The 72,089-nt window shown below is 46.3% G+C and overlaps 2 protein-coding genes and 1 pseudogene across 4 annotated transcripts in view; all 3 read left to right on the plus strand.

The window, feature by feature from the left end:
• Positions 1-2,917: 2,917 nt before the first annotated feature.
• Positions 2,918-28,907, plus strand: LOC133355911 (dentin sialophosphoprotein-like). Of its 2 annotated transcripts, XM_061573329.1 has the most exons (7): positions 2,918-3,065; positions 7,352-7,464; positions 15,599-15,745; positions 18,976-19,044; positions 20,350-20,424; positions 23,752-23,785; positions 25,108-28,907. In XM_061573329.1, exons 1-6 carry the CDS (start codon positions 3,055-3,057, stop codon positions 23,760-23,762), a joined length of 426 nt encoding a protein of 141 aa, XP_061429313.1. In that variant the 5' UTR covers positions 2,918-3,054; the 3' UTR covers positions 23,763-23,785; positions 25,108-28,907. The 2 variants fall into 2 exon arrangements, with proteins under 2 accessions (XP_061429313.1, XP_061429314.1); XM_061573330.1 differs by lacking the exon at positions 15,599-15,745 and having other exon boundaries at positions 25,108-28,903.
• Positions 28,908-44,168: 15,261 nt separating this feature from the next.
• Positions 44,169-50,828, plus strand: LOC133355947 (lysophosphatidic acid receptor 6-like; annotated as a pseudogene).
• A 9,022-nt stretch (positions 50,829-59,850) lies between these two features.
• Positions 59,851-72,089, plus strand: part of LOC133355898 (P2Y purinoceptor 1-like) — a 13,504-nt gene continuing 1,265 nt past the window's right edge. The window contains exons 1-2 of one of the 2 annotated variants that reach the window (XM_061573315.1): positions 59,851-60,445; positions 72,074-72,089. The exon at positions 72,074-72,089 is cut by the window's right edge and continues 1,265 nt beyond it. Coding sequence is in view for 1 of the 2 variants with exons in the window: in XM_061573313.1 (XP_061429297.1) it covers positions 62,762-62,794; positions 72,074-72,089 (49 nt within the window). In the remaining variant the exon portion in view is untranslated. Of the gene's footprint in view, positions 60,446-62,656; positions 62,795-72,073 lie in introns of those variants that run through there. The other variant, XM_061573313.1, reaches the window with a different exon arrangement.

Below are 72,089 nucleotides of genomic sequence, written 5' to 3' on the forward strand. Positions count from 1 at the left end.
ACTACTATTTAGAATCAACGTGCGTTTGACAGTATTTGGCTACTGCGATACATTTCCACATGATACGAAATTACGTCGAGTTATCATTTGTGGCCAGGTCGCTTCTGAAAAAGAGCTTAGGTAAAAAATAAAATAAATGAAAACAGCTAAATTAAATCACGACGTTTCGGGCGCAACACAAGCATCCTTCTTCAGGTTGTCCCCACCTCAAGAAGGACGCTTGTGTTGCGCCCGAAACGTCGTGATTTAATTTAGTTGTTTTCATTTATTTTATTTTTTACCTATGTGACTTTACCTAAAAAACCAAAGAGTATAATTTCTACGTAGCAGAGGGTGAAGTCACACTACTACACTACAACTACCTGCGGAATGTGTAATTCATGCAAGCAGTAAGGTTGTAACTTAGTGGGACTCTTCGATTTACGTGAGTGGCAGGGCAAGTGCGTAGCCCCAATGGCCTCCAGTAGTGGCTTTGTTTTCCACTTTGCCACTTTGCTCAAAACCCATCACTCTATTCTCAGCGAAGAGAGACACACACGCACAGTGAATGTGCGCATCGTGCTCTCACGGTGGCAGGACCGGGTCATATGAATTCCATAGGAATGGATCGTGATACTCAATCTTTTCTTAAAATATAGCATCGTGATGTTCTTCTCTGTCTCCCTCCCACTGGTCTTACGCCTCTGCTCATCAATCTCACGCTGCATGCATGCTGGACACTGACGTATTATCCCACGGTCCAACGCGAGAGGTCTGTATTACAAAACAACTTAAAAACTGCTTGGCAATTTCTATGTGAAATGTATTCAAGCAAGCAGTCGACTGTAAATAGTTAAGTCAGTTTATTTCAGGTAAGGGCCATTGAAATGCAAAAAAGCCCTCTTATCAAATGCAACCCGGCCAAAGCGGTTTGCTACACGGGAAGGGAGAGCTTACAGCGGTTTCGTGGAACAAACGCAGGGACATTTTTTTTTATAACAGGACGAATAAACAGAACAATGTACAATGGAACTCTAGCTTGCAATCCAATACAACTTTAAAAACATGAGAGTGAGAGGAACATACCTCGGGCATTTGAAATGGTCTTTAAACAGCACTATAACAATTGCGTTTTCTTCTTTTAAATAAATTTTTTTTTCAAACGTGGGATTTTCAATTTTTAGTCACAAATGGCTTTAATGATAATACTAATAAGGGTGCCTACAAGCGTGGCAGTAGCGGCCACTAAGCGATGTCCTTAATGGAGGTAAAAGGTGGCGGGGTAGAAATTATCGCGATCGGTCACCATATTCATTCGGGGAGTTATAGGCGCCGCGATGAAGGAAGTGGATGTTCGCTTCATAAATTTTGATTTAAAGCTTTCGTGACTGCAGGGATTCGTCTTATTGGTTCTTTCGGTAAAGTCACGTAGAAGGGAAATAATAAAATAATAAAAATCAAACTTAATAAAATAATTCTCACGACGTTTCGGCCACAACGCAAGCAGCCGTCCTCAGGTGAAGAGGACGGCCGAAACGTCGTGAGAATTATTTTATTATGTTTTATTTTTATTATTTTATTACTTCCCTTCTACGTGACTTTACCGAAAGAACCAAGAAGATGTTCGCTTCATAATCAAGGATTTTGGGTTAGACCGGGTAAGTATAAACGTGTCGTAACTCTCCATCACGTGACACAGCCGATAAGGGTTGTCACGGTTAGGTTTGTTCACTTAAACAAACATTACAGGCAGTGTCGGGTGGTGGAGGGTTACGACACATTTATATACTTACGCGATCTAACCCAAAACCTTTTATTATGAATAATATTGGTCGCGAAAGCCTCCTACGTGTTAGGGTGTTCGTTTGTTCGGTCGTTTTTAAAATCCGCTTGTCTTGGTGAGGGTCGCGGCAGGCAGCATGTAGAGTAGGGCGGTCCAGACCTCCCTTTCCCTGACGACAGACTCTAGCACTATACACTACACTACTACACTATACACTACTACGCTATGCACTACTACGCTATACAGTACTACGCTATACACTACACTAATATACATTACTACACTCCACTATACACTACGATACACTAAACTGATATACACTACTACACTACACTATACACCACGATACACTACACTACTATGCTATACACTACACTAATATACACTACTACTCTATACACTACGATACACTAAACTGATATACACTACTACACTATACACTAATACACTATACACTACTGTATACTACTACACTATACACTACGTTACACTCCACTGCTATACACTACTACACTACACTATATACTACTATACACAGGCTTTAGTTCTTCTGCTCTTCATAGGGAATTCCCAGGCGTTCCCAGGCCAGACGAGAGACATCGTCCCGCCAGCAGCGTGTCCTGGGGTCGCCCCAGTGATTGTTAAATAAATACACAACTGCAACGCAACACAAAAAACATGTCTTTACAATGACGAGAACAGGACTATCCGTTGATATCTTAACGTACCACTTACCGTCGGCTATTACGGGTAAAGTTTGGTACGAACATCGCAGTAGGTGGGCGAGACAATTTCAAGGGAACGTTCATGAAACTAAATCCAAATAATAATATATTCCTGTGAAGGGCAATCACGAAATAACCAAATCCTTAAAAAAATGCGCGTAATAATATATTCATATTCAGGGCAATCACTAAATAATAATGAATGCGACGTATATGAAAACGTGTGTGTGTGTGCTTGCCTGAATCACAACATTGAGTAATCTTCCCAAGGTTAATGAAAGTGGCTTGTGAGCTTAAAAAAAGAAAAAGAATGTGATGACTGTTTTGATGACTTCACATTTTTCTTTGACGTAATATATTTTTTATTTCGTCCGCCCTTCTCCGCTTCCAGAAGGTTCCGTGCAAATGTTTACCAAGATGACCGGTGCCTTTATAAAGCCGTTTCAAAACGCTCGAGTTGAGTTAGTGTCTTGAGAAACCTGACCACTGCTGAAACAGAGCCAGTCCGTTGTAGAACTTAAAAAAAAAGAAGTCTCGATATCAAAACCCTCCCATCGATCTTCGGGCATGGCAAACAGGTAAGCAGTAGCGTGATGCTGGACCGCTGTACATTTAAACGTTGAGATGTACTTACGTGTTATGTAAGTCTCTGCCGAATTAACTAATTTCGTGAAGGTGACCGCCTAATCAGTGGTCGGAGCACAGGCAAGAGGAGGTGGACAACTACCTGCAGAATGTGTAATTCAAAACGTTTGAATATTGTTGCTCGTTCTTACGTTCTTATATCAGTTTTTGTATATATATTTTAAATATGTCTTCTGATGTGAATGTTTGTACGCTCGTGAACCAACTGTGCCCGGGTAAGGTAGAAACTTGGGCATAATGTTCTAACGATAGGTGGTGCTCACCAACATTTTGGCAGATAAATGACCACGCTGCCACAATTGTCATTTGATCACGTGGCCGTTTTCCACATTAAAAAAAAAACAATTTGATGGCAGCTTCGGTGGTTCCCCAACGACAAGTGAACTAACCCCATTGTCTGGACGGGTGTTAAACTTAGCGATGCATTTAAAAACGCGAGCTTTCCCTGTACGCTGATCAGTACAGCCGCAAGCCAACCTTTAACACGGACCAGTCTGACGAATGATTTATTGTACAGCTCTTCACAGTCCTACTGTGCTCGCGAGCTGATTCTGCTTCATCATTATCATCATCTGCAATCATCTGTCCACTTCCCCCCAAAACCGCCACCATATCTCAGGGACTCACAATGCGACAACGATTCCCACTTAGCGCCCAATTCATAATAAAGGGTTTTTGGGTTAGATCGCGTAAGTATAAATGTGTCGTAACCATCCACCACCCGACACGGCCAATTAGTAATGGATTTGTCACGTAAACGACGCGCCAATTAGTTACTACTTCAGCCCACCGGTGTGTTGGAGATTACATCCACAACATTTACAATTTGAGTAGTACGACGTTTCGCTGCCAATTACATCAACCGGCATCATCGAGCGATTTGCCAGACTACAAAAACCTTTGTTACGAATAATATCGGTCGCGAAAAGCCTCTCCGTGTTAACGCCCAGTGCTCCGTCGCTCCATCTCCACGATCTTCACCTTCCACCGTGGGTCTCGGCCCGCACTCGGCGGGGTGAGATGGCAACCCGAGGGGTTCGTGTCTCATGATGACGACGACGACGATGATGATGACGAATGATCTCCATGGTGGACACCCTCGTGTGTGCGTGTGTGTGTGTGTCCTGCTTCGTGAGTTCTGTCCACCGGCCATCATCGCCACGAGCCGCGATGTGCGTCAGCCCAAGTCTAATATTGTCAACTCAACTATTTTGTTCACCGGGTAAAGCCCGCCGTGCTATTAACTCGCTTTTTAGAGGCGACCGAGCCGTACGTGATAGCTAACAGAAGTGGCTTATATCATCATCAGCAGCAGCAGCATCATGGCAGGTGGGGATTCATAGTCGGGACATTGATCCGAACGCTTGTTTCTAAATGTGGAGGGCAAATCCGGAGTTCCCGGCGAAATATCCACTCGACCACGGGGAGAGAGAAAACGCGAAATTCAAAATATACCACAGGCACCGTCAGGGTCCGGGATTGAACCTATCATCAGGCATCGTCATGGTCCGGGATTGAACCTATGCACTCCTGCGTAGCAGGCGAGGGGGGTAACGTCTGCTCACCACCAAGCGTGCACCTATTCACGCTTGTTGACACGCGCTTTTTGTCCCATTTCCTTTGCGAATATCCACGTTTCGACCGACTCAGATCGTGTTCCCCATATCAACGAAACTAGTTTAAACGATTTAAAGCTTTCGTGACTGCAGGGATCCATATGCTTGGTTCTTTCGGTAAAGTAACGTAGAAGGGAAATAATAAAATAATAATAAATAAAATATAAAATTATCACGACGTTTCGATTGTAACACAAGCAATCATCATCAGGTGTGAAAACCACAGCAAGAAAATATTTACTGCTGTGGTTTTCACACCTGATGTGGTTTTCACACCTGATGTGGTTTTCACACCTGATGATTGCTTGTGTTGCAATCGAAACGTCGTGAGAATTTTATTGTTTTATTTGTATTATTTTGTTATTTCCCTTCAACGTGACTTTACCAAAATAACCAAGCATATCGTTTCAACGAATCAACTGTTCACGTGGTAGTAAGCAAAGCGAAAGAGGCGTCATCACGTTTATTGTTAAGCGCAAATCTGTTACAAGATACATTGGGAGGTTGGCGGTGGCGATGCACGCCTGGAGTTCAGATATTACGTCTGCAGTTCAGATATTACCCAGGCAGCATTGTGCGTCAGCAGACGACCTCTGGGTCAGCGTCTTCCTGCTGGGCCTCGTCAAATGAACGCCGCTGAGTAACCCACGAGGTCGAATAGCCCAGTTCGAGTCTGTGAACACGTCCAGCCTTGTGCCATTGCTGCCCTCAAAAGCCAGCAGGCTGATTGACTATGGAAAGAATTGCGATTTGACGCGGAGAGAGGGGTGGGGGGGGGCAGCATGGACCCCCGTGTTCACGCGGTGTATTCAAATGAACCTTGTGGCGGTACCCCGGGGTGTCTTAGTACCCCGGCTCTCGCATGATGTCCGTGATGCAGTCGTTTCTAGTCTGTGGATGGTCGGCGATGCGGCAATCGACTCGTCTCGACGAGCTGTACACGATGCACTATTCACAGTTGAATTTTTCGAAAACGGATTTTGTTATGCTAAAGATTGGCGTTTCAACATCGCAGAGTGGCGCTGATTTCGCATTGATTGGTAACCCAGTCGCGGCGTGAAGTACACCCCTGGAAAAATATAGTGTCCCAGAAATAAAATATTTAATTGCCTCGGCTATTTTGTATTATTTGGTTACCACCATAAGGGTCAAATAGCCATTGGTTGCGTGGGGGGGGGGGGGCAAAGGCCTATGACTGCCCTCTGTCAGAAGAGGGCACCCAATAGCTTGCTCACGGTTTGCTGTGTTCATTACCCGCATGGGGAACAGCAGGGCCGGGAAAGGAACCGTTGCACGTAAACCCTCGCGAGTTTGGGACCGTGCATAAATGACGTCACGCACCTAGGGGTGCGGGGAGGGGCGTCCGACATTTGTGACGATGTGTGACGAGGGGAGGGGGGGGTTGAGAAATGTGACGTCACATCAAAATGTGCAACTTTAAATAAATATAGAGAACACGTTGTACTTAAATAAATATACTTTTTAATACATTCTAGATTTGAAGCTTTTGTGACTGCAAGGATTCATATTCTTAGGTTTTTTTCGGTAAAGTCACGTAGGTAAAAAATTAAAATTAATAAAAGTAAAATAATACTTTTTAATAAATGTTTTCTCCGACAACATCAGAGGGCAGCGCCACATCAAATACGCACTAAATTTACAATAGTTTAAAGCGAATTGAAGCACGTTTTATTTTTGGGGTGGGGGGGGGGATCTGACTTTTTGTGACGCCGTGTGACGAGAGGGGGGGGATCAAAAATCGTTCAAAATCGCGTGACGTCATTTATGGACGACCCCTTTCGCATATTCGCGAGTCACCCAATGTACTCCTATTCCCGATTCGCGGCTGTTGCGTCGACGTCCGCAGACCGCCGACACAACGGGGATGGCACGCGCGGCAATTGTTTTGTCCACACTCGAAACTTTCGACTGCGAAGATGAGACGGGCACGCCGCCTCGGCTGCCTTTCTGCTAAGTCCTCAGTCCCGCGGTGATCCCCGCAACCGGACTCTGCTTGCTCTGAACTTTAACCGCACTCGCGCATCTCCTGGAGGATGGGAACCTGTTTATGTATTTATTTATTATTATCAATAGTACGTGCTGGTGGCTGCAGTGACGGATGAAGCTAGTGCGGGGCCTGTAGCATGTGTTGTATTAAAGAGGCCCTAAATAATTAAAAAACACACATTTAAACACACATTTTTTTACTTGCACAGTAAAGTAATTGTATTTTTTCATTTGCTATACAGCCGAATGATACGACAAATCGCTAACCTTATACACCCAGTCGTTCATACAAATTTAAGGCGGTATAGTACTATAGTAATAGAGCAAGTGCTGAATCACTCAACCGGAGTTGATAGCTTGAAAGCATTTAGCGCGGGGCCCTTGAAAGTGTGGGGCCCGTAGCTACATGTGTAGCTACTTGTGCTACGAGGATAATCCGGCACTGGTGGTGGTGAGGGGTGGGTGGGTACGGCGTTTTGGTCAGCTCGCCGACTTTGGGGAGGCGAGGCTTCCCGTATTATGAATAATTATTATGAATAAGCTCGTGTTGTCGCATCATGTGACGCGGCCTGACATTGCGTGCGCGTGTACCACAGGGTGGTGCTGATGGCGCTGTGTGTGGGCCTCCTCCTGGTTCAGCTGGCCTCGTGCAAGCACCTGAGGTCCCTGAATCCTGGAGAAACAACCCCGCAGGACGAGAAATGCGTCGGTAAAACGAATCTCTGAGCATGTGGGCATTTTTCAAACCCTAGTTTTATGCTTCCGCTTATTCAAATGTTTTTTTTAATAAATTGATTATTAAAATGTATCTATAACATAATAATTTTTTTATGCCGAACGTCTGCTGCTGCTGTGTCTTGTGCAGCGCTTTGAGATCCTTGATGAAAAGCGAAATTTTAATGGAATTATTATTATTCTCATCTCAACCATCAAAACACCTCCAGTCGCTGACAAAAACAACGCATTCACTCCATTGGAACCTCATTTGCCAGTAAAAATATGGTAATTGTTTTTTTACCCTTCTATCTGACAACAAAACTGACACCTTTTTACAAGGAGTCATGTTTGCATAGACCACAATACCTGCAGTCATAATGCAAACAAAAAACACAACTCTGATAATGTATGCACTGTCCTTGAAGTTGATTGGTCCAATTATCAACGCATTCACTCGCACTCACTTTGTACGGCCATCATTATAACGCTGGACTACACAGACCGTGTTAAACCAGGAAAGCATCGGGGAGATTTTTCTTTTGCTTGACCATATCTCATGTCGTGGCAGCGGTGTAGATTGCTTGCTTGGGCATGCCCCCACCGCCACCCAAGGAACGAAAATATGGAGCCATCCCTCCGGTATGGGGAGTCGGCAAACCCTGCAGCTGTAGTGCCACGTGTGGGTCTTTGTCTTTCAAGGACTGCTTCGTGACGTTATTTATTAAGGAGCCCCGCCGTCTCGTACTCCACGTGGCATTGCGGCTCTTGAGATATTGACGGGGGGGTGGTGGTTGGGGAGGGGGGGTTACCGAATTCGGAAAAAAATGGCTTTTCTTGTTATTTTGGTTGCCAACCCTTGACCATGGGAGTCCAGTTTACCATGGAAGTTCAGTTTACCATGGATGTTCAGTTCACCATGGAAATTCAGTTTACCATGGAAGTTCAGTTCACCATGGAAGTTCAGTTCACCATGGAAGTTCAGTTTACCATGGGAGTTAATTTTACCATGCCAGTTCATTTTAGCATGGAAGTTCAGTTCACCATGGAAGTCCATGTTACCATGGAAGTCCATTTTACCATGGAAATTCAGTTCACCATGGAAGTTCAGTTTACCATGGATGTTCAGTTCACCATGGAAGTCCATGTTACCATGGAAGTTCAGTTTAACATGGATGTTCAGTTCACCATGGAAGTCCATGTTACCATGGAAGTTCAGTTCACCATGGAAGTTCAGTTCACCATGGAAGTTCAGTTTACCATGGAAGTTCAGTTTACCATGGAAGTTAATTTTACCATGCCAGTTCATTTTACCATGGAAGTTCAGTTCACCATGGAAGTTCAGTTCACCATGGAAGTCCATTTTACCATGGAAGTTCAGTTCACCGTGGGCAGGGGTGCGACTCCGGAGCTACCTGCGGCTCTTTAAGGAACTGCTCTTGAAATATTGAGGCTTTTTTTTCTTGGCGAATTCGAAAGAACTTAAAATGCCCCTTCTTGTTATCTTGCTTGCCGACCCCCTGCTCCAGCTTGGATGTCGCCTGCCTGCCGACTGGCCCGCCGAGTCGCCCTCGAAAGCTAAAGAGCTTCTTCGCTCTACGGGCTTTAGTCGAGAAGCAAAATTTCCGATTTTTATTCAGTCCGAATCGCCCCCTCCCCCCTTACCTCATCCTCTCCTCTTCGTAGCACTGCGGCCCGTGGGGGCCCCAGTGCAGTTGCACCGCCTGCGCACCTCAAAGTTAATTTATTAGGTATAGCCCTGTGAGCCATTCGGCTCTTGAATCGGGTGCAACCGCAACAAACAAAAAAAACATGAACAAGAAAACATCTTAAAGTGACTATGTGCAAACAGAAAATCCAAGAAAAAACAGCAAAATATTGCAGAAAAATCACCGTACACAAACCTCTCGGCAGCCACGCAGCCACGTGTCGTCTCGTGGCGGTTAGTAGTTGACAGGACACGCGAGCAGCGGCTACTCCTCTCCCGGTATTTTTGCGATGCCGCTCGCGTATTGGAGGCCTGGGGCTCCTAGGAGGCTCACAAACCCGGAGCACGACTTCGCTTGAGCGACCGCTTTCCAAAGTCTCCGATGTGATGTGATGTTACCCATCTCCCTTAACAAGAACCGGCGTTGATAAGGGAGGATATTTACGTCAAATGTCATAAATGCTTTGAACACCAAGGTATATTTAAGTTATCATCAACAACGTTCATTTCATTAACCCAGGTAATATCTACTGAGGTTCATTTCGATTTGTGGAATGTTTTTCCATTTGTGGAATGTTTTTACTCAGGAGCACTTATTTTAATTTTCACATATTGTTTTTAACAATGTAGTTTTGGGCACGTGTCATGGTCTACATGTGGGGTGTTCTGAGTTTGCAGCATTGCCTCTCCTTGTGCAATAGTGCGGCAGTGCCAATCTCGAGACAACGTCCGGCCAGCGCAAGAGAATCAAACAAGTATAACCCGTAAAAACAAAGTTTTTCACTATAAATCCTTTATATGCGTGGCGGCTAGAGTCCTCTCGTCCTCTGGCTTGAGATGGCTGCCACCTATGGGTCAGATGATTGTCTGCCAGTATTAAGCAATTGGTAATTAAATATTTAATTTGTTTTCCATAAACAGTGTAACATTTTGGAAAAAAATGTTCACGAACATTAATTGTCTCGCACAACGAGTCTGTGTGCAAAATGTCAGCTCGATTGGATCACGGGGAGTGGGTTAAAAAACGACCGAAAGGTTTGCACGGTCGTAAGCAAGCAAGCAAGCACGCAAGCAAGCGAACTTAATATAAAGGATTTAAAAACCCTCCCGCTCAGCGGTCGACCCACTTAGAATGAGCCAAAGCGACGCCTCCGCCCGTCTTACATTCACCACCAGAAGCCTTCCACGCGCGTGGGTCGGCTTTCGGCGATTTGCTTTCAAGGCGAGAGTGTGAAAAACGCGCGAACGAGAGAAGCGCAGAGGGTTACGGAGGTGAAGGGGACACGGGCAGCTTGCACCTCGTAATTATTTGTGGAGAAGCCCCTTAATTGGCAAAGGGGATGTTGGTCGTGCTCATTGTCACGCGGCCTTAAGCGGCGAGGTTGTGCGTGATGTGAGATAACAGCATCGCACCTTGTCAACAACAACAACACAAAAAAACGTTGGCTGCAACATTCTCTTTTCTGAATCATCGCGAGCGGTGCGTTCGCGTGGGTCACAATTTGCGCGTGCATTGCACACCCACGCTCCTACGTACGCACGTGAAGCAAACGCACCCTCAGGTGTGGACGAATCGTCACTCTTAAATTAGTTTAACACGTAGTAGGATTTCGCGACCAATATCATCCATAATTCTAGATTTGAAGCTTTCGTGACTGCAAGGATTCATATTCTTTGGTTTTTTCGGTAAAGTCACGTAGGTAAAAAATAAAAATTAATGAAAGTTAAATAAAAATAAAATAAAAATCACGACGTTTCGGAGGCAACACAAGCTTCCGTCTTCAGGTGGAACCGTCACAGCACGATAGCTGTATCAAGTAAGATAAACTGTTTAATTGGAATTTCTCTTTACTTGATACAGCCATCGTGCTGTGACGGTTCCACCTGAAGACGGAAGCTTGTTGCCTCAGAAACGTCGTGATTTTTATTTTATTTTACTTTTATTAATTTTAATTTTTTACCTACGTGACTTTACCGGAAAAAACCTAAGAATATCATCCATAATATTTTTTTACACGTCTTCTTGGTTCTTTCGGTAAAGTCACGTAAAAGGGAAGTAATAAAATAATAAAAATAAAACATTAGAAAATAATTCTAGTGAATTAGTGAGAATTATTTTATTATGTTTTATTTTTATTATTTTATTACTTCCCTTCTACGTGACTTTACCGAAAGAACCAAGAAGATGAATCCCTGCAGTCACGAAAGCTTTAAATCGAAATTTAATACGATGCGGGCGCAGTCTCTCGCGACGGCTCGCCGCCGTTGAACGAAATGCCGCTGCCGCGTCGTGCACTCACCTCCACCACCAACGAAGTCGTCGTCACGTGGTGACCACACGTGGCCAATCCGTGGCTGCGTCAGCGGCGCCATCGGGCGATCCGCGAAATCTGGCAGCTCGTCGGTCGTCACTGCCGTCGAAGACCTCCGCGCGAACCAATTGTTGAACGCGTGGTGGATCGCCCTCCAACAACAATAACAACAACGCTACCGGCGGCGGTGCTGGTGTGATCAATTGGGATAATGATTGGTTTTACACGCAACGGACAGCGAGTGCGTTGTAAGCTTCGATTTAAAGCTTTCGTGACTGCAGGGATTCATCTTCTTGGTTCTTTCGGTAAAGTCACGTAAAATGGAAATAATAAAATAATAAAAATAAAACATAATTAAATAATTCTCACGACGTTTCGGCCACAACGCAGGCAGCCGTTCTCAGGTGAAGAACAGGTCTGTCGGAAAGACAGCGTCTGAATGAACTGTTATTCCGACAGACCTGTTCTTCACCTGAGGACGGCTGCTTGCATTGTGGCCGAAACGTCATGAGAATTATTTTATGATGTTTCTTATTTTATTATTTCCCTTCTACGTGACTTCGCCGAAAGAACCAAGAAGATGCGTTGTAAGCGTCACGAATCGTGATGATCGCAAAATAATTATTGGCCGCGGGGGGCGCTTCAGTTGAGTGAACTGCAGTGGGAGGAATTATTCTGGACACATATTTTGTGGAAGAGCAGCAAGGCGCACCGTCGATGCGACGAAAACGCGGCTGTAAAAGTTACGGAAAACTGATACCGGGATGACCGTCATTGCGTGAAATTTGATATCATATCGTGAAAAAATGTATATCATGGCAACGCTGGTTTCAACTTAGCCATCCGGAAAATATACCTCGAGTGGTTTGCACCTCAAGCTCCCCCCCCCACCACACACATTCACAGCACAACCACGTTCAGAGAAAGAAAACAGACAAGCACAACTCAAAACACGTCAATAAAACTGTGGCCTTGAAAGGGAAAATATACAACAGGTGACGTTTCAGGCAATGGTCCTTCTTCATAGCACGTACTATATATGAGTCAGGGCCTTGATACATCACCGATTATATATATCATACGAGCAGTACACGTGCACTTTGCTATTTATTTATTTAGTTTTAAGGCCACAGTGTTGGTGACGAACGAGTTGATTTTCTGTTGTTGTTAAATGGACGCAATCACAGAAGGTGACCAACGATACACTTGGAGTGGTATTCTCTCACCCTCGAACACTCCCCTCGTACCCTGGGGCTATTATTATTATTCCCATGGCCGCCACTTACCGGCTTCACCTTCCCAGATCACTCCTCGACCGCCTGCACCAGGGTTAGGGTTCTGGCTGCACCAGGGTTGGAGACCTGTACCAGAGTTAGAGACCTGTACCAGGGTTAGAGACCTGCACCAGGGCTAGAGACCTGTACCAGGGCTAGAGACCTGTACCAGAGTTAGAGACCTGTACCAGGGTTAGAGACCTGCACCAGGGCTAGAGACCTACACCAGGGTTAGAGACCTACACCAGGGTTAGAGACCTGCCTGTACCAGGGTTAGAGACCTGCCTGTACCAGGGTTAGAGACCTGCCTGTACCAGGGTTAGAGACCTACACCAGGGCTAGAGACCTGCACCAGGGCTAGAGACCTACCTGCACCAGGGTTAGGGTCCTGGCTGTACCAGGGTTAGAGACCTGTACCAGGGTTAGAGACCTGCACCAGGGCTAGAGACCTGTACCAGGGTTAGAGACCTGCACCAGGGCTAGAGACCTGCACCAGGGCTAGAGACCTACACCAGGGTTAGAGACCTGTACCAGGGTTAGAGACCTGCCTGTACCAGGGTTAGGGTCCTGGCTGTACTAGGGCTAGAGACCTGTACCAGGGTTAGAGACCTGCACCAGGGCTAGAGACCTGCACGAGGGCTAGAGACCTGTACCAGGGCTAGAGACCTGCACCAGGGCTAGAGACCTGCACCAGGGCTTGAGACCTGCACCAGGGTTAGAGACCTGCACCAGGGCTAGAGACCTGTACCAGGGCTAGAGACCTGCACCAGGGTTAGAGGCCTGTACCAGGGCTAGAGACCTGTACCAGGGCTAGAGACATGTACCAGGGCTAGAGACCTACACCAGGGCTAGAGACCTGTACCAGGGCTAGAGACCTATACCAGGGCTAGAGACCTGCACCAGGGCTAGAGACCTGTACCAGGGCTAGAGACCTACACCAGGGCTAGAGACCTGCCTGTACCAGGGTTAGAGACCTGCCTGTACCAGGGTTAGAGAACTCCACCAGGACTAAAGACCTGTACCAGGGTTAGAGATCTACACCAGGGTTAGAGTCCTGTCTGTACCAGGGTTAGAGACCTGCACCAGGGCTAGAGACCTGCACCAGGGCTAGAGACCTGCCTGCACCAGGGCTAGAGGCCTGCACCAGGGTTAGAGGCCTGCCTGCCGCTCGTTTTGGGCAGCATCTGAGAGAGCGAAGGCCCGCGATCGTAGTTTGCCATCCGACGGTTTCGTTGTGCGGCCCACGCACACGTCTTCGGCCAGTAACGGTCACGATTTGCTTTTTATTATTATAATTATATATATTATTATCTATTTTATTATTATTATATATTTTATTATTATACTCGGAGTGCCCTGTACGCCGGCGCGTCTCAGGAGCGCTTGAGACCGCGCGCGACGAGTCACTTAGATGTCCTCTCGGGGAACATTTAGGGGGGGGGCAGCCCCTGAGTGGGGAAAGTGGCACAGCAACCTGGCCTGCGATCGGGCATGAGCCTGCCAGTAGGGAAGGCGGGCGGGTGGCAGGTGGTGGGGTGGCAATGATTGCCATATGTGTAATCCCAAACGAGTACATTGATGGGTCGAAATTTTATTTTGAATTTGGCACGTTTTGAGCGTGGAGACGGCCGCGCAATGGAACTGCTCGTTTCCAATGACATCGGGGCGGATGGGGGGGGGAGGCAAGGAAGATCTTCAAACGTCCACTGTGAAGCAAACAGTGCGGTGTTGTGGGCCTACGCAACGCGCGGTATTAACTGGGTGAGCCACCGGGGTTTGAGCCGCGCGATTTCGCCTCGCCAGTGTTCAACGTAACGACCCCGAAATGTCAAACTGAGCGCTCTGTCTGGTCTGTGTTCGTTTAAAAAAAAATGTGTTGATGATGAATAATGGCAGGTGTGGTGGCGCACGTCTGCAATAGGGTGATTTTGGCAAAGTTTGGTGGATAGCAGAGATTGGTAGAAGGGCCTCTGGCACTGTAGAGAGCTCTCCGGAAAAATCTCCTCTCGAATGTACGTTTTGGCCTACTCTTCCACGCAGGCCAGACATCTTGGAAGAGGTAGGTAAATAAATGGAATTGTTGTTGTTGCTGTTGTCATTACGATAAACAAATACGTATGTAAAATAAACAAAGACGGTTCTATTTAAGACCGGGAGCAAGTGAGAGCTTCACCATTCTGGCAAATTGTCCGATGATAATGGATGTAATTACCAGCGAAACGTCGTACTCAAAAAATGTAAATGTTGTTGATTCACTCTTCAACACACCGGTGGGCTAAAGTAGTGAACTATTTGTCTTTTGTCAACGTGACACTTTTGATTGGCCGTGTCGGGTGGTGGAGAGTTGCGACACATTTATAAATAACGCGATCTAACCCAAAAACGTTTAATATGAATAATATTGGTCGCGAAAGCCTACGTGTTAAACTGAATATCAAAGTATTGAAAAGATAAAAATGGGTTTTACCTTTTCTGCCAATAAAACAGGAGGTGTTAAAATGTTCAAACACCAAATAGAAATCAAGGTATGGCATTATCTGGTCTGACACTGGTGAGACTAGGCCCTAAATAAGTCTCTGGGACAGGCCCAATCAGTTTCAAAGACAATATATATTATCAGTGCATTTTTGCTTGCATGTTCACCACATATACTGCGTGTGGTCAATGCGGACTTGATTCGTTGCTAAAGGTTTCTATTTGGGGGTTGAATATCTTCCTAACACCTGTTTTATTTCCAGAAAGGGTAAATAAGGTTTTGTTAACAGACGCGTATACGATTCTCTGCGGGTCTTTCCAATGGAAAAAAACAAACAAACCCACTCGTGTTTTGTGCAGATGAAGGTTGCCTGGGCTCCCATGGCCTCCCCGGAAATCATGAGGATGAACACGATTCCAGCCATTCGAGCCATTCCAGTGATTCAAGCGATTCTAGCGATTCCAGTGATTCAAGCAGCAGCAGCAGCAGCAGCTCAGGCAATTCGGGTCAGTATAACCGGCGCTTAATTTCGAACCCAGAACAGTTCGGAACGCTGTTCCGGGAATTATGTTTGGCATGCGCGCCGCGTCCATCTCGCCCGATTGAGTCCTCGTGATACCAAGGTTGCCTTCGTGCGGTGGGGTGCATGCGGTTGTGGTGTGTGTGTGTAGCGGTGGTGTGTGTGTGGCGGTGGTGGTGTGCGTGCGGTTGTGTGCATGTGTCTGTGGTGTGTGCGTGCGGTTGTGTGCATGTGTCTGTGGTGTGTGCGTGTGGCGGTGGTGTGCGTGTAACGGCGTGCGTGCAGTGTGCGTGCGTCCGTCGGCGTCTGCTCGTAGAATCGCATTAATGTAGAGTAGGATAATATATAGGACTATTACAAATAGGCATACCGCAGCACTCTAGTGGCAGTGCCTTATGCCGGTAGTCTCCTCCTGCTAAGCCAGCCGAGAAAAGTTCCCGGAGATTATCGAGTGAGACGTTAAGCCCTGGGCAATACTGCAGGCTCGCTTCACCGTGCCGCTCACGTTCTGGGATGTTTGTCAAAAGTGATGTCCCTTAACGCGCAGCTGGGGTTCAGGGTTGTGAGTTACCGTGGGGTCGGGGTCGGAGGTGGGGGGGAGGGGGCAGATTGTGAAGGCTACGCTGGGAAATTCCCACCTTAATTTAAAACCAAACTATTTTTTATTTTACCAGGAAACGCCCCACTGAGCGGTACAGCTCTTTTTCAGAAGCGGCCTGGCCATCACAAATGATTGCTCAACGAAGACGCATAGTATCATCACGTGGACATTTATTGCAGCCAAATACTCTGAACGCGTGATGTTGATTCTGAACGTGGAGGGGAAAATCCGGAGGACTCGGAGAAATTCCACCCGGACCACGGGGAGAGCGAGAGAGACAGGCAAACTCCAAATATACAGCAGGCGCCAGGGTCGGGATCGAATCCGCGACCTCATGTATACCAGTTTATTTGGGACCTTCAAAACTAAACTATAAATTAAACTAAACCACGATTTGAAGCTTTCGTGACTGCAGGGATTCATCTTCTTGGTTCTTTCGGTAAAGTCACATAGAAGGGAAATAATAAAATAATAAAAATAAAACATAATAAAATAATTCTCACGACGTTTCGGCCACAACGCAAGCAGAAGACCAGGTCTGTCGGGGAGACAGCGTCTGAATGAATTCATTCAGACACCTGAGGACGGCTGCTTGCGTTGTGGCCGAAAAGTCGTGAGAATTATTTTATTATGTACATTTTTATTATTTTATTATTTCCCTTCTACGTGACTTTACCGAAAAAACCAAGAAGATAAACTAAACCATTTTTTTATTTTACTAGGTAAGGCTCAATGAGTTGTACAGTTCTTTCTCAGGAGCGGCCTGGCCACGAATGATAGCTCCACGAAGTGGTTCATCACCATCGCGTGGGAAATTATAGCAGCAGTCAAATACTCTAAATGCATGATTATAAATTTGGAGGGAAAAACCGGAGGACCCGGAGAAAAATCCACACGACCACGGGGAGAGAGAGACACCGCAAACTCCAAATATACAGCAGGCATCAGCGTCGGGATCGAACCCACGACCTACTGAATACCAGACGAGGTAGTTAACATCTCCTAGCCACCGTGATGATGATGAGAGAGACACGCAAACTCCAAATATACAGCAGCAGGCATCGTCAGGGTCGATCCCGACCCTGACGATGCCCATCGTCGATGGGCATTACAGGAGCGAAACAGCTACCGTGCATTGTTCTGTTGACAATGGGGGCAAGGGTCATTTTGCGATGGGGTGGGGGGGAGGAGTGTAGCCATCGTATTTTGTTGGGTTTTTTAGCTTTCAAAACTTCCGTTGACATCACGATTTGCCCTATTGACACTGAGAGCTGTGGGATTTCCAAAGTCGTAAACTCCTACACGCCGTCGTGTGTCGCTGTCACCTGACAGGTGACGACAAGGCCCCCCACCCACCCCCCCCGTTATGTAACCACTGAACAATACTTGATTATTGAGGTGGCATTGATCAAGTTGTTTCCTTTTCGATTATCAGCTAACTCCGGGGGCAACGGCCTTAATGGGTTAAGTTCGAAGCTAGATTGTACAACGTGGTTTTTTTATTCGTTGATGGTCGATGGGTCACACACGCTGGGCTACTCCAAGGGTCACTACTTTTAAGGAATAACAAAAACAAAACTGGTAGCGATATTGGGAAGAAGCAGAAGAAGATCTCAAAGATCTCAAAAAGTACCACACATCGTCTCGGATGTAGCTTTGTTTACAAAGAGCGGGCAATGACCGTGGTCGATCGCTGCCCCCCAGGGACGACTTGAACAGATTTCCCCAAAGACACCAGCAGCCGCCCTCCTCCTCCTCCTCGAAAGCGAAAACGGTCCCGGGAAAAAAAAACGGGGCAGGTGGCGAACCCAGTTGTACAGGGCCGTGGATAAGATGCACTTTAGTGTGGTGATGATATTGTGTTACGAACTCAGCGACATGAGTTGAACTCCTGGTCACGGCTAACAACATTGGCAAGTGATATTATTGTGTCCGTCCGTCGTGCATCCAAAAATGGGAGGGGTGGGGCTGGGTGGAGAGGAGAGGGTGGGGAGGGGCTGGGTGAGGAGGGGCTGGGTGGGGAGGGTGGGGCTGGGTGGGGGTGGGGCTGGGTGGGGAGGGGAGGGGCAGGTCACCCCGTGGTGCCCTTATAAAACTCAACGTTTAACCTACTCACGCCGGCTTGTACCCGCCCTCACAGTCGGGCATATTTGCGGAATACACCACGCCGCCGTTGACCCTGGCCATTGACCGAGCAACCCAACGTTCCTACCAGCTCCCTCCGCAGGAATGTGTTATTGGTGTGGTCTGGGACTGTTTTGTTGTTGACTTCGCTGCCTTGCCCAAGCATGATGAATCCAACTCACGTAATTGATCTAATTGTTTTGATACTTAGTAACTTGCAAACCATGTTGCACCACTGTCGTTGTTTTTTGTCTTTCTCGCTGTTGTAACTCGCTGACCACGTGCCCCTACTGGAGACATCTGTGACAAAAAGAGCTTCATAGCTTATCGGATTCCCGAAATCAAGATTCTGATTATGAATGACAAAGCGCTGTACATTATTATCGTCATCATCATTATCATTAGTGTCTATACATTCCAGTTCACAGTTAATCTAAGAGGTTATTTCAATCAATGCCTCGTGGTGTTCTCATCCTCACGTGGTGTCACAGGCGGGGCCAGAGAGCGGAGAGCGGTGCACGTGGAGTCGGAAGAGACCGGCGTGGACAGTGTGGACACTGGTAAAGGGGTCGTCCATAAATGACGTCACGCACCTAGGGCGGGGGGCGGGGTCAGACATTTGTGACGATGTGTGACGAGGGGGGGGGGGTTGAGAAATGTGACGTTACATCAAAATGCGCAACTTTAAATAAATATAGACAACACGCTCTACTTAATTAAATATACTTTTAAATAAATGTTTTTTCCTACAACATCAGAGTGCAGCGCCACATTAAATACGCACTACAATGACAATAGTTTAAAGCGATTTGAAGCATGTTTTATTTGGGGGGGGGGGCGGATCTTTGTGACGTCATATTTGAGGGGGGGGTCTGACTTTTTGTGACGCCGTGTGACGAGGGGGGGAGGTCAAAAATCGTCCAAAATTGCGTGACGTCATTTATGGACGGCCCCAAAGTCAAATAACATTTTAAACGTATGAAAAAACAAGAATAGGTTGATGCCCTTTCCGACAATGAAAACGGGTGTTAAGATGCTCAAGCGCCAAATAGATACCTTTAACAGCCGTTTTATGGCCAGAAAGGATAAAACCCTATTCATATATTTTTGCATACTTTGATTCTGGCCAAAAAATGTCCCGTAAATATTTTAAACGCGAACAACAACATTCCCCCCCGCACACGTTTTTTGTTGTCATCTGACAAACACGGTGAAAGTTTTACGAAGTCCCTGCGTACGCCTCCGTGTCCACCCCACAGTACGAATGGGTGTGCAACGCCACGGTTAAATCTATCGAACGGCGAGCACTCCGTCGCCTCTTCTGAGACGTCTGGCCTGCGTGGAAGAGTAGGCCAAGGGCGTCTGTGTAGGTCCCTCCGGGGGAGGGCCCCTACCACCACCGGTGGCCTGAGTTGAGCAATCACGACTTTTATTTTGCCTTTGGGAGGTGGTGTAGGGGACAGTTTGTATGTACGTATGTGTGTTGAACTTCTTTCACACCGTACCTAGCCAACCGTGCTAATCGGAAGTGGGTTGGAAGGACAACAAACTAAACACCCAAAAAGCAGTTCGAAAGAAATTCGATTTTAATCTCGATTTAAAAGCGCACAGCACCAGTGGATTCCGAATATCGGAAGAAAGGAGCGTTCCAGACGGCCGCAGAAGCGCGTCTGAAAGCGCCGCGCGACGATGCGGTGACCGCCGACTTTGCTCCGACGGCTGAGCCAACAGCCGCTGGGAGGATAACCGCAGTTCGCGTGATGATGGTTTACAGCTCATTGACGAGATCGGCGGCGAGGTGTCTCGTGGAGGATTTCTTTGCCAACGTGTCCCGGCGTGAACTTGCACGTCCCCCTCTCGTTTAGGACTCTCTGTGGAGAGTGTCGAGCTGACGCTCGTTGGGATGGACGCGATGAACGGGCAGCAGCTTCCCCACGGAGGTGAGTCTCCAGCGGCGTCTCTCTCCCGCCGTGCCGTTCGCCGGCGTCTCGTCGCGGTGTGGTACTGCTCATCGTTCGGCACGATGTCCGACGTTTCGCTCCAACCGTGGGGAGCTACTTGAAGAGTTGAAAACACGGCACAACCGGAAATCACGACTTGACACAGGGTCGATTTTGCACACGTGATCTGTGCATTTTTGGATTGTCTCTCTAAGGCAGGGGTGGGGAACGTCCGGCCCGTGGGTTGTATAAGGGCCGCGAAATCATTTGGTGTGGTCCTGCCAAGGCAACCGCAGGCGGGACTCGAAATTCAATAAATCTAGGAGCAAACCTGGAAAAGCAGTTGCGAGTAGCAACATCATCAATACCAGCTAACATCACACGCCTCACCAAAGAGAAGCCGTTCCAGTCATCACATTAGTGGTGAGTTAATTAAATGTTTGACCAAATATAACAGGCTAATTTTAAAGTTGATCATTTCGTATGGCCCACGAATGATGTTTTCAATATCCAAATGGCCCTTGGCAGAAAAAAGGTTCCCCACCCCTGCTCTAAGGGTTTACGATCGACAATGACAATGAAAAAACCCAAAATACTTATTTTTGAAATGACTGTTGTAAAATGCAGATTTTTTTTTTTATTAACCCGCCACGTGTGCTTCATTCACACAAGGGTGCGGGCGGGCGGGCGTGGGGTTTTAACGACGCATTCATATTTACGCGATCTAACTCAACAAAAAAAACACCACTCGATTACGACCAAGCTGAGTGTGAACGCCGGTCATTGACACCGCGACCAAAGCAACGCTGTCATCTCACGATAGAGTGCACGACTACCATCGGAGTCAGTGACGCAGAGCACACGAGGGGGTGAGGGTGAAGGGGGTGAACCGGCGGTCACACGGCTCGCCACCCCCACAACCCCCTTGCTGCCTGACCTGCCACGGACGCCCCACTGCCCCTTACTCTGACTCACTTTTAGAAATGTAATTATGTATTTCTCTAGGAAAGTTTGCAAGGACTCTTTACCTGAGCAGGGTCCTGCGTTGGGGTTTGAATTGCTTGTAAAATAATTATAATGATGATGATTTCAAGACGATGAGTGTTTATACTAAACTACTATGTTTAGTCTAGCAGGTAAGGCCCATTGAGTAATATGTAGTTATTTTTCAGAAGCGACCTGCCTTTCGCAGCAAACGATAGCTCAACGAAGCGGCTTATCACGTGGAAATTTATAGCAGCCAAATAACTCTAAAACGCGTGACGTTGGTTCTAAATGTGGAGGGGAAAACCAGAGGACCCGGAGAACAATCCACGTGACCACGTGGAGAACGTGCAAACTCCAAATATACAAGCGGCAGGGTCGGCATCAACCCCACGACCTCCTGTGTAGCAGGCGAGGTAGTTAACATCTCACCACCGTGGCGCCGAATGTGATTCCTGGTCATGGATGGATGAAGAGCTGTAAATGATACTGGTAGGAACCATCTGTTTCCACCAGCCCATAGGGGATTATTGTGTCCGTCCGTCCGTCGTGCATCCAAAAATGGGAGGGGTCGGGCTCGGTGGGGAGGGTGGGGAAGGGCTGGGTGGGGAGGGTCTTGAGGGGCTGGGTGGGGAGGAGAAGGTGGGGAGGGGCTGGGTGGGGATGGTGAGGCTGGGTGGGGGGTGGGAGGGGTGGGGCTGGGTGGGGAGGGGCTGGTCACCCCGTGGTGCCCTTATAAAACTCAACGTTTAACCTACTCACGCCGGCTTGTACCCGCCCTCACAGTCGGCCATATTTGCGGAATACACCACGCCGCCGTTGAACCTGGCCATTGACCGAGCAACCCAACGTTCCTACCAGCTCCCTCCGCAGGAATGTGTTTAATTATTGTATGATCAGCTCATCAGCATTAAATGGATTTAACCAGTTGAGAGTGCATTGAGGTATGTGTATGTATCGTTACTTGTTTATATTCTATGGTTCTTTCGGTAAAGTCACGTAGATAGAAGAAATAATAACAATAAAATAATAAAAATGAAAATAAAGTGAATAAAAAATAATACAAATATCACGACCGCTTGTGTTGCGATCGAAACGTCGTGATATTTGTATTATTGTTATTCCTGCAGTTTGCATAGGCTGCCTATTATGGGTACCGGCACACTATGCCTCGCCGCAACTTATCTCCCGGTTGACAAAGTTATCGCGTCGTGCCAGGCAACTCAATGTTAGGCAACTCGGAGGGAAAGTTCAGCTCACATTCAGACTCTCCGTCTGTTGCATTGCTGAAGTGCATGGCCAGGATTCGAACCCAGGCTCTCGTGACGAATTGGCGACACACGGTAACGACCATGCCACTGCTGTTTGATATCCCGCGTAATAATAACACTGGTCAACAAAAAAAAAAACATTTTGTTCTGGCCTGGATTTTTGCAGCTGTTTTGGACTAATTTCAGGGTGCTGATTCCAAATCTGATCTCAGATTCGCTCTATCACATCTCATTTTTATGCTATCGGCATACCCAATTTTCATTGATTTTACCCGAAATTAACTCTGTCACTTATGATTGCAAGTTGTTGCAAGTCAGTGACTGCTTTAGTGTTAAAATATGGTGCTGTATTTTTAGGATAGTGTGTTTATATTATAATTTTATGTAGATATCCACATTTATTTAATATTTTTCTTCTGCAGTTTTTATTGAAAATGCAATATTTGATATCTAAAAAACTTGATGTGATAGACAAAAACTGATGCCAGATTTAGAATCAGCACCCCAAAATTTCCTTAAAACCGTTGGAATACCTTATGCCAGAAAAAGTGTGGTGACCAGTGTAATAATACATACACAAACAAAGACAAAGATCCCCCGTATAGCCTTAACAGACTGTAGGGGCAAGTGCTGTTAGCGTGTACCTATGAAGGCCGGCACGCCACACGAGGAGGTGGGTGACCAACACCACGCCCGGCCGCCTTTGTCTCCCTAGTGGCGTTGTTTACACATCGCACCAGGTACTTATTTGAGGCTGAGTCGACCTAGGGGAGGCCCAGGACCGGTTCAGATAATCGTCACTGATGTTGGCCGTGAGCGGAAATCGAACTCCGTTTGATGGGTTCGTCGCGCTTAAACAAAAAACTAGTTTTTTTGTTTATGCCGTGAGCGGGAATCGAACCCTGGTCGCCAGGTTTGTAGCACAGCGTAGCGCTAACCGCTACACTACACGTACATGCACACACACACACGCAAACCGTCCACTTATACTTTGGGAAATGCACGTGCACTCTCACTTTATCTCTCTCTCTGATAAACCACTCAATCACGTTGGCTCACTTTTGTATTGCAGGTAATATGTAACGACCCGCTAACAACTCTTAAAGGTGAGACATTGCATTAGGTCCCCTGAGCAATCCATTATACTCCGGGCTGGCACTCCACCCTTGAAATTAAATGTGATTCTATCCTTAACACAAATCATAACCGACGCCTACGATTTAACTCCCAGCCAAAAGGTGAACTGTTCGACGCAACAGCTGTTGACACCCGCAGTTGTAATGATGCCGTATTCTCTGGAGTATGAGTCGCACTATGTTACCCCCCCCCCCTTTTAACGTTAAGCAAACGTTGCGGTTGAGTCTTATAATCCGGTAGCTGTGTACACGCGTGCGTGCGCGTGCGTGCGTGCGCGTGCGTGCGTGCGCGTAACTTTTGCTGACACTGGGCACAAGTCTAGGGTGCGTTTGATTATCCGTAGTGCCTTATCATCTGGAGAATACAGTCACAGACATTGTGCAATGTCACGCAACCCGCAGCTACAGCAATGAGAAGCTGCAGCTGACCATCTACAGCTGACCAAATCAATACTTGCCCTAAAAAACACTGCTCCCAATTGCCTCTGTTGCGCAATTAATACGCGCGACCTCATGAGAGTCAAAGTGATTTCACTGCTCAACCGTGCATCGGTGGTGGTGCACGTCTCCTGTTTACAGCCTTGAGCCAGTGGTGGAAATTCCACATTCCTATGACAGGGGGTGGGGGGAGGGGTAAGTCTACCCATAGGACAACCACTGTTGACTTCCCTTCAAAGTGGTACCTATTTTGTTATCATCAACCCTCGAGGGATGATGGGCTGAGTCGACCCCCCAACAAGGTTTTGAACTCGCTCATTACCGCTGAGACGTTGTATTTACCAATGACTAAATTACCCAGAATGCACCCAATTGTCGCCAGACCTCAGAAGCGAAGCAGCGTTGAGGCCGGGTGATCACGGTACTCAACATCGGTTGCCATGGCGCTGCAGAGCTACTTGATGGGCAGCACAGTAAAATCAATTGTTGTACTGCACTTCTAAGCTGCCACGTCTACACCATTCGCCTTCACGAACCGCACGCACCAGCGCGGTGAAGTATGGTCAACAGGCCCTCACGAGCAGTGGATTGACAACGTGGCTGTAAATTCCTCTCCATCATCATCATCAGCGGTGAACAATCCACTGCAGGATGAATGCCTACCCCTAAGCTGTCACCATCTCTCACAGTGCGGCCATACTGTTACAATCACACGTAGAATCAGCTGCGCATGGGCCGATTCGATTCGGATATTTTTTTAATTGGTGCGTGTGATTGGCAGATAAAATATGTGTGCCGTGGATGTTTGGTTGAGATCTCTTTTTTGTTGTTGTTGTTGTTTCGTTTACCCTCAGGATCACGCATTGAACGACGACTCGGCCGGACAATCTCAGAGAGACAAATGCTTCTTTTTAAAATGAATTATCACGCAGTTGTTGCAAAAGTGGGGCCTACTGGCTGACGCGTGCCAAAGGGAATGGAATCGGCGAATGAATGACACTCGTGAACGAACGACATGACGCTTCGACTTCGTCCAGGCGCTCGTAGAGTCTACGATGAAGAGTTGGCAAATCGTGTGTAAGGATGTGGCCCAAATTTCATTTAAACAAAGCAAAATAATTGCACGCAAATGCAATCGCTGCTGCTATGCATGCTTCCCCGCAAAATTAATGAGTGAAATTGGCTTCGTTAAATAAAGTTCCGTATGTGGAAATATATTTACATATTTTAAACAAAAACTCAACATCGGCGCCTGTATTAAGTCTAAGTGTCTGTATATTGGGGGAGTGAATGGCTGTTTAAATTAACGATCACACAACGCAACGTTTGCAACAACCGACTTCCACGATACATTATTTCGCCTTTAACCTTTGTTTTGTTAGGAATAAAGTACACTGTGTATGTTGAAAAGTGATATGTGACAGTCCACACGAGCCTAGAGTGGACATCTCACCATCAATGACCACCCGGGCTGGCATAACTTGCCTGGTTCCATCTTCGATACGTGGCCAATAGCAGTGACGCGCGTGATAAGTGAAAGCACTTGAAATGATGATTGGGTTATCAAATCATTCTACCTATAATTCAACTGAAACTACTACGTGTGTGCGTATGTTGAACTTCTTTCGCACCATACGTAGCCAACCGCGCTAATCGGAGGTGCCCCGGGGGAAGGACAACAAACTAAACGGCAAAAAATTAACCCGTAAAAACAAAGTTTTTCACTATAAATCCTTTATATGCGTGGCGGCTAGAGTCCTCTCGTCCTCTGGCTTGAGATGGCTGCCACCTATGGGTCAGATGATTGCCTGCCACCATTAAGCAATTGGTAATTAAATATAAAAAAAAAATCCTAAAATGTTTAAAATTTGGGAAAAAAATTTCACGAAAATAAATTGTCACGCACAACGAGTCTGTGTGCAAAATGTCAGCTCGATTGGATCACGGGAAGTGGGTTAAAAAACGACCGAAAGATTTGCACGGTCGTAAGCGCGCAAGCAAGCAAGCAAGTGAACTTAATATAAAGGATTTAAAAAGCAGTTCTTACGAAACGATTGTTGCTATCTTAGGCGCTACCAATTTTTGCTCTGACCCATGGACTTTAAGTGGGCAGGGATTCAGTTTTTTTTATGAAGCAAACGCATAAATGTCACCGCCAACAATCACGTGGATTGTTGGTGCGGTTGAGTGCTTCAGCGAACTGATATTTCACCCGCTCCATAAGAGGAGAAACGGCTTCCCGTGTGTAAACGAGATGCCCGCTCTCATCCCTCTCAGTCACTGCAACACAAACAACAGCTGGGGTACATTCAGCTTCCTCACTTTCATTTGATTCGTCCCAGCTGCACGACCCAGTCTAACTCGCGTGCCGCGGTGGCGAGATGTTAACTGCCTCGCCTGGTATACAGGAGTAGGCCTCGGCAAGGTAAGGTAAAAGTGTAAAACAACGAGCCTACCTTTACCCTACCTTTTACCTTACCACAATACAATCACTCTACCCTACCTTTGACCCTTTAGCAGGTAAGGTAAAAGTGTAAAAGCAACGAGTCTACCTTTTACCCTACCCTTTACCCTTACCCCTTGGCATGTCGACACCTTTACCTTTACCCTTTTACCCGGTAAAAAAGGGTGCATTACCTTACCTTGCCGAGGCCTATACAGGAGGTCGTGGGTTTGATACCAACCCTGACAGCTGCTGCTGTATATTTAGAATTTTCATGTTCTCCCCGTGGTCGAGTGGATTTTTCTCTGGGTCCTCCGTTTTTTTTCCGCCTCCACATTTCGAAACGTGCGTTTTGAGCATTTGTCCGCTTTAAATTTCCGCATGATAAGAGCACTTCATCGGGCTATCATTTGTGGCCAGTTCGCTTCGGAAAACGAGCTCTATAGCTACAGTGGACCTTACCTGGTAACATAAATAAAAACAAGTCGTTTGTAGTTTCTCACAATAAAATCCACGCGTTTGACCGCCGATTTCTACGGCTGACGGATCGCCGTCGCATGTGGGTATGGTTGTAAAGATCAGTGGAGAGGAGATGGAGGTCTGTGGGTCCCTCGCTGAGAGTAATGATCCATCGTGGCATCTGTCTCCCGTCTTCAGGGGCTCCCTGATCCGCTTATTTCCTTGCGAGGCCCGCGGGCCACTGGTGGGTCTTGTTGGCCTTTAGTGTGGCCCTCGACAATCCACAAATGGTGTCAAACCCCAGTGGTTTCAGAGGCGTGGCGGGCCTCACGCCTGGTGATGTCTTATCGGTGAAAGTCGCCTCCCTCTGGAAATTAGTGAAGAACGCTGCGCTAATCCATCTTTCTCTCTCTCTCTCTTCCGTTGTTGCTGATGGGACATTTGAGATAAAACAACGCCCATGATTTAGCGTCAAATTTGAGAGTGTACGACGTTTCCTAGATGGCAAAGGTTAGGGTGAAATATGATCTGGTCAAAAAAGTTCACGGAAACACTCGCAATGTTGATTAATTGCCGATGACATTCAATCATAGATATATATAACTGCTTAACTTAACTCATGGAGTATTTTGCCGGGGCTCTCCATCCACCACTCCACCCCCAGAATTTTCACCTCCCCCCCCCCCCAACCAGTCACCCACCCCCAAGCCCCTCATTCCCAACAGGCGGCAGTGCAGAAGTAATTTTCTGGAGCTCAGCACTGGACAGCTCCGGCCGAAATTCATCCCTGATGTACCATGCTCAAGTTCAAGTTCATGTGTTAGGTGTAGCCCTGTGAGCCATTCGGCTCTTGAATCGGGTGCAACCGCAACAAACAAAAACATGAACAAAAAAACATCTTAAAGTGAATATGTGACTGAGTGCAAACAGAAAATCCACAAGGGGGGGGGGGGGCACCCTTCAGAAATGTTTGTGACGTGAAAACGGTCGCGCACACTCGCCTGAATGTGCCACTTTAATTTCCAACAACACCCAATTGTCAGTTCGCAATTTGTTGCAGTGCATTCTGAAGGACATAACCGCCGTTTCGCTACGAGGCCTTTGTTTCAACCCGGATCAATCTAGATTTGAAGTTTTCGCGACTGCAGGGATCCATACATACTCTTTGGTTCTTTCGGTAAAGTCACGTAGGTATAAAATAAATAAAATCGTGACATTTTGATCGCAACACAAGAAATCGTCATCAGGTGGTAAACCCACAGCAATATTTTTTTTGCTAAAGTGACTTTACCGAAAGAACCAAAGAGTACCATTGGTACCTCATTTGACAGTAAAAAAATATGATAATTGTTTTTTTACCCTTTTATCTGGCACCAAAACTGACACCTTTTTCAGAGTTATGTTTTTTCTTTGCATTATGACTGCAGGTATTGTGGTCTATGCAAACATGACTCCTCATTAAAAAGGTGTCAGTTTTGTTGCCAGATAGAAGGGTAAAAAAACAATTATCAACCAAAGAGTATTCAACCGGATCGTTTAAATCAAACGCTTTGACAATTGCAACCGCAACAACAACAACAAAACAACACGCGGAAAGACAACGGCTTTATTACGTTTCGTAAGATTGAAGAACATCTGTGAGTTTAATTTGTTCTCATTCCTGCCTCTACTCTAAGATGCCCCCTTTGCAATTGTGCACCGTGCTCCCTCTAGCTTTGATTATAATAAAGCTACAACTGTGATTGCATCATCGTGAGGTTGCGCTGTGATTCTTCAACTGGGCGGCAACCGCTAGCGCCGCACGTCGTCCGGGCACCATGTCCGACGTTTCGTTCCAGCAAGCGAGCTCAGACTCAGTTGCGGCTCGCAAGCGGCTCACAAACGGCGGGGCAGGGCGACACAATGACAGTGGCTGCTATTTTATTGCACGCAAACGACTGGCGGTACAATAACAATGTGCATACATAATGTTCGTTGATTACCAGATGAATAACTCAACCGGCAATGGATACCAATTGCAATTTATTTGTATTCATTAATCCCACCCCTTCGCACGTGAAGGGCTCACAAGTGACGTCATCACATTTACCCCTCTATTCAAGGAACGAAACGGGAGGATTTCTCCACAAACCTGGCTGTCCGCCTGATGATGCCCGTTGTAATTACTGGCGAAACGTCGTTACTCAGATTGCAAATGTTGTGGCTTGGCTCTCCAACATACCGGTTAGTGCTGTACTAGTAACGAATTGGCCACGTTCTGTTTACGTGACAAACCTTACTAGTTGGCTGTGTCGGGTGGTGGCGGGTTTAACGACACATTTAATTATTTACGCGATCTAACCCAAAAAACTATTTCATGGATGATATTGGTAGTGAAAGACTACCACTACGACGTGTTAAACCGACACAGTTCAACCTTAGGACTATCGCACCTGCTCAGTTGGCTACGTACGGTGCAAAAGAAGTCCAACATAGTACATACATCAATGGCAACATTGGTTTTGTCTCTAAACGTCTGAGCTCGCCGGCGTCAGGAACCCGCACCGACCGGCGTGGTGAAGTATGGTCAAAATACCCCCCCACCCCGTGAAACGGAACGGTGTGGTGGTGAGGCCCTCACATCCTGCGGTGGAGTAACAAATAATACAACGAAAACACGCGTTTCTCTCGCACGTTTAACCAGGTGCATTTAAATGAATGAATCGACAGGCAAAGGTGCAACCCTGCAATTTCTCGCTAACGCCCCTGCTGGCGGAAGGGGCCTCTACAGAGCCCATGTAAACGGTACTTTGACCTGCTCTTCTACACAGACGTCTTGGCAGAGGTGGGATCAGACACGGTGTGTTCCAATTGCGAACGTCCTGCAAATGGGTTAAACGCGGTTGGATCCCATTCAGAGATGAGAGACGAGACTGAGTCGAAGGGAAAGTAGCTGCATATGTATTCTTAGTTTTTTTCGGTAAAGTCACGTAGGTAAAAAAACACTTGATACAGCTATCGTGCTGTGACGGTTCCACCTGAATACGGAAGCCTGTGTTGCCTCCGAAACGTCGTGATTTTTATTTTATTTTTATTTTACTTTTATTAATTTTAATTTTTTACCTACGTGACTTTACCGAAAAAACCTAAGCATATGAATCCTTGCAGTCACGAAAGCTTCAAATACAAAATTAGCTGCATATGCTTCTGGCCCCGAACTTGCAAGGGCTCCGCGCTAAATGCTTTCAAGCTATAAATTCCGGTTCAGTGATTCTGCACTTGCTCTATTACTATAGTACTATACTGCCTTCAACTTGTATGCACGACTGGGTGTTTAAGGTTAGCGATTTGTCGTATTATCTGGCTGTGGTTGCAAATGAAAAATACAATTACTTTACTCTGCAAGTTACAAATTTGTGTTTTAAAATCTACGTGTGCTTTTTTTTATAGGGCCCCTTTATAACATCATTCTACAGGGCCCGCACTAGCACTGACTGGGAATCTGTATAAATGTTTGCATCATCAAAGAGCCGGACGCTTAAGTGGTTCGGAAATGTAACCGTTGGAATTTGAACAGGGGGGTGCATGGAACAGACGCCAGGTACACAAGTTCCAGTTCAAGTGAATTTATTACGTATAGCCCTGTGAGCCATTCGGCTCTTGAATCACAGTTGGCAACACAGGGTGAGAAAGCGTGGGAAGTCTGCGAGAATCGAGGCACAAGTGGAATAAAATTGCGAGAGAGAGATAAAAAACACCCGACCCTAAACGTGAGCAATGACAACTCGCTTAACCAAACACACCGTGTTGTTTTTTGTTGCTTTGTTCAACTGTGTTTAGTTATAGATTTTTATTTTATTTTATTTCCACCCCCACCCCCTGTACGTGCGGACTAAAAAATAATCATCGCCGCCTCTTTATTTGCCGTTGCTGGGAGGGTCGCGGCGTTGGGGATGTTGCAATAATTTGGCTTTACGAGGCCCGCTACAATTACCAGCGTAGGCTAAAGTGTGGCGCCCTTCTCAAATGTAAAAGGTTATTTGTGTTCGAGCATTTTCCCCGCTACAATTGTCCTGCTGGTGGATGGAAGGCGAGGGGGGGGGGGGTCTGTGTTGGATTAACGTCAATTAGCTCGGAAAACGCACGGCAATTAGCGGTGTTTTCATGGGGAGAGTGGCGGCGGCGGCGGTGATGGTGGTAGCGAGATGAGGTGTTGGGGTGGTGGAAGGCCTCGTCCCATCACGCGAATGCCCCCACTGTGGCAGGATGCTGTATAACTACGGGCAGATTCAGTTTGGGGGTGGGGGACGGGGGGGGGGCAGGTATGGGCGGAGTTTGTGGGGGAGGGCAACGTACCTTGGCCTACTCTTCCACATTGTCCACACATCTCGGAAGCTGTGGAAGGAGCCACACTCTATCCCACAACTTGTGAACTGCCGATCGACTGGTTGTGGGTGAGCCCATTTATTTATACCGCTGGCTGGACAGAGGCGTCGGGGTGAGGGGGGGTGAGGGGGGGGGGGGTGTGGCAGGGGGATTTAAGAAACTTGCCGCCCCATTGTTTCAACTAACCGATGGCCTCTGGATTGCAAGTCCAGTGTGCTCACCACTACACTACTGTGGCAGCATCCCGTAGTTCTAGATTTGAAGCTTTCGTGACTGCAAGGATTAATATTCTTGGGTTTTTTCGGTAAAGTCACGTAGGTAATTTTTTTTTATAATTTATTTTATTTTACTTTTATTAATTTTAATTTTTTACCTACGTGACTTTACCGAAAAAACCCAAGAATAAGCATCCCGTAGGACAGTGAGTGGTTCTTAACCTTGTGCCGACCGCTTTTGTTCTCAATCGTAAAAAAAAATGTGAATAAATACATAGGGGTTTGATGAAACACAGTAGTTGTGCTTGCTTAATTTGTGTTTTCGATGATTCACCTTCGAAAAAAATATCTGGTCATGTGTCGCACAAAATTTGCCGGCTCATCTGACGGAAGATTTTCTTTAAAGAAAAAAAGGCGAGACGAGGCCGCGTTAGTTTTGCCCGAGGAATACGCAGACTTCCGACGTGAGAACGCGCGTGCAGGCTCCGCACACTGGCGGCAGACGGCTCTGCGCGGGGACATACACTCAATCACCGTACGCCGATTTGTTTTTGTTTTGAAGCTTGTTCCTGAAAGCAATCTGTCTCTGCGGTGGCCGGGGCCAGCTGAGAAAGCGGAAGCAGGGGGGGGGGACACCACATTGCATTTACAGCCGCATGCGTTTGCGTGGACATAATCAAAATATTTGGCTTTTGTCAACGTAACACTTTTTTACTGATTGGCCGTGTCGGGTGGTGGAGGGTTACGACACATTCATAAATAACGCGATCTAAACCCAAAAACGTTGATTATGAATAATATTGGTCGCGAAAGCCTACGTGTTAAACTGATTATGAATAATCAGAATATGTATTTATACTGGAGGAATCCGATGAGCTATGAAGCTCTTTTTCACAAATGTCCTGTAAAGGGGCCCGGCCAGAACGTTACAACAACGAACAATACAAGAACACAATAGTGGTGCAAAATATAGGAAAGGTAATGATTTGTTTTATATATGTACAATTAAAACTAAACTATGTTTTTTTTTTCTTGCCAGGTAAGGCCCACTGAGCAATTAGCCTCTTTTTTCAGAAGCGACCTGGCTTTCACAAATGACAGCTCAATGGAAGTGGCTTTTATCGTCTGTGCGTGGGACAGCACCACTCGCCCTGTGATTTGATTTCCTTTTTTTTTCCTTTTCGAGGCCACGCGAGAATGTCAAAGGGGGGGGGGGACAGATAATAAATAAACGAAACGGCTGCACCCGCGTGAACCCACCGCCAATGTGAAATCCAGGTGACGTGTTCTGTTCACACGCCGTACCCTGAGCGCGCGCCAGGGGCCACGTGCTGATAGCCCAAGAGTTGTTTTGGGTTTTGGGCCACAGACTCAGAATACTAGAAACGAACTGCGAACAAACATTTCCACCTATATATTTACCTAGTCTCTGACCGGCGCTCCCCACATCGTGGGCAGACACCTGCACCGCACTTCGCACCGTGTGTCGATTATCGCCAGCGGATCTTTTTTGGCTCGTGCACGATTTTTTTTTTTGGGGGGGGGGGGGGGGACTTTGGCCACAGTTACTGCCGCAAAAGTTCAGAGCGAACTTACGCGGAGTGGCGTGAAGGAAGCGTGGCTTCCGCGTGGCACGGCAGCCAAAATGTTTGGAGAATATTCGGCAGCAGTAGCAGACAATAACAACATACTACGACGTTTCGATTGCAACACAAGCAATCGTCATCAGGTATAAAAGAAATAGCAACAAAAATCTTTCTTTTATACCTGATGATGATTGCTTGTGTTGCAATCGAAACGTCGTAGTATGCTATTATTTAATTTATTATTTTATCTTCATACGTGACTTTACCGAAAGAACCAAAGAATAATTCCTGCAGTCACGAAAGCTCCAAAATTAAGATTGAGACAATAACAATTTATGCAGACGAGTCTCCACCAAGTGTCTGGATGGTTGGCAGGGTTTTCTTGTTTTTGGCAGTTTAAGGATTGTCTCAATGACACACGCATTGCGCTGTGCACACAGCCACCTGGGTTCGATTCCCAGCTATGGCTAATGTGAGTGGGCAGTGAAAATATGAACCGGTCCTGGGCCTGACCCACATGGTAAACAAAAAAAAAAAATCTGCAATGTGGCAACTTGGCAGCTTCCTGAACATCCTGGACATCTGTGAAATAAATAGCTTCATAGCTCATCGGATTCCTCCAGCATAAATACAAATTCTGAATGGAAGTCACGAGACTCGGCGAGGCTTTGTGGGCAAACAACGAGAAAAGAGAGAGGTTGAATAAAGGCATTACAAAAATATGTGGACCATTGTGTCAAACAGAGTGTTATAATAGGGGTTTTCCCCTTTTTTCTGGCAACAAAACTGAAACCTTTTACCAAGGATTCATGTCTGCATTAACCACAATCACCATCATCATGGCTTGGCTTCGCGAACGAAGATCTAGGAAGGACATCCACGTCTTCTGCAGGCACGCTGGTGGCTGAAGAGGCCTATGCGGGACAAGCAGGTCCTGCCACAACAGCTGCAAGTATCGGTCTCATCTGGGATGGAGTTGCGATCAGCTGCTTGTGTTGCCCACTGACGATGATCGATGCAGCAAGCAGTGAGGGACTTCTTCAGGGAGTCTTTGTATCGCTTTCGTGGTGCCCCTATATCGCGATGGCCAGAGGACAGTTCCCCATACAGCACGATCTTAGGCAAGCGGTGGTTCTCCATCCTGGCGATGTGCCCTGCCCAACGAAGCTGTGTCTTGAGGACCATGGCCTCGATGCTGATGACCTTCGCTGACTTGAGGACTTCAGTGTTGGCGACGAAGTCACTCCAGTGAATATGGAAGATTGTGCGGAGGCAGCGCTGATGGAAACGCTCGAGGAGACTCAGGTGACGACGGCACGTGACCCAGGACTCAGCGTCATACAGCAGAGTGGTCAGCACAACAGCTTTGTAGACGTTGACCTTTGTGGCTTTTTTAAGGTTTCTGTTGTTCCAGACACGTTTGTATAGTCTGCCAAATGCACTGTTTGCCTTGGCCAGCCTGTTGTCGACTTCGTTGTCGATCTTGGCGTCAGACGAGATGACGCACCCCAAGTAGCTGAACTGGTGGACAGCTTTCAGTTCTGTTTGTTTGATGAAGATGCTTGGTGGATGGTGCTCCTCATGGGGTGCGGACTGATGAAGAACTTCAGTCTTCCTCAGGCTGACTTCAAGGCCGAAGATCTGAGCTGTTTTCGCGAAACAGGACGTAATTCGCTGCATAGCTGCCTCTGTATGAGCAAGGAGGGCGGCATCGTCAGCAAAAAGCAGCTCCCTGATCAGTTGCTCCATGGTCTTTGTGTGGGCCTGCAAACGCCTCAGGTTGAACACGCTTCCGTCGAGACGAAAACGGATGTATACGCCATCAGCGTCGTCGAGGTCCTCTGTGACCTGCTGGAGCATCATGCTGAACAAAATGGTGAACAGCGTGGGAGCAAGAACACAGCCCTGTTTCACGCCGTTTGCAATAGGGAAGGGCTGCGAGAGATTGTTGCTATTTCTGACTTGTCCAAGCTGATCTTCATGAAGCTGGACGATCATGGTGAGGAACTTCGGTGGGCAGCCTAGCTTGTCCAGGATTTTCCAAAGTCCCTGCCTGCTCACGGTGTCAAACGCTTTTGTCAGGTCCACAAAGGTGACGTACAGTGCTTTGTTTTGCTCCCGGCACTTTTCCTGAATCTGCCTCAGGACAAACACCATGTCTGTGGTTCCCCGGTTGGCTCTAAAGCCACACTGGGTCTCTGGGAGGTGATCTTCAGCTATTGCGGGTACCAGTCTATTCAGCAGTACTCTTGCGAGGATTTTGCCTGGCGACGGACAGAAGTGTTATGCCACGATAATTGGAACAGTCTGATTTCTCCCCTTTGTTCTTGTACAGGGTGATGATGACTGCATCTTTGAGATCTTGAGGGAGTTTACCCTGCTCCCAGCAGCAGACGAAGAATTCATGGAGTTTGGTGTGCAGTGCTGGGCCTCCGTTCTTCCATACTTCAGGAGGGATGCCATCGACTCCTGCAGCTTTACCACTCTTCAGCTGTTTAATGGCTTCCTCAGTCTCTTGTAATGTTGGTGCCACATCCAGTTCGGTTTTCACTGGTTGTTGTGGGATGCGGTCAATCGCTGGTTCTTGGACTGAGCGGCTAGCATTGAAGAGCGTGTAGAAGTGCTCAGACCAGCGGTTCAGGATTGAGTACTTTTCAGTGAGCAGTTTTTTTCCCGTCTGCACTCCGCAGGGGGCTCAGGATTTGGTACGAGGGGCCATATACCGCTTTTAGGGCTTCGTAGAATCCCCTGTAGTCGCCAGTATCAGCGCAAACCTGAGTTTTTACTGCGAGGTTGGTCCACCACTCGTTCTGAATCTCTCGAAGCTTGCGCTGGATGGTGGTGCATTCCAGGCGGAAGGCTGCTTTTTTGTGCGGACAGGATGGTCGGGCCAAGTGGGCCTGGTGTGCTGATCTCTTCTTTGACAGCAACTCCTGGACTTCTAAGTTGTTCTCATCGAACCAATCTCTGTTTTTCTTCGTGGAGAATCCGAGGGTATCTTCAGATGTTTGCAGAACAACAGTTTTGATGCGGTCCCACAGCACTTCAGGAATCGGAGGCGAGTCTCCTAGGCAGCTCGGTTCCTCTAGCCTAGATCGTAGGCTTTTCTGGAAAGCTGCTTTGACCGCGGCAGACTGAAGGCTGCAGACTTTGAGCTTCTTCCTCGGGGCGCCACCGTTTCTTGGTCTGGGTTTAAAGTGAAAGCTGAGTTTGCAGCGGACAAGACGGTGGTCTGTGTGACACTCGGCGCTGGGCATTACCCTGGTGTGAAAGACATATTTTAGGTCACGCTGGCGCACAAGGATGTAGTCTATGAGATGCCAATGTTTTGACCGAGGGTGCATCCAGGTTGTTTTCAGACTGTCTTTCTGCTGGAAGATGGTGTTGGTAATGGAAAGCTGCTGTTCCGCACAGAGTTCAAGTAACAAGCGTCCATTGTCGTTGCAGCTGCCCACACCGTGCCTTCCAAGTACGCCTTTCCAGGTTTCCGAGTCTCTGCCCACTCTGGCGTTGAAGTCACCAAGGATGACAATCTTGTCGTCAGCTGGGATATCCTGCAGAAGGCTGCGTAGGTCGGAGTAAAACTTGTCTTTATCAGCGGGATCTGCCTGGAGAGTTGGAGCGTACACACTGAGCAGCGTTGCGTGTAGTTGGTCACGAAGTGGTAGACGCATTGAGATGATGCGGTCAGAGTGGCCAGTTGGCAGGCTTGCAAGCTTGGTAGCGATAGAGTCCCTGATCATGAAGCCGACACCTGAACGGCGTCTCTCTGTCGCTGGTTTACCTGACCAGTAGAGAGTGTAACCTGCGCCATGCTCCCTCAGACTGCCTTCCTCTGAAAAGCGGATTTCGCTGAGGGCGGCGATGTCAACATCCAGCAGAGCGAGTTCGTGTGCAATTAGAGCAGATCGTCGCTCAGGTCGAGTGCTGTCAGCTGAGTCTAGCATGGTTCTGATGTTCCAGCATGCGAGTTTGAGTCCTTTCCCACCTTTTAAGGCGAGTGGGATGCGCCGTCGATTCTTTGATGTAATTCGACCGCATATGAAGATGCCCGTTGACCGCGGTAAGCCAACTGAGGGAGGAGGAGACGAGCTTTGTTTAGGCCACCTTTTCTAGGCCCCTCTCCGTGTGGAGCAAGCAGTGCTGTCCCTAGAAAAGGCTGCTTGGTCGCTCAGGGTGCTGCCGGGTGATGATGTCGTTTCCAGGTCATCATCAGACGACCACTTGCGCCTGAGCCGCCTGCATGCAGGATTGAGACTGCGGCTGCCAGTGTCATCTTACACCTGCCGAGTTCACCCCTTTCCCATCGCTACAGGACTTAGTGAGACCGGGGGGGGGGGGGGGTAGACGTGAAGATTTCCTTCTTGCCTGCGCAAAGGAGCTTTCAAGTGGAGTGCAGTGTGCGCAGAACTGACCCCACCCTTTAAACCCGGGGTTCGTCTGCCATGGCCCAGCAAGCTGGGACGGTGACAGCGAGGTCCTCGGGCCGTAGGTTTTACATCAGAGTTTCCTTCTCCTAGGTAGACGGCCTTCCAAGGCTGAAGAGATCCACCTTCCCTGCTATTTCAAACCATAGCTGGTAGGCCACTGCCGCAGTCCACAGTAACGAAGTGGCGCGCCTTGGTCCCGAACACTTGGCCGTTGGGTCCTAACGAGACCCTTCCGCCCTGGCCGGTGACTCCGTCGTGGGAGTTCATTCACCCAGTGATGCAGTGTTGACATCACCCCCTCACGTCGTTTAGCCCGCCAGCTGAAGCGGTTTACCGGGGTGTGGCACTAGGAGCCAGACGTCAGAGATTTAGGAGATGGATGAGGACCAGTGTTTCCGTCCACTCAAAAATTGAGTGCAGCTACCAGAAAACAAAGGTACTACCTCTACCCAGAGCTCCCTACACCCCAATTAACCACAATATTTGCAGTCAAAATGCAAACAAAAAACATACTATGATCATCTATGCATCGTCCTTGAAACTGATTGGTCCACACCAAGGGACGGCTTTCTTTTGAGCCTCGGCCAAATTGGTGCTCGACCATTTTGACTGCAAGTATTGTGGTTAATGCAGTGACACGAATCCTCGTTAAAAGGTTTCAATTTTGTTGCCAGAAAAAAGGGGAAAACCCTATTATTCTTTTTTGGTACTGGCATAGGAGGTCTAATGATGATGAAAAAGAATGTTGTAATGTCGCGTACACGACAGAGACAAACAAATCTCAAACACAAACATATGCTGGCTAATTTGGAGGAACAGTACATGAAGCTATAAACACTGCCATCAACATAAGCATTAATATTGCATGTAAACATTACACTCATTATTATTTATTACTACTATGCTTGTTTGGCCAGGAAAATCTCAACTTATTCTCGGGAGGGTTTTGCCTAAGTTTTTGAAGTCGCGGGTGACGTTGCCATACCCAGGAGTGTAATCCCAATTGATTTCCAGGTTGGTCCAGATGCGAAATGCATGAAAAGCAGCAAACAAAAACAGAACCAGAGGACAACCGACCGAACTAAAGAGGGAAGGCCACTTTAAAGAGATTGGGGTTTGCAAAGCAAACTTAAATATATCTACCAACTCTGATTGCCTGACTTCAAGTGGCAAGGCGTTCCACAGCTTGAGGTGACCACGTGAACAAAAGCACCGCTCACAAAAAGAGCGCAACCTGTAAACCTGGGAGTGCTGAGCAGTTAGAGATTAGAAGGTCTTCAGGACCTTGATTGAATAAATAATTGTATTAGTTCTTGCAAATAATGTGGGGTGGTGAGCCCTTTCAAAGCCTCATGGGGTAAAAGCAGTATCTTAAAATCCACTCGGAATTTGACCGGTAGCCCATGAAGAGATAAGAGGACCTTGGGTGTTATGTGCTCACGGAATTGCGTACGTGGTGTGAGCACTCTAGCAGCTGCATTCTGAACAAGCTGCAGTCTGCCCAGCACTTTATTCGGTATCCCAACCAGTAAGGCGTTACAATTGTCGAGTGGAAAACACAAGAGCATGGACCAGTCTCTCCAAGTCAGCAGGTGACAGGAAGCGATGCATTCTGGCAAATATTTCTTAGGTGGAAAAAGGACAGTTTAACCACCTTAGATATATGTGCCTCAAACGATAACGACTGATCAAATTGAACCCCGAGGTTTCTGACCTCCCGTGCGGGACTGCCATCGTGACCATGAATCAACGAACGAGGCGAATTTTTTTTAGAAAGATGCAGAGGGGAGCCGATGAATATGGCTTCGGTCTTATCGGCATTTAGTAGCGAAAAGTGTTGGCGCAGCCATGAATTCTGAGCCACCCCTGTACAAACTCCACATACGCAAGGTGGCCTAGTCGGGAATCAAACCTTATTTGCTGCAAGGCACACGTCTTTAGAATCAGAATATTTATTTGTACGAGAGGAATCCGATGAGCTATAAAGCGTTTTTTCACAGATATCCAGTAGGTGCAGCACTCAGTTGCCCGTTGACATGTACACATTTGGGAGTTGTTCTTGATTGTAAAAATGCTGGCTGGTAATGTCATTGTTATTTTTGCCCCCAGTAAAAAAAAAGAAGATAACCCAACGTGTTCATAACAGAGGTTTTAAATATAAATGTGTCGTTAAACCCGCCACCACCCGACACAGTCAATTAGTAAGGTTTGTCACGTAAACAGAACGTGGCCAATTCGTCACTAGTACAGCACACCAGTGTGTTGGAGAGCAATCCACAACATTCACGAGCTGAGTGCGACGTTTTGCCGGTAATTACAACCGGCATCATCAGGCGGACAGCGGACAGATTTGTGGAGAAATCCTCCTGTAGATGTGATGACGTCACTTGTGAGCCCTTCATGTGCGAATGGGGGAGAGATTAATTAATACAAATAAATTAGAATGGGTATCCATAGCCGGTTGCGATATTCATATGGTAATCAACGTACATTATGTATGTACATTCTGCATGCACGTTGCTCTTGTACATCATGTCGTTTGCATGCAATAAATTGCAGTAACTGTTATTGTTTGCGTACAAAGTAATCCCCATTGACATGTGCAGTGGATACCTATTACGGGCTATCTGCCAATGGCCCGTGATGATGATGATGCTGCTGAATGGCACGCTTGGCAAATGTGAAACATTTAATGGATAGACGGGCACACGCATGCACAGGCAGAGAATTTACGCAGTGTGCTTTCCAGAAAACACATTCCTGCGGAGGGAGCTGGTAGGAACGTTGGGTTGCTCGGTCAATGGCCAGGGTCAACGGCGGCGTGGTGTATTCCGCAAATATGCCCGACTGTGAGGGCGGGCACAAGCCGGCGTGAGTAGGTTAAACGTTGAGTTTTATAAGGGCACCACGGGGTGACCAGCCCCTCCCCACCCAGCCCCACCCCTCCCACCCCCCACCCAGCCCCACCCTCCCCACCCAGCTCCTCCCCACCCTCCCCACCCTCCCCACCCAGCCCCTCCCTCCCCACCCAGCCCCTCCCTGCACGACGGACACAATAATCCCCTGTGGGCTGGTGTAACCCGGAGGTTCCTACCAGTACAAGGTATTATTTGATGATTCGCTTGCAAGCAGCTTTTCGAAGCCTGCAGTTCACGCAACGCGTTAACCCGGCCATGCCCGCCAGTTATTGGCATCGAGCTCGGCGTGTGAGCTCAAGGTGAGAACGTCGTCCATCACGTTCCGTTCACTTGATTGGAATTGTCCAAATATTTATACAGCGCACCTGCGCCCGCGTGAGATCGCATGCCCCCGCCGCACCGAGGAGGCGTTTGATGGTTGGGAAATTCCATCAATCAATCAAAGAAGGGGGGAGCTAGTCTCACGAATACCCCAGCGTCCAAAGTTTAAAAGAAAAAACAAACTTACAACGTTTTCTGTTTAGCCCGGCGTGCAACAGATGATGATTTACTTGGCGTTTACAAAATGTGTGGTTGTAGATTTCGCTAATTATTGCTGTGTAATAGTTTTTAATTGCATCGTTTTAAAAGTTTGACTGGAGGATAATCAGTTCGTTAGAGTGGTCTTGTTTTCTTTTCTTTCAGAAAGGCGCCTTTAATCAAACTCCGAATGATTGATGGTGGCTTCTTGAGTTCAACTCTCTGCAAACTAGTGCCGATATATACAGCAGTGGTAGTCACCATTTCATTACTATCGCGGCAATGCGATCCATTAAGCTTCACTGCTATACAAAAAGACTAACTTACATTAGGTATTGCCTACATTTTTTTTGTCAATGCTCTTTAAATAGCTTAAAATCTGATTCCAACGAGATAGTGCAAACAAATTAAACCGGTTTTCAGTGATCATTCCCCCACGTGGAATAGTGGCTTTGCTTCTACTGACGTCAGCACTGCCACATACAGCACAAATGAATAATACCGCAGTGGCAAGATGTTAACTACCTCGCCTAGTATACAGAAAGTCGCGGGTTTTTATCCCGACCCTGATGGGATGTTGGCTATCAACAACAAGGCAACTCCTATGACTAATTGGGAATGGGACGCAAGCGTAGGATTGATCACCCTGTCGCTGGCCACCTTTGGGGAGGGTGTATAGTGTGAAAGGCCGAAACACCATAGGAACCAAAGGTACACTACTGACGATGCACTCCCCAAATTTCACCAGGCTCACTGTTCATGAACCCTTGGAAGTGCTTGCACAAAGGATAGTAACATCTCATCCTGTGTTCTTGGAATCTGTATATTTGTAGTTTGCGTGTCTCTCTCCCCGTGGTCGCGTGGATTTTTCTCCGGGTCGTCCCTTATCTTTATTCTCTCCACATTTAGAATCATGCGAATATATTTTTAGTAATCTGCTTACCGTTCTTATACTTTGCACTGATATCGTGTTTTGTATTGTTTGTTGTTGTAACGTTCTGACCCGATTATAAAACACACTTTAAAAAATATCATATTGATTGTTACCTATTCAATCCTTTACATCCATTTATTATTTCCCCATATTTTGTTGCGTATTAGGTTATAACAAACATATACTGGTAGGAACCTGCTGGTTACACCAGCCCACAGGGGATTATTGTGTCCGTTCGTCATGCAGGAAAGGGCTGGGTGGGGAGGGAGGGGCTGGGTGGAGAGGGGAGGGTAGGGAGGGGCTGGGTGGGGAGGGTGGGGCTGGGTGGGGAGGGGAGGGGAGGGTGGGAGGGGCTGGGTGGGGAGGGTGGGGCTGGGTGGGGAGGGGCTGGTCACCCCGTGGTGCCCTTATAAAACTCAACGTTCAATCTACTCACGCCGGCTTGTGCCCGCCCTCATAGTCGGGCATATTTGCGGAATACACCACGCCGCCGTTGACCCTGGCCATTGACCGAACAACCCAATGTTCCTACCAGCTCCCTCTGCAGGAATGTGTTTTCTGGAAAGCACTCTGCGTCAATTATCTGCCTGTGCATGCGTGTGCCCGTCTATCCATTTAATGTTTCACATTTGCCAATCGTGCCATTCAGCATCATCATCACGGGCCATTGGCAGATAGCCCGTAGTAGGTATCCACTGCACATTTCGTCACTTGTTTCCACTTTCATCTGTCTTCTAGTGCCAAGACGGCTCAAGTAGTGACCGCATCTTGTCTGGCACCAATCTCTTAGGTCGTCGTCGTCACTACCCTTGTTCGGACTTTCCTCTCTTTTCTGTCTCCTTGCATTTTTACCGAACAACACCACACTTTGAAATGTTCTTGCTGTTTGTCCATCCCGCATACTGTATGTGTCCAAATAGTGCCAGTTTCCTTCTCATCACTGCCTGCATTATTAGGTTGTCTTCTTCCATGTGCAATTATTACATACTCGTTCATAAAGCCGGTCTTCGGCAGGAAAAAGTTTTCAATAAATATAATAATTAACCAGATTTTTTTTTTTTACAATTTGTATTTACGATCAGACATGAACAACTACTCCAAATTTTTTTATTTTTCAGCAAAAAAAACACAAAAATTGTTGACGACTTGATTCAATTTCTCATATTTAAAGACGTACCCATCAGAAACCGATCAATTTAAAGATTCCGTTTTTTTTTCATTAGAAAGAACAAAACATAATTAATTTAATAGTCTAGGAGGGGACGCTCCCGATATTTTACCGTTTTCGAAATATTCAGATTTGAACATCATGAAATGCGTTTTTTCCCTTCAAACCCGATTGAATCCGAAATCTCTCAAAAACAGTAAAGGGTAGAACAATCGTTCTCGCATGAATTTTCTTTGCTGTGTAACGCTCTATCAAAGAAAAAAAACCCGGCAATGTTAAATTTTTAACGGTTTCTGAATGACACCGCGCACAAACATGTTTATGGGGTACTTAAAATCGAAATTTGGTGGCCTTAAAATGAAAAATGTATGATTTTTTCCTATGTGTGTCCTAAAAGGAACATCTGTACCAAATGTCAGCCTTCTACCTTGTCGGGAAGTACCCTGGAGGTTTTTGAGACATACGGATTAAGGTCATTATTTATAAATATTTACTTGATCTCCTTGCCAGCATAGAGCGGTCATTAAAAAGAAGTCTCCCCAACTCGTCCCAACAGCAACCAAACTGCCCCCCCCCTCTACCTCCACCCCTACCCTCTCCCTCCAATTGTTGCTTACACATTCACGTACTCTGCAAGCCCGCGGCGTTGTTTAACGCCTCCTGTGCAGCGCCGAGTTTTACACGGCTCACTTTGTTTCGTTTCTTTCGTACGACGCGACAACGAACAGCATCCGCAGATGCACGAAGCGAATCGCCCGATGCCGATTAAAAAATAAAACACCGCCCCCTCTCCCCCCGTCAATCTCAGCGACGTTGACCTTTGGACCCGCAATCATGGGCGAACTCTAGCCGAGGCACCTTGCCAGTCCGATCCCACACCGCCACCGCCACCACCACCACGGTGCAACTTGGCGCTTACTGAACCAGCAGACGGGCCGAGTTCGCGCGTGCCTCGGGTTCCTCCGGAAGATTGGAAGTCCAGCCTTGCTCAATCACTGGTAGGCAATTGTTGCTATTATTGTTGTTATAAATTATGATGATAAAATACAAATTATATGGCGATGCTTGCGTTGGCAGTGAGACAAAAGTAGTTGTGCTTTCGGAAATGTTGTTGATGGATGTGTTGAATTGCTTTTTTTTATTTTGATACACGAGAGCATTAAAACACTGGGGCAAATAAGCCACCTCATTCGACACCCAAACATCATCCCACCTAGATTTGAAATTTTCGTGACTGCGAGGGTCCATACTCTTTGGTTTTTTCGGTAAAGTCACGTAGGTAAGAACCAAAGAGTATCATCCCACCTACCCCTCCTGGCTTTGACATTCTTCGAAGTCACCAGGCGGTCTGTACCCATCAGCCCGCACCAGAACCGTCAACGGGCTGATGCGCGTGTCTCCTCCCTGGGAACGATTGTTTACGGGCTTTTGATAAATTAATTTTTTTGTAATTTCACGCGAATTGTTCATCACTGCTTGCTTAGTATTGACAACGCGGCCATCGTCCGGGGTTGCTCTCTTAGCGTTGTTGAAGCATTTCAATTATTCAAGCAGTTGAATTCAACTCATCAAGTTGCCAGCAGCAGTAACAGCAGCAGCGGTACCCCGGTGAACGCTTGAGAGATGATGATTATTTTTTATCAGTCGGAGTAGTAATATTATGACAGTTGTTTTATGTTTTTAAACCTCGCGACTCATTCTCCGCAGAGGTTTCCTGCCAAGTTGTCGCGTGAAGGAAGCGATGCTTTGCCGCGATGAGGATTTACATTCGATCGTCGATTATAATCCTCTTACTCTTAGGGTTTTTCGGTAAAGTCACGTAGGTAAAAATAAATAAAAAATATTATAGAAATAATAATAGAACTAAAATAATAAATCACGACGTTTCGGAGGCAACACAAGTCTCCGTCATCAGGTGGTCACAGCTGAATTTACTGTATTAAGTGAGGGAAAGAAAAAAAACAAGAGGAAAAAATCCTCTTATTTGTGCGATTATCCGGCTGCCTCCAACTTTATCCAGGGGTCCGATCCGGCAAAACCGCTCCAAAGGCTGTCACCAATCCGGCGACATGGCAGCGTCACGTGCGTGTGACAGAACAAATTAGCAGCGCTTGATTTTGAGTGTTCTAATATTACGTACGGTACATTATTATACACTACACACGTACAACTTGAACAATGAAAATGCTGCACGTATAGGCATCACCCCGGGCAGAGTCTTGGAGATTGGAGGGTTACAGTGAAAACAGTAACTTTTTAAAGTAGGATATTAATTTTTCTTCAATTTTTTTATTTATGCAATTTAATATCGCGAACGAATTCAAAACACAAAAAACACTACACAACACCTAAAAATCTTCTTGGTTCTTTCGGTAAAGTCACGTAGAAGGGAAGTAATAAAATAATAAAAATAAAACATAATAAAATAATTCTCACGACGTTTCGGCCACAACGCAAGCAGCCGTCCTCAGGTGAAGAACAGGTCTGTCGAGAAGACAGAGTCTGAATGACAACCCCAGGCTTGGAGCGTCTTTTTAAGCTGGGTTGGAGGGGGGGGGAAGAGCGCCTTGACAAAATAATTTGCATATCGAGAGGAATTCAGCATATTTATAATATGCAAAAAAATCAGCTGTATTCACGTAGCATTGGTGATCTGTGCCGAGCGCCTGACACTCTGTAGGTTGTGCTTAACAATGGGTGGATATTCAGTCTATAAATAACAAAATCAATGAAAGACAATTTACACAAAATGTGACGTATATAGAGAAATGTTTGATTAAATACATTCAATACAATCTTAATCATGTTGAGTCTTTTTCAATAAATTGATTTTGAATTAACCCGTCATATGACGGGCAATTACACTTGTCATATATTATACAATACGACGATTATTGGGTGATGTGGCCTGTAGTTGTCACTTACACTGCATTAGCTTATTTACGACGACGGGAAATTACGATTTAGTGATTCTTGGCTTAAAGCTTTCGTGACTGCAGGAATTAATATTCTTTGGGTCTTTCGGTAAAGTCACATAGATAGGTTCAAATTAATACAAATAAAATAAACCAAAAACTACAACGCTTCGATCACAACACAAGCGATCGTCATCAGGTGGAAAAATAGCTCTTTTTCCTCCTATCTACGTGACTTTACCAAAAAACCCAAAGAACATGTTTGAGTGATGGTCCGGCATTTTTTTTTATTCCGGCGCCCCCCTCGAAGCCTGCGGTTTATCGATGATCGACTGTAATGATCGATTATTACAGATTACTTTGAGTCAAGGCTGTAGCCATGGAGTCAACATTGGGGGGGGGGGGGGGACAAAATCTTCCAAGGGGTGTGGGGGTCCTCTCCCAGAATTGTTTTATAAATTTGAAAACGAATCTCCTGCCTAAAATATAAAAAAAATTCACTCACACATAGGATGGACTTTTTATTACTTTTATACAATAATGTCTAATAGTGTATTGTAGTTCAATCTTAACTTTGGAGCTTTCGTGACTGCAGGAATTATTCTTTGGTTCTTTCGGTAAAGTCACGTAAAAAGAAAAAATAATAAATTAAATAATAACATACGACGTTTCGATTGCAACACAAGCAATCATCATCAGGTATAATGAAATAGCGACATAAAATCTAACCAGAAAAAATTATAGACAGACATATAAGCAGACAGATATCACCAAGATACACACAGCGGGCAACACAGGTACAGGGAGGGGTGATCGTCTCTGTGGGGTGGCCTTAAATAGACAGAGGGGGGCGGAGGCAGCGAGAGGGAGGGGTTAGAGACAAAATTTACATGTCAATGAGTGCAACAAAAAGGAGTGAGCAGGCTTAGGGGGAGAAAGAGACAAACTAAAATTAAATAACCTAGCAAAGTATCGAAATGTTATGTAAAACGACACAGAAAGTCGGTCAACACACAATTAACGCATAGCCTGGTCGATTACGTATTTCAAACATTACTAAGTTAGAATTTAAGTGTGAAAATTTCAAACAAAGACAAAACATAAAAACAAGAGGAACGGAGACAAAGCAGAACCTAAGAACGACAAAAAACGAGTGTAGACAGAAAAAATTACACTAAATAAACAGGCAGAGAGAGAGAATAAAAACCCAGAGAGAGAGAAAAAAGGTAAACTTGGAACTTCCCCGTAGAAGTGGTTCAATCTTAACTTTGGAGCTTTCGTGACTGCAGGAATTATTCTTCGGTTCTTTCAGTAAAGTCACGTATAAAGGAAAAATAATAAATTAAATAACAACATACTATTATTTAATTTATTATTAATAATAAATATTATAAATATTATTAATAATAAATTAATAATAAATAATAACATACTATTTTACTGTTGTTTATTTTACCAGGATAAGGCCCACTGGAATATCTATATATTTATGGGTATTTCGGTAAAGTCACGTAGATAGAAAAAATAACAATAAAATAATAAAAATAAAGTGAATACAAATATCACGACGTTTCGATCGCAACACAAGCGGTCGTCATTATTTTACTGTTATTTTTTCTATCTACGTGACTTTACCGAAAGAACCATAGAATATGAATTCCTGCAGTCACGAAAGTTTGAAGTCAAAATATATCATTAGCGCTTCTGTTTCTGGAGCGGCCCGGTCGCACGCACCTTCATTAAACCTCCTGCAGTGCTCAGCGTGCTAAAGTCTGGTCCAGTGGGTTTCTTCATCCTTCAATGCAACATTCTACATAAAAATGTAGAATGTTAATAAATACATAGAGGTTTTATGAAACAACGTAAGTTCCAACTTACGTGCCCGTGCGTAATTAGAATTTTGATGATTTACCTTCTAAAAAACAATTTTGCCCATGTCTGCAACCCCCCAATAAAGTTTAAGTTTTCAGTTTCAGTTATTTGGTATAGCCCTGTGAGCCATTCGGCTCTTGAATCGGGTGCAACCGCAACAAACAAAAAACATGAACAAGAAAACATCCTAAAGTGACTATGTGACTAAGTGCAAACAGAAAATCCAGGAAAAAAACATCAAAAAGTGCATCTCGCACCCCGGGTTAAGAACCCCACTGGTCTGGTCTATAGACCCGCCCTGCCCCCATGACCGACATGGCATGGGGGAGGTCTACACGAATCTATAAAGCAGGAAATTTACGAGGGGCCTAAAAATGAGATTGATTTTCATCACCCAATGCTAAATGCTGTTGCATATAACTTGGGATGAGTTTATGATTTACATTTTAGTCTTCTGACAATTTTCAGCCCAATTTCAGATTTTAATTTGTGTGTTTGCATTTGAAATTTGACAAAATGTCGATACATTGCATTGCTTGTGCACCAGATTCAATCACTAACAAATACATCACCACTATATTCGTGCTTTGCAAGAATTTTTTTTGGGAACAATTGACTGCTTATCAATTATATTTTTGTGTTCTTTTTGTTTCACTTTTAGCATAACCGACGGCATAAAACTACACGCTTCTCAACCAGACACGTTCCCTCTCGCGCCGTCGTGGTGTTAACGTCTGCTTGCTGCCCCTCTTTTCCCGCTCGAGGCAGAAACTCCCAACGTCGGGAAAGATGACTCCAGACGGCCGGGCGGATGCAGCGCCGATCACGTTCGACAGACGCAACAGCGGCGACGTCTGCATTTTCCAAGAAGACTTTCTCCCCAAAGTGATGCCCCCGGTGCTCATCCTCGAGTTCGTCTTCGGATTGTTGGGCAACCTGTTCACTATCTGGATCACCTGGTGGCACATCAAGGTGTGGAGCGGCTTCACCGTCTACCTCTTCAACCTGGCCATTGCCGACTTGCTCTTCGTCTTCCAGCTGCCCATGAGGATCGCCTACCACTTGAACTTCAACGACTGGCACCTGGGGGAGTTCATTTGCGACCTGATGGCGGTCTTGTTCTACACCAACATGTACGGCAGCATCTACTTCCTCACCTGCATCAGCGTCGAGAGGTGGCAGGCGATCGGCAAGCCCTTGCGCTCACTCCGGCAAAGTTCGGTGAGGCGCGCCAAGATCATAAGCCTGGCAATGTGGGCCTTGGCGATTATACCCCAGATAGGCATGCCCTTGATTTTCAACCTCACCTACAACCAGAGCAACACCACTAAGTGCCTGAGCTTCAACCAATTGGGCGTCATGCATAATTTCCGGATTTGGAATACCGTCGAGGTCTTCATCGGTTTCCTCATCCCGTTCCTAATCATGGTCGTCGTCCAGGTCAAGATGGCTCGCATACTGCTCTGCCAGAGCACCAACCCGATGCTCGTGCGAACGCGAAAGAGGGCTGCCTGCTTCATCATCGTCATCCTCGTCATCTTCGCCTTCTGTTTTGTTCCGGTGCACATATGCCGCGTCCTGCTCGTCACCGTGCACATCTATTTCCCGGACAGCTGCGCCCTCAACCAGATGGCAATGGAGGGCTTCTACGTGTCGCTGCTCGTCTCCAGCTGCAACTGCTTCATGGACCCGCTCATCCTCTTTGTGTCGGGCAGCCAGTTCCGCGAGGCGGCCAGGGCCGCTATGAAGGTGTTCTGCAGCCGCGCGGGAATCTACTGCAGAGACTGCACCGTGAAGAGCAAGGACATTGTTCGTGTACACAATAAGCATGCACGACCTGGAGCTCAGGCCGTACATCAACACCAGCGTAAGGAAGGGCCGGCTTAAGGGGGCAATGAATAAGTGGCACAAAAGAACCCTAACTGGGGAGGGGGGGGAGGCTGAATCCACTCGTTGAAGGACGATACTAAGCAAGCACCTGCCAAGTCTTCATATCAGAATCATTGAATCGGCCATAATGCACGGTTTGTTTGACGGTGATTATTCTACAAAAGCCACCACCAGTGTAATGTTCTCATTGCAGCCCTTCTCAGCTGTGAGGAAAGATTAATGGTACTTATTTGTTTTGCATTGAGAGCATTGTGGTTCAGATCTGCGATGTCGCCCTAAAGAGGCTGTCAAGACAAAGTTGCTGCAAAAAGGTGATAGACATTTAACAAAAGACAATACAGAAAGTGTTTGCCTTGGTGACAATAACTTTTGTTGTCTGTGCGAAGTTCTGTGAAGTCACTCATCACAACCTCCTACTTCTGCGTACGGACACTGCCCCCCCTCCCCCACTTATACAATCACCACCACCCAGATGAACCCAGCCCTGAACCTCCGATTAGCATGGTTGGTACGGTGCGAAAGAAGCTCAACATGCACACAGGACAGACATACAGCCCAACTCTGTGTCTGGAGAAATAGGGCGTGTCCTAAACAGAAAGCAGGAGGGGCTTAGATAACAAGGGGCGGGTCCTAAAAAGGAAAGGCGTCAAAGGAGGAGATACAATAGTTTGTTCTCTCTCTATGTACATTACATTTCCAAGTATACTAGATTTGTGTTTCTATTTAATTTATACCTGATGATGATTGCTTGTGTTGCAATCGAAACGTCGTATGCTAGTATTTAATTTATTATTTTATCTTTATACGTGACTTTACCGAAAGAACCAAAGAGTAATTCCTGCAGTCACGAAAGCTCCAAATTAAGATACAATAGGGGCTTAATTTGGAAGGGTTGGGGCATAACGAGGGGGCGGGGCGTAGAGAGGAAGGGGTGGGGCATAGCGAGGGGGCGGGGCATAGAGAGGAAGGGGTGGGGCATAACGAGGGGGCGGGGCGTTGAGAGGAAGGGGTGGGGCATAGCGAGGGGGCGGGGCGTAGAGAGGAAGGGGTGGGGCATAACGAGGGGGCGGGGCGTTGAGAGGAAGGGGTGGGGCATAGCGAGGGGGCGGGGCGTTGAGAGGAAGGGGTGGGGCATACCGAGGGGACGGGGCGTAGAGAGGAAGGGGTGGGGCATAAGAAGGGGGCGGGGCGTAGAGAGGAAGGGGTGGGGCATGACGAGGGGGCGGGGCGTAGAGAGGAAGGGGTGGGGCATAACGAGGGGCGGGGCGTAGAGAGGAAGGGGTGGGGCACAAGAAGGGGGCGGGGCATAGAGAGGAAGGGGTGAGGCATAAGGAGGGGGCGGGGCGTAGAGACTTGGAATGGGGTCAGCAGTGACTTTAAAATTGTTGCTCATGACTTAAAGCTTTCGTGACTGCAGGAATTCATATTCTTGTGTCTTTCGGTAAAGACACGTAGATAGGTTCGAAGAAAATAACAAAAAATCACATATGGCAGATCTGAAACACGGTAGGACCAATACCTCGGCCGTGGCTGATCATTGTTTTAATGCGGTGGGCTTACACGAAATTGATTTCTCTAAGCCGAAGGTACTTTGCAAGCCCACTGGCTATCAACAAAGATTTGTTCATGAAGCCATCCATATATATAGACACAGACACAATTTCAACCGAGAAGATGGGTACAAACTGAGCAATCATTGGAAGGACGTTATCAACCATTTTAAGTCAGTATTGGCTATGATGTTCCCATCCTACCACCTTCCGATGTTAGTTGTGCTTTACGCCCATTTCAAACTTGCGCGCTTAGTCACTTCGCACGTCGTCCCATTGGTTACATTAACATGCTAATCCCTCTTTAACATGCAAATTTTCACCTGGCAGCTCTGTGATTGGTGAAAAACCACTTACATTTGGGATACGCCCATTTCAAACCCCCTTATAAACAGTTTGCCTTGGTAGCTAACCCCCCTTTTCCTGAAGACGGCCCGCTTGTGTTGCGATCGAAACGTCGTGTTTTTTTGTTATTTTCTTTGAACCTATCTACGTGATCCTATCGAAAGACCCAAGAATATTGTTTCTCATATCTGTAAAAATTTACTTTTTTATCGCAAAAGAAAGAGAAAGTTTTACATGGCTGTGGATGTAATTCATCAAGATAAAAAAAACGTAACAGAAATGCATTCATTTTTATCGCAAGCAACATATAGCAGAACGTATCCCGTAAAAAATACAACCATGCCAAAACTCTCTTCTCTGCAAGTATTTATCTATTTATTGTATTCTCTTTTACTTTGCTCAGCATTTTATATTTGCCACAACGTACCCGTTGGCACACACCGATCAGGTGTGTGCTTGTAATATATTTGTTGTATATATGCATAGTGGCGTTTGTTTGTTTGTGCAAAGCAGTGCGTGACACGTGGGCAACTATTTTTTCACGGCGATTCATGGATTGTCATCGATTGCCGAGACATGCCTGAGTGGGCTCAGGAGGTTGATGCTGTGCCACACACACACCGAGATAGCACTGCCAAGATCCTCGTTTTGCATCTGGGCAGTCTAATTATTTAAATGTTTCATCATTAGACCTCCTTTGCCAGTACCAAAAAAAATAGGGGTTTTCCCCCTTTTTCTGGCAACAAAACTGAAACCTCTTTTACAAGGATTCATGTCTCCATTAACCACAATACTTGCAGTCAAATGCAAACAAAAACACACTCTGATAATATATGCATTGTCCTTGAAACTGAGGACGCCCAAAGGCCTTTTGGCACCAATTGGGTCGAGGCTCAAAAGAAAGCCGTACCTTGGTGTGGACAAATCAGTTTCAAGGACAATGCATAGATTATCATAGTGTGTTTTTTGTTTGAATTTGACTGCAAGTATTATGGTTAATGCAGACATGATTCCTTGTAAAAAAAAAGTTTCAGTTTTGTTGCCAGAAAAAAGGGGAAAAACCCTATTATTATTTAAAAGTTACCAGGTAAGGCCCCACTGCTCTATGTAGCTCTTATTCAGAAGCGACCTGGCCACAAATGATAGCTCGACGAAGTGGCTTATCATCGCAACGTTGTTTCTAAACGTGGAGGGAAAAAACTAGGAGACTCGAAAAAAAATCCACGCGACCACCACGGGGAGAGAGAGAGAACATGCAAACTCCAAATATGGAGGCGTCAGGGTCAGGGTCGAACCCACGGCCTCCTGTATACCAGGCGAGGTAGTTAACATCTCGCCACCGTGGCGCCCTATAATGTAGCGACGGTGATGGTCGTGGGTCACCAAACACTGAAAACCGTCATTAGAGTCGTTATTTCATTTCTTTTTTTTTACTCAATTCAGCTCAATTCAGCTGTGAGAATGACAAATTCTGGCCTGAATGGCCGTGCAACGAACGCTCCACGCGGGGCTTATAAAAGTCGTGCCCCTCGAGTGCGAATGAAGAAGCCTGCTCGCATACTCTTTGGTTCTTTCGGTAAAGTCACGTGGGTATCAAATGAAATAAATGACGACGTTCCGATCGCAACAGAAGCGGTCGTCCTCAGGTGGAAAAAAATATAATCCAGCAGTGGAAATACTTAAAATTATCTTCTTAGTTCTTTCGGTAAAGTCACGTAGAAGGGAAATAATAAAATAATAAAAATTAAACATAATAAAATAAAACATATTTTATTATTTCCCTTCTACGTGACTTTACCGAAAGAACCAAGAAGATGAATCCCTGCAGTCACGAAAGCTTTAAATCGATACTTAAAATGACTTTACCGAAAGAACCAAAGAGTATGGATTCCTGCAGTCACGAAAGCTTCAAATCGAGGTTGAAGCCTGCTCACGTGATTTCACAAGTAGGTCTGTGACGTCATCTCTCAGGTATCCATTCTCTGACGCTGCCCACAGCGTCACGAAGATGAACGAGAGGATGGCTGAAAACACCAACGATAATAATTTAGTGAGTGAAACTACCGTGATGATGACGATGAGAATGATGAGGACACACACCTGCCAACACATACGCTTTACCTGTAATTCTTGTGCACAGAAATTGAGTTGTCAGGTCCATACGACGTACAGCCGTTTCAATACGGACATCAACAAAAACGCACTTTGTTTTTTTCGGTAAAGTCACGTAGGTCAAAAATTATAAATAAATTAACTCACGACGTTTCACAAGCCTCGGGCATCAGATGTAACTGCTCCAGTAAAATTGCTGTCGCGTATGAAGAGAGCTATTCTGAGACACGGGGAGGTGGGTAGTAAAGTCTTTACCGAAAGAACCAAAGAGTATAAATGTTGTCTATTTGTTTGTGTTGTTCCCTTGTGATGGGACTTTGTAGGATGCACGTTGAGTTGTATAAGGGGCACGGGGTGACCAGTAAGGTCTCAATTGCTCAGTAATAAGGTAGTGCACTGAGAAGGGGTTGACAGGTATGTGATGATGATGCTGATGACGCTGAGCATTCAAGTGTTCCATGGTTCTAAATAATAAACGATGTATTTGTTGAACGTGACTGTGAATTTGTTGCCTTGTTTAAGTTGTACACCGTCACTACCCAACTGTTGTGTGGAACACGTTGGAAGTTGATCTGTGACGTGGTGGCCTCGGTGGGAGGGGGGGTGGGGTGAGGGGGGTGGGGTGAGGGGGGGTAAAGGGGAGAGGGGGGGGAGGGGTGAGGGGGGGAGGGGTGAGGTGGGCGTGGCTTATACCAATCTCAATGTCGACCAATGGGAGTCAAACATCCGTCGGTTTGAATTCACGAAATCTCACCAAAATGTTTAAATATGGTTTTCAAGTGAGGCTCGTCGATTACAATCATCGCGACCAAGGTTGTATTTCATTAATGTGACCTTTATCCTACTGGGGGCCAAGGTGAAAGGCAGTTTAACACGCAGGCTTTCACGACCAATATTATTCTTAATCGAGGTTTTCAGGTCTTTGCCTGGATTCCGTCGTTTTGTCTGTTTTGGACTGTCGATATTAACTATTAAACCAATTTTTTTATTTGACCAAGTAAGGCCCACTGAGCTATATATCTCTTTTTCAGAAGCAACCTGGTCACAAATGATAGCTCAACTAAGTGGCTTATCATGTGGAAATGTACAGCAGCCAAACACCCTAAATGCGTGATGTTGATTCTAAATGTGGAGGAAAAAAACGAAAGGACCCTGAGAAAAATCCACGCGACCACGGGGAGAGAGGGAGAGACACGCAAACTCCAAATATACAGCAGCAGGCGTCAGGATTGGGATCGAACCCACGACCTGCTGCATACCAGGCGAGGTAGTCAACATCCACCGTGGCAGTTCACATCATGGCCTTCGCTTTTGTGGTGAGACTTCGAAACGCGCACCGCTTGCATCCGCGTTTTTGTCTAGCCAGGCACGCATTACACTGCACTTTGGGGCTAAAATAACACAGACGCACATGATGATCATCATCATCGACTCCTCTTCTGTGCGGGAGGCAACTGGATGGCTCCGAGTTCCGAGTGCTGAGCTGGCACCGCTGACGGCCTTAGTTTCAAATACGCCGATAGTTAAATCGGGTTCCCAGGTGCGATGAGTTGATGGTTTCAGCCCGGACACCGATTCACGCACAAGACAAAAAAATGGGCCACGTGAACAGATTTCAGAAGCACTTCAATATTGTCTCTTTCGGCAGGACCAGTGTCTAACAGGGGGTGCGGGAAGTGACGGGGTGCTATGAGAGAGCTGAGCTTTTGTTAACACCGGATGATGATGATGATGAATATCATCCATAGCAAAACGGAAAACGCAAATTGTCAAAGTTTTTGCTTGCTTTTCATGTTCCGGTTTTGCTAATATACCAAATAAATTGGCATATTCGACGTGAACTTGATTTGATTGACTCTGTCTGGTGGTGGACGCTTAACAATTGGCATTATACCCACACGACGATCTGACCCATAATAAAGCAATCACAAATAATAGCAAAGAGTAACGTGACATTTTTTTTTAATTTGCTGGCGATGTTTCGCACGAAATTTAAGTAAACTCTCAGAAAAAAATACGTTCGAACAATACGTTGCAAGGTAAAGCTGTTGTTGACACGGCTAAAAAAAGGGCTGGCCCTTAAGATAAGACATTTATAAATGGAAAGCAATGCTGAGAAGACGAATCAATAGGATTTGACCGGTGCTAAATATAGAACAAAGGTTAAGTGAGAGGGCAATGAAAGACGACACTTGTAACTGCTGCAATGCTTGTTTTTCTCCTGGTAGGAACCTCCGGGTTACACCAGCCTACAGGGGATTATTGTGTCCGTCCGTCGTGCATCAAAAAATGGGAGGGTTGGGGCTGGGTGGAGAGGGGAGGGTGGGGAGGGGCTGGGTGGGGAGGGGCTGGTCACCCCATGGTGCCCTTATAAAACTCAACGTTTAACCTACTCACGCCGGCTTGTGCCCGCCCTCACAGTCGGCCATATTTGCGGAATACACCACGCCGCCGTTGACCCTGGCCATTGACCGAGCAACCCAACGTTCCTACCAGCATTGAAATAACACATTCCGCAGGAATGTGTTATTTCAATGGCTCCAGAGTGAGGATGATGTCTTGTCGATAGGTTTGGTGAATTTTATTTATACAAAAGTTTAATATCCATAATAGACATTTTTTGGTTAGATCCCTTAAATAAAAATGTGCCGTTAAACTCGCCACCACCCGACACAGTCAACTAGTCAGGTTTGTCACTGAAACAAAACGTGGCCAATTCGTTTCTAATTCAGCACACCGGTGTGTTGGAGAGAAACCCCACAACATTTACAATTCGAGCACGACGTTTCGCCGGTAATTACAACCTGCATCATCAGGCGACAGCCAGAGTTGTGGAGAAATCCTCCTCTTTCGGAATTAAATAGAGGGGTAGATCTTAATTTTAGAACTTTCGTGACTGCAGGAATTATTATTTGGTTCTTTCGGTTAAGTCACGTCTAAAGATAAAATAATAAATTAAATTAAATAATAGAATACGACGTTTCGATTGCAACACAAGCAATCGTCATCAGGTATAATGAAATAGCGACATAAAATCTAACCAGAAAACTATAGACAGACATATTAGCAGACAGATATCACCAAGATACATAGAGAGAGCAACACAGGTAACAGAGAGAGGTGATCGTCTCTGTGGGGTGGCCTTAAATAGACAGAGGGGGGCGGAGGCAGAGAGAGGGAGGGGGGGTTAGAGAAAAAATTAGCATATCAATGAGTGAACAACAAAAACGTGGTGCTGCAAGTGCGATGACACGGCAAGCAAGCCTGAAAATCAGGAGAAGGACACACTAAAATTAAATAACCTAGTAAAATATCGAAATGTAATGTAATACAACACAGAGGGTCGGTCAACACACAATTAACGCAGGGGTTCGCTTTGACCCCTTACATTAGGAATATAATGAATTTAGTTTTAATCTGAATTGTAAACTACTTTAAAAAAATTAATAAAGGTGTACATTTGGGGAGGGGGGTTTCACCTCCGTGCCGCCCCCCCCCCCAAACTCCGCCCATGGTGGAAAGAGAGAGAGAGGGGGGTCAGGAAGGTACCCTCTACCCACTCCCCGTTGAAGGCTCACTCCCTCACCTGCTACATTTTCATCGTCAGTTTTAAAACAAATTCTTCTTCTCATCCTTTTACACCAGATGTGTTTTTTTTCCTCCTTCTCCTCCTCCTCGAAGGTTGATTTGCACCGAGATCTGGATCGTGGTGAACTTAATAACTTAATGACGGCACAAGTTTTGATCGCAGGGAGGGGTTGTGATTGAGAAATATGTCCTGGGTTTGGGTCTCACGTGCAGAGAAGTGGCAAACACAACTGAAAGTTAATTGATTTTAATTAGTTAATTCGTAATTTTTCCCATCTTCAGTTCTCCTCTCCTGAAAAGTTTTTTTTTTAATTATTAGATATTCCGAGATCCGGGGATATGATCAAGACAGGCGGTTTTAATCAACGTTTTTTTTATTTTTTTTGGTAACACGATTGGCGTCCGTCACAGCTGGACCAACGCTCGCAACGATCTTCTCGTTCATGTCCGCGGTGTCTCTCTTCACATCAGAACACTCAATCAACAGCTCTGCGTGTCGCGATCGTGTCGTACCCACCGTGTTCTTTCTACAAACGCACCAATCGTAGATCCCGTACTGCACCGCGCAATGTATGATCGCCCGTTTTTCTCTGATTCTAGATTTGAAGTTTTCGTGACTGCAAGGATCCATACTCTATGGTTCTTTCGGTGAAGTCACGTAGGTAGAAAATAAAAATAAATCACGACGTTTCGGGCGCAACACAAGCGTCCGTCATCAGGACAACACAATGGTTCACAGCTTTAATTTAAACTCTAGGACCATCCTTGCCACTTTCCTCCAGCCCACGTCTGTCTCATCCCATACCCTCAGCTATATAATCCCTCGTCACAGCCATCTCTTTGGCATACTTTAGCGAATGTTTGTCGCTGTGGTTGTCCCCACCTGATGACGAACGCTTGTGTGTGCGCCCGAAACGTCGTGATTTTTATTTTATTTTCACCTACGTGACTTTACCGAAATAAATTTCGATTTAAAGATTTCGTGACTGCAGGGATTCATCTTCTTGGTTCTTTCGGTAAAGTCACGTAGAATGGAAATAATAAAATAATAAAAATAAAACATTATATAAAACATAATATTTTATTATGTTTTATTTGTATTATTTTATTATTTCCATTCTACGTGACTTTACCGAAAGAACCAAGAAGATTTACCGAAATAACCAAAGAGTCTGTTTTTCTCTGCTTTGCTTATCCATCCTCTCCGTTACCACACAGGCGTCTATCTATGCTGCCTCTCTCTCTCTTCATTGCACAATCTCCGAATGGCATGGTCGTTGCGGAATGTTATTAGATATTACTTTCATAGTTTGGGGACATTCAATGCTTTTTCTGAATCTGCGTTGATCCCGTTCGTTCCGTTCGGTGCGCATTCTCTGAAAAATCTGAATAGTTTCTAACAAAAAAATAAGAAAGATATTAAACACGCAAGTGCCTGTTTCATCTCCAGAATGAACAAAAAACGACTAAACATAGTTTTACATCAGCCAAGACCTCACTGTATGTTACTTTATATGGAAATGAAACAACCGCGTGTGTGTGTATATTTACTTAGCAACGGTAATTTATTAATAATGGATAACGATTATAATCCAGCGCTTTGGAGGCAAGGGTCTGATTTGTGAAACTCGAAAACCCAGGGATTTTTTTTTTATCCGTCCGTGCGTTACTTTTTTTTGCGTCATCTCTTTCTGTGCATTGGGTCTTCTCGTTGCTCTCCTCCAACCAGAGGTCGCAACCGGGTACCCGATACCCGTACCCTACCCGATACCCGGCTACCCGTACCCGGTCGGGTACGGGTACGGGTACCCGTTTGCGACCCTGGTGCGGCCGGGTACGGGTACGACGAGTAGACCGTGAGTCACTGGTGAGTCACCGTTTGTCACTCATTTCCCAACGTCTTGTCTCTTCTCACAATTCAAGTTCCTAGAATCAACCCACCCGCGCCTGCAACTTGGCTTCATCCCAGAGGTCGCAATCAGGTACCCGAAACCCGTACCCTACCCGTACCCAGCCGGGTACGGGTACGGCCGGGTACGGGTACCCGTTTGCGACCCTGGTGCGGCCGGGTACGGGTACGGGTAGGCCGTGAGTCACTGGTGAGTAACCGTTTGTCACTCATTTCCCAACGTCTTGTCTCTTCTCTCAATTCAAGTTCCTAGAATCAACCCACCCGCGCCTGCAACATGGCTTCATCCCAGAGGTCGCAATCAGGTACCCGAAACCCGTACCCTACCCGTACCCAGTCGGGTACGGGTAGGGTACGGGTACGGCCGGGTACGGGTACCCGTTTGCGACCCTGGGGCGGCCGGGTACGGGTAAAGAATCAAAACCCGTTAGCGACCTCTTCCTCCAACACGCCACGCGTTGATGAATAGAACTGGCTAAGCGTCACATTGGCGGAGCTGTGCGAGAGCTTCCCTAGATAAACAAAGGACGTTATTTCATTATTATTGTTGTGACATACAGCACCAACATATCCCGTGTCACGTTACCCGCACCCCGATGTAACTGAGAAGAAAAGTGCGCATTAGCCAATCGATGTCTCCGCTGCTTGTTACTCCCTCTGTCCCCCGAGTAAATTCAACGCGTGCGAGATGAACGTTGATCGTGGGCATAGGACGAGAGGGACCAGGGTTCAGCTCACGGACTTCGATATGGGGGAAGGAGTTAGCGGCGTGAGCGGCTTCGAAGCAGGAGGAGGAGGAGGGCGATCCAGGAGCCATAAGGCCAGCACAAGAGAAGGAGCGACCACCCCCGCAGGCGCGCTCACGAGTGAAGGTTGATTTGGAGACGTGGACGAGGCACGGTCGCTGAAACAGCGGACAACATCGTGGAGAAGAAGAAGAAGAAGAGAGAAAGGGCGAATTGATTTGGGATAAGGTGGGTGCAGGAGCGCAAGTCGATGGCAGATGTTGAGAGAGGTAAGGCAATGTGGAAATTGATCACAGGCCGTACTGTGGAGAACGTGGTCTCGCTCCAATTAAGCACGGTTTACGTATGTACGGTGCCAAGTCGAAAATCATTTCAACAAACGTGCAGTACTAGCCAAGAGTCTGCCCATGGCATTCTGCGTTCGGTTTTGGGTTTAGCTTCGAAAGCCACGGGGCTGCAATGCGGATTAAGTGGCTCTAAACACAGACACGGGACATTCATTTAAGCTACACGAAGAAGCAAAACTCACCATCCCCAGTCCGAGTCGAGTCAGAAGAAACCCTGTCAGGTCTGAGGCTATGCATTTAAATTTTGTGATTTTTTTTTGTAATGCCGTCGACTAAAGAAGTCAAACGTCGAGTCTAAACTTTGCTAAATGTTCGTGCGAGAGGCCGTGCAATATTTCCCCACCAGTATTAAGAGGTCAGCCAATCTGTGAACTCGGTAGCTATTTTCCCTACATACACACATATCATGTATTAAGTTACTAGCTGTACTACCCGGCTTCGTCCGGGACTTGGATCCATCACGCCGGGCCGCCTTTGTCTCCCCAGTGGCGATGTTCACACACCACAGCAGTTACTCGTTTTGAGGCTGAGTCGACCATCGATGATTCTTCATCGATTATTCTTCATTGATGATTCTTCATCGATGGTTCTTCATCAATGATTTTTTCATCGATGATTCTTCATCGATGGTTCTTCATCGATGGTTCTTCATCGATGGTTCTTCATTGATGATTCTTCATCGATGGTTCTCCATCGATGATTTTTTCATTGATGATTCTTCATCGATGACTTTTTCATCAATGGTTCTTCATCGATGGTTCTTCATCGATGATTTTTCATCGATGATTCTTCATAGATGTTTTTTCATCGATGATTTTTTATCGATGATCCCTCACCGAATCCCCACTTTGTTTGACAACATATTTTCGTGACTGATCCCGTGAACGGATTTGATTCACACTTGCACGAGCTAACCCCGTGTATCGAAGTCGCCTCGACAATTAAACAAACAAAAACGCCATTGCATTCAAAGTCACCATCGTATCCCGCACCTCCGAGCCGCACGGTTGGCTACGCACGGCGCGCAAAAAGTTCAACAGACGGTGCATACGCAACTACGGCATATCTTGGCATTTATCGTTTGAAATTAATTTGAGAACGGACTAACTGCAATGCGGGCGCAGCGGTCACGAGTCAAGGGAGAGCAAAGTGCCCAGCCCGAGTGAAAACAAAAAAAACACGAAACAAAAATCCACCTGTGACGCTAATCGTCGTGAAATACCGCAAGGGTTTCCAGCAGGGCCCCCTTTGGCATCGATTTGTTGACACGGAGCGCTTGACGCTCATCGCACACAGCCCAGGCAGGTTGATCTGTGGGAGCACAGAATTTGGTGTTGCCGTAGAGATGGTGCGAGTCGCGGCGGGAGGCGGGGGGGGAGGCTGCTGTTGGGGGAGTTCTATGTTGTTTGGTGAGCTGCACATCATTGTGCAGCTGTTTACCGCGGGCAGCTAGCAAGGGCGGCGGTGGCAGCCGCAGCGGTGACAGCGGTGACAGCAGTGGCAGCAGTGGCAGTGGCATCAGCAGCAGTGGCAGCAGCAGCAACAGTGAAGCAGTGGCATCAGCAGCGGTGGCAGCAGCAGCGGTGACAGCAGTGGCTGTGGCAGCAGCAGTGGCATCAGCAGCAGTAGCAGCAGCAGCAGTGCCATAGTGACAGCAGCAACAATGGAGCAGTGGCATCAGCAGCAGCAGCAGTGGCAGCAGCAGCGGTGACAGCAGTGGCAGCAGCAGTGGCAGTAGTGGCAGTGGCAGCAGCAGTGGCATCGGCAGCAGTGGCATCAGCACCAGTAGCAGTAGTGGCAGCAGCAGTGGCAGCAGCAGTGGCAGTGGCAGCAGCAGTGGCAGCAGCAGCGGTGACAGCAGTGGCAGCAGCAGTGGCAGTAGTGGCAGTGGCAGCAGCAGTGGCATCGGCAGCAGTGGCATCAGCAGCAGTAGCAGTAGTGGCAGCAGCAGTGGCAGCAGCAGTGGCAGCAGCAGCGGTGACAGCAGTGGCAGCAGCAGTGGCAGTAGTGGCAGTGGCAGCAGCAGTGGCATCGGCAGCAGTAGCAGTAGTGGCAGCAGCAGTAGCAGTAGTGGCAGCAGCAGTGGCAGTGGCAGCAGCAGTGGCAGCAGCAGTGGCAGCAGCAGTGGCATCAGCAGCAGCAGCGGCTCCATGCGTGGTGGTGACTTCAAGGTGCATGGGGTGAGAAGACGTTCTCAATGGTCGTTGCCGTTTGCCAACGAATTTTTCGGGTGAGATCGCGTGACAAACTCTTCGGTATTCGTGTTGCTTTTATTTTTCACTTATAATCGTTATCCTCACAAGGGGAATTAACGGTACATTGTAAAGTACGGGTGATGTTTCCAGACTTGAATAGAGCAAAGGCACCGTAATGTGTGTGTATGTGTTATGTTTCTATATGTTATCTGGATATGTTATGTGCTGCTCATTAGCGGTAGTGTAACGGTCAGCGCGCTCTGCTACGAATCTGGTGACCCGGGTTTGATTCCCGCTCGCGGCCACCAACACCAGTGACGATTATTTGAACCGGTCCTGGGCCTCCCCTAGGTCGACTCGGCCTCAAACGAGTACCTGGTGCGGTGTGTAAACATCGCCACTGAGGAGACGAAAGCGGCCGGGCGTGGTGTTGGCCACCCACCCCCTCGTGTACTGTGCCGGCCTTCATAGGTGCTCGCTAACAGCACTTGCCCCTCCAGTTTGTTAAGTCTATACGGGGGATCTTTGTCGTTGTCTTTGTGCTGCCCATCAGATGTCACGTGAAGAACCACTTCTGAGTGCCTCCTTGAGTTTGGCCATTTCAACATCATACTTTGTTAGAATGTCCGTACATTTGTTTTACTGTTGTACAGAGCAGTTCTCTGTACTCCACGGTGACAAAACGCTGTGTGTCGTGGTGTCATGGCGTGGACATGACTTGCAATCCATTATCCAATCTCGAGTTCACCGGTTCAATCTCCCGGTGTAGCCATTTGTAAACAACTATCTCTGTCCCCCCCCCCCCCACCGTGACTCTCCACCAATTCAGCAGTGCCACAGCACAGAAACGTTGAGTGGCAAGGTCACGGCTAAGTTGACCAATTTTTACATGACACGCTTTTGATTAACTCATTCTGTCTGTCGTATCCTCAAATCTTGTAACTCAATTTTAACCCACTTCCCAATGTGGTATCGACTGCAAACTTGGTATACTTGTGTCATACTGATGACAATACTATATTCTGTCATTTTAAAAAAAAACCTTATTTTTTAGATGTTATGTTTCCGCTTGGGTCTAATTGTCCACGGTCAACTGACGTTGGCTTTAATTGCCCACGGTCCCTTACGTTGTGGCAAGCTTCGGGGCCACTTCCTGGAGTCGTGGAGTTCTGCCATTACAAGTCCATTTCATAAAAGCGTGTTTTAAAATAAGTTTTTACAAATATTACTTATTTTTGTTCTACCCGCTAAAGACAGGGCCTCTTCTCTAGAGCTCCCTCCAGTGGTGACCCCTCCCGACAGCAGTGGCGTGAGCCAGAAATTGCAGGGCTGCGCCTTTACTTGGTGGCAGGGGGGTGGTGGCCTTTTGTTAACCAATTGAGCCACAATTTGTTTTGCTGTGATGGGTGGTGGAGGGTTCCTAATGACACAGATTTAGTCAGAGAATTACAGGGCCCGAGCTAAACATCAAATGATGAACTCAAAACATATTTTGAACCAGAATACTGTATAAAATTATCTTCCTGCGGGAGAATATTAAAAACAATTGAGTCTTGCATCAAAATTTTTCGTCCTGAATTGCAAAAGTTTATCAAACCGCAGTGATGTGTATGCAGTATGGAAATAGGCTGCTACAGTATTCCATTAATCCGAGTCAAACCAGCACGTGGTAAGTTAAATAGCAAAATAATAAATAGCTTACAGCCCTTGTGTCAACCCACCGCTGGATGAAGGCCTCCCTCATGCCATGTCTGATTGGTTAACCACGATTTAAAGCTTTCGTGACTGCAGGGATTCATCTTCTTGGTTCTTTCGGTAAAGTCACGTAGAAGGGAAGTAATAAAATAATAAAAATAAAACATAATAAAATAATTCTCACGACGTTTCGGCCACAACGCAAGCAGCCGTCCTCAGGTGAAGAACAGGTCTGTCGATAAGACAGAGTCTGAATGACACGTCCTGGGCTTGGAGCGTCTATTTAAGCTGGGAGGGAGGAGGAAGAGCGCCTTGACAAAATAAAATTGCATATGAAGAGGAATTTAGCATATTTATGGGAAATTCAGCAATGCGAATAGTGCTAATTGTGAAATGCGTGGGAGGTGGGCGGGGGGGTTTTCAAAGTCATATTATGTCCATGCATTATTCAGGATTAGCAGCATCAAAGGGAGGGGGTAGGGGTAGCAGCTACTATTAACATTTCTTCCCTTTATTAATGCGTTGTGGCCGAAACGTCGTGAGAATTATTTTATTATGTTTTATTTTTATTATTTTATTACTTCCCTTCTACGTGACTTTACCGAAAGAACCAAGAAGATGGTTAACCATGCTTCACCACGCCGGTTCCTTGCAATTGGGCCCAGGACCGGTTCAGATGTCACCTCGCCGCTGATGATAGCCATGGCTGGGAATCTAACTCGCGTCGCCAGGCTCGTAGAGCAGTGCGCTAACTCACCTCCGTGCGATTGCTCCAACCGCACACGCTACAAGTCGTAGCCATCTAGCCGCGCACTGTACAGTACTCTTTACATAGTCAGGATTTGCAGTGCTTTAGGTACACCCTGACACTGGACGTGAGTATTGTAAACTGTGGTTTTAAAAATGCGTAAATCAATGTCCTGTGTGAAAACTTGCAGAGACACAGAAGTTCAACACGTGGGCCTCAGACTATACAATGCAATACCTCTGTATTTCAAGACGCTGTACCGACCACGGGGAGAGAGACACGCAAACTCCAAATACACCGGCGGTCAGGGTCTGGATTGAACACTTCAATACAATACAGCGGATAACTCCATTCCGAAAGCTTCAATTCGCTCACCTGTCCCCCAGTGTGCAGTTTTTTCTCAGCCATCAACGGCCAATTCAAGTTTCACTGCACCTTCATTCTAACAATAATGCACTCACAGTGGGATGTAGTCTACTCCAGGAATAACAAAAAAAAACATCAATTTGAAGAAGCGGCGCGTGTTTTTTTTTTTTGCCTATTTGCGAGACCACACAGCTTTACTGTGCTCGCCAAAATTGTTCGAGATTGCCTGTGGATGCTCTTCGAGGTGGTCACTCGGTGGCCTGACAGCAAGCACAGGCCCTCCTGATTGACCCGGCGGGCCTCACGGCACTTCTCACGCTCAGCGCGTGTGGTGACAACATATGAGTCCGGTCATGAACAATCCCAAGCCTCGGTGGGGGGGGAGGGGGGGGAGCTCTGTGTGTGCCACAGTGGTGAGATGTTGACTACCTCGCCTGGTATACAGGAAGTCGTGGATTCGATCCCAACCCTGATGCCTGTTGTACATTTGGAGTCTGCGTGTTTCTCTCTCTCTCTTTCCCCCCCGTGGCCGGGTGGATTTTTCCCAGGGGCCTCTAGTTTTTCCTTCCACGTTTAGAATCAACGCGCGTTTAGAGTAGTTAGCTGCTATACATTTCCACGTGATAAGCCACTTCGTTGAGCTATCATTTTTGGCCAGGTCGCTCCTGAAAAAGAGCCATGTAGCTCATTGGGCCTTACACGAGTAAATAAAATAGTAGAAGTGTCAGCGCTACAGTCCAGGCCAATCCGCGTGTGACAATCGATGGTTCACAATTTACACGACTTACATGCGAATGATTTCAGATGCTGCCGCGGTCGTACCGGTTATCGGACTGCACTTCATCGCATGCCAAATCCAATATTTTGTTTCTCATCAACCTCGCCCGCCACGTGGTGTCCGGAGCGCCCATCCCGGCATCCTCCCCAACTCCACTGGCGTCAATCTCTCTCTCGCCCTCCCTCTGCCTTTGTGTTTACTGGCATTGTCCACCACTCACCAACCCGCCCCCCCCCCGTCTTCTCTATCTCCCTGTGCCGCTTGCCATATTCCTCATGGCTGGGGCTTTATCCACAATTGATAGGCGGGCGCCACAATTTGTTTCTTAATGCCCTGCAAAGATTGCTCGCTGCATGCCAATTTGGTACGCGTTTTTTTTCATAATTTCTGACCTGGTTCACTCCTTTTCCTCCCCCCTCAACCATCCCTCCAATGCCCCACACACCCACTCCAAGGCAGCCCTTAGTTGTACTCATCAGTACTGTATTGTGCTGTATATCCCATTTGTACCGTCCTTTGCGGTTGCACCCGAGTCAATAGCTGCATGGCTCACAGGGCTATCCCTAATAAATGAAACTGAAAACTGAAACTTTGCTACTGCCACAATTGTTCTGTTTTGTATAGTTTCCACTGAATATATATGTACGATCTACAGTGCTTGTCTTGGGACTGATTTTCCTATTTGCCGACACATCTGTGTCTCTATCCACACGAAGGGCATTACGTTTATATGCCCCGCAGAGAGCATTCGTTGCATGGCCAAATCCAATTTATTTATTTTTTTGGAATTCGCAGAACTGCTGTAAAACCAGGTTTCAACGCGACGGTTCTGCTTGTGCAATAATAATTTACGACCGCGCCGGCAGCATGAGATCGCGGGCACTTGTAAAGCGTGCTGTAATCGCTGGTGGATGCCTGGGATTGAGCCATCCGTGTCGGCTGAGTGCTCCGACGTGGCATTAACCCCTGGAGCTCTCCGAGACACCGTCTGCCACCCAGTAATGTCTTTGTATCCAAGTTCACGCGAGCATTTGTGGAGTGTTTACCTTGCTCGGCTGTTCTGAGAAGAGTATGCCCGGTCCTTCCATCTTATCGTGTAAATTGCACATTTGCATAAAACCAAAACAAAATATTTCGTCAATATTTATTTACAATGATTGGCCAACTATCATAGTTCAAATATAAGAGCGCACACCGTTTCGTGGACAAATATTCTTAGAAATGTATAACACGCAGTTGCGTATTCTATGTTTGATGTCAGCAATACGATCGGGAGCTAAATGCCATTGTCGAGGTCTGCTGCTACCACGACGAGAAGGCTTCAGGAGAGAGAGAATGAGTTGGTGTCGTTTCGCTCCTCCTCCTCCTCTTCTGTTGACGGAGTGCAGATCAAGGCCGTAGCCATGGAGTCAACATTGGGGGGGACCAAATCTTCCAGGGGGTGTGGGGCTCCCTCCCCCCCAGATTAAAAAAAAAAAATCTAAATTTTAAAAGAATTTCCTGCCATTTCCTGCCCGAAAATATAAAAAAAATCACTAACACATGGGATGGACGTTTTATTTATTTTTCACAACAATGTCTAATAGTGTATTGTATTACATTGCTCTGTTTTTTTTATTTTTTACCTTTTCTTGTTTCATTGTATGTAATGGCAAAGATTAGGGATTAATAAAGTACAACCATAACCACAATCATATATACCATTCTAGTTTATAGATTATATATATTGGGGAGGAGGAGGAGGATGCAGCGAGGTTCAGCCGCGCAAATGTCTCTTCCTCTCGTGTACAGGACACTACATTCATTATATTTTTTGTTAGTCATTCTATGCATTTACCGGACAAGTTACATTTAACACTAGAACGTATTACTACGGTAGATTGCGTTCCAAATTCTTGCCTGTTCAATGCTTGGGTTGACGTATAGGGTAACGTACAGCAAAAGGATCGTGACCCAAAGTCGACTTTTCCCCAACGTGCCTCTGAGTTTCGCGGATCGCGGATTTGCCAAATTGCGGACACTCTCAAGAGCGCTACGGGAAAGGTTTTGTCGTATTTCATTTCAAATGGCTCTCAACCACTTCGTAATAAAGCTGGGTGAGCTACGCTCAATTTGCACGTGCTGTTGTTTGCACTCAGCATAATTGAAAGGCAACGTTGATCAGCTGTTGCGTGATGCTTTGAACATTTAATCAACGTCTGTTTGTTGTATTTTTATGGAAAGGATGAAAAAAAAATAGTATAGCCATAAAAAAATATATAAAAGTCCCAGCTGGTCAGGTGACATGCCCAAGTCAATTTGTCCACATTGTGTCGTATTGGACATGAGCGGCTCGGTCGAAATCGATAGTTAACGTCCATTGATCTGGACTCAATGTTGACATCAAATGTCTCGGCTAACTTAACCCCTACCCTGCTCTCTTTATCACTACGTCAAAATGTAACCCTGACATTGCCGGCTACTCAAGAAGGACGCTTGTGTTGCGCCTGGAACATCGTGATTTTATTTAGTTGTTTTCATTTATTTTATTTTTTACCTACGTGACTTTACGGAAAAAAACCCCAAAGAGTAGGCTACTCAATGTTCCAACGTAACCTCACTAAAGCCCAGCAGCAGCAGTATAAATCTTGCCGTACACTCCAGATGAGACTTAGAAAGCCGAAAATGGGTCCAGACTTTGCCCGTTCAAACAAATGCAAACGTTTAACCAATCCGCACACTGCCTGCAAACGATATGCCACGATCAGTCTTAAGCGTGCCTGCAGGCAACCAATAAATGTAAAAACACACGAGTCAAAAGTTCAATGCAGGCAGTGGTGATATCAACTATTTGAACAGCGTTTGGCAACGGAGCTGTAAACGATGTATAAGCAGTGGATGTACAACATGTTTTTTACCTTCCATTCTTTGGGAATTTCCCACTGGCATATTTGAACAGCTCTTTACACGTTTCGTTTGTCGTTCATCCGCCGCACCTCCGATTAGCACAGTTGGCTACCTATAGGGACTCCTCTACTTACGAACAAGTTAGGTTCCAGAGGCATGGTCATAAATCGATTTGTTCGTAAGTCCAACTTTAGGGGCCGTCCATAAATGACGTCACGCACCTAGGGGGGGGGGGGGGGTCAGACATTTGTGAAGATGCGTGACGAGGTGGGGGGGGGGGGTTTGAGAAATGTGACGTCACATCAAAATGCGCAACTTTAAATAAATATAGACAACACGTTCTACTGAATTAAATAGATTTTTAATAAATGTTTTCTCCTGCAACATCAGAGTGCAGCGCCACATTAAATACGCACTACAACGACAATAGTTTAAAGCGATTTGAGCATGTTTTATTTTCAAAATGGAAATATGGTTTGAGCTTTGTGACGTCATATTTGAGGGTGGGTCTGACTTTTTGTGACGCCGTGTGACGAGTGGGGGGGGGGGGGTCAAAAGTCGTCCAAAATCGCGTGAGGTCATTTATGGACGGTCCCTTACTCCTGTCGATTCCAAACGTGTTGTACGACATAGACACTGAACATGGCTTTAAAAGTTGTATAATATCCTGTAGATGTAGATGCCACATGTTTTTCACGTTCTGTCACCACCGCAATCTATTGCGCGGCAGTTGAACTTACGACTCTCGGTCTGAATTGGCAACTGGGCGTACGGACAGGTTTGTTCGTATCTTTGAAAGGCCGTAAGTCGAATATTTGCAAATAGAACATTCCCTGTACATGCATAGTGCAGCTGCTTCATGTGCTGTAACACGGGTACACGTTTGGTACATGCGCACCGTACCCGCTGCACGTGTTTTTGGTGCAAGGCCGTAGCCATGGAGTCAATATTGGGGGGAACCAAATCTTCCAGGGGGTCTGGGGGTCCCCCCCCCCAAGAAAAAAAAATCTAAATTTGAAAACTAATTTCCTGCCATTTCCTGCCTAAAATATAAAAAATTCACTAACACATAGAATGGACTTTTTATTTTTTACAATAATGTCTAATAGTGTATTGTATTACATTGCTCTGTTTTTTTTTACCTTTTCTTGTTTCATTGTATGTAATGGCAGAGATTAGGGATTAATAAAGTACAACCATAACCACAATCATTTAAACATAAATATATTTTATAGCAATATATTGGGGGGACATTTTGAGCTATATTTGAATATTGGGGGGGATATGTCCCCCCACAATATATATTATAATTACGGCCTTGGTTTGGTGTGTGTGTGTGTGCGTACCTGTGGTGTAAACGTGCACCAAGCAGGAGGGGTGGAACAATTCACCCCACTCCTGGTAAATTGGTGAATTTCTACGTTTAAAAAAACCTGCATTTTTATTGCGGCACTGCCCTCAATGGCAACACCCGCAGCGGCCCCAGGGGTGACGTGAATTCATTACGATGAGTTGAAAAACACCGAATCAAATGCATGCAGCAGGTGAATCGATGCATGGTTCCAACTCAACCAAACATAACCAGCACCGGGGATTAAGCTTGTCGGTGTTAATATTTCACGTCGAAGACACTAATACGTCACTGGTAAAAAACCAGACTACCGTGCTATGAGTATTATGGGCAGGGCACGGTGCACACACGCCTGTGATTCAGCGCTTTTTTGGAGGCCAGGCATTGGTGACTCAGATTCGTTCAACTCACAAACCCACAAACCCGCAAGGTGACCGGGAGGCAGTAGCAGAGCAAGTGGGTTCACGATCCATCCGTGCGAACATTTTCTCCGCCTTGATTTGAAGCTTTCGTGACTGCAGCAATCCATACTCTTTGGTTCTTTCGGTAAAGTCACGTAGGTAGAAAATAAGCTTTTAAATCAGTCTGCCTCAGCAACAGACCATGCTTTCTCACCTGATGACGGATGCTTGTGTTGCGCCCGAAACGTCGTGATTTATTTTATTTTATACCTACGTGACTTTACCGAAAGAACCAAAGAGTATTTTATTCGCCGTGGACCGGTTTCTTTCCAAGCGGCGAGCAGAAGAGTGATTGAAGTGAAACTGTTCAACCCATCGTACCCAATGCAGGAGGACCCTTCTGAGTACGAAATATGCAGACTGAATGAGGCAATCCCTGGATATGTGCATGACATTCGTATTATCATAACGCAATGTATTGTTGTTCACCTTCCTGTCATTTCCCGCACCTCCGAATAACACTATTGCCTATGTACGGTGGAAATAAGTTCAACAAACATACATTCTTTAGGTCTGTTTTTGTAAATTGTAAAAATTACAATACCCATTGATCATTTTTCTTACCCAGATATATTTGGCAAGAGTACTCGTGAATCTCAATGTCACTCATTTCAGTGACGGGTGTGAATGGTTTTATTCTGCACACACCTGTGGAAGAAAACTCAGCCTCAATGATGTCCAATTGTTTTTAAATCCTTTATATTAAGTTCGCTTGCTTGCTTAGGACCGTGCAAATCTTTTGGTCGTTTTTTAACCCACTTCCCGTGATCCAATCGAGCTGACATTTTCCACGCAGACTCGTTGTGCGTGACAATTAATGTTCGTGAAATTTTTTTTCCAAAATTTTACACTTTTTAGGACAAAAATATTATATTTAATTACCAATTGCTTAATGGTGCAATGCAATCATCTGACCCATAGGTGGCAGCCATCTCAAGCCAGAGGACGAGAGGACTCTAGCCGCCACGCATATAAAGGATTTATAGTGAAAAACTTTGTTTTTACTGGTATACTTATTTTCTCTTCCAGGCACCATCGGCTTACC

The sequence above is a fragment of the Lethenteron reissneri genome, chromosome 52 (assembly GCF_015708825.2).
Source record: "Lethenteron reissneri isolate LAM-NWPU_2019-01 chromosome 52, ASM1570882v1, whole genome shotgun sequence".
NCBI classification, from domain to species: Eukaryota; Metazoa; Chordata; class Hyperoartia; order Petromyzontiformes; family Petromyzontidae; genus Lethenteron; species Lethenteron reissneri.

Bases quoted from the DNA above. Each gene is read 5' to 3' on its own strand.
- LOC133355911 (XM_061573329.1), top strand. The intron at 7,465-15,598 runs GTAAAACGAATC...TGTTTTGTGCAG, and splicing joins GCAGGACGAGAAATGCGTCG to ATGAAGGTTGCCTGGGCTCC. The intron at 15,746-18,975 runs GTCAGTATAACC...GTGGTGTCACAG, and splicing joins CAGCAGCTCAGGCAATTCGG to GCGGGGCCAGAGAGCGGAGA.